General features: G+C 39.0%; 1 protein-coding gene across 1 annotated transcript; it reads right to left on the bottom strand.

The window, feature by feature from the left end:
* Positions 1–24908: 24908 nt before the first annotated feature.
* Positions 24909–37166, bottom strand: shox (shox homeobox). The gene is made up of 6 exons (XM_066686811.1): positions 36896–37166; positions 34124–34332; positions 30505–30562; positions 29820–29908; positions 27385–27597; positions 24909–27003 (listed from the first exon to the last, which is right to left on the bottom strand). Exons 1-6 carry the CDS (start codon positions 37164–37166, stop codon positions 26914–26916), a joined length of 930 nt encoding a protein of 309 aa, XP_066542908.1. The 3' UTR covers positions 24909–26913.
* Between the last annotated feature and the right edge of the window lie 25995 nt (positions 37167–63161).

The following is a 63161-nucleotide window of genomic DNA, read 5'->3' as shown; positions in this document are numbered from 1 at the left end:
CTGTGGGTGGGGAGGAGGGTACAGCTGATCATGGCTATTATCAGTTATATCACAGAGTGGATATCACACCTAAAGGGCAATTGAGAAGTGTTATTTGACAAGGTCATTACTAGCTTGTTAGTATTGGTAGATTACGTCAATGAGTGTATTTGATGACGTGACTAAAGCTAAAATGCTCTTTCTCTCTCTCTCTCTCTCTCTCTCTCTCTCTCTCTCTCTCTCTCTTTCTCTCTCTCTCTCTCTCTCTTTCTCAAAGATGTGTTATCCCTGGTTGTCTGAGTATATGATACCTAGGACATTTATGTGGAAATAACTAGAGTACTGGATTACTGGAAATTATGTGAGATAATAGGGTTGTATATTGGCTCTTACAAATGTGCTTTTTTTTAATCTGGTGATTGCAATATTTCTTTATTCATGGAATTGCTTTAATTCTACATCCAATGAATTTGAAATCTAGCATGTGTTTTATATACCTTCACTGTCAAAAAAAAAACCCATGTAACTCACAAATAGTAACTTCACAGAAGAATAAAAGATAAAACCTCCTCTACTTTCAATGGAAGTCAGTGTAAATAGATTTTATTATTTGAAGTTATTTTGGAGCATTTCTATTGGTCCGTTCATGATGATTTTTTTACACAATATGAAGGACATTTTTTATGTTCACATGATACAGTAAAATTTGCAATTCATGTTTTTCTTTGGATAGTGACAATATATAGAGAATATCTTACATTTTTTAACTGTATGTAAGGAGCATGGACTGTGTTATGCCCAATAATAGACCACTTTCCTGGATAAAGGAACATTTGACATTAATAAATATAACTGGACAGTCTAAGGGAGCTTCCATTTTACTGAGGCTTTATAGACTATGATTATTGAATATTTGAAAGATCATTGGTTGTGAGTGGCGGACGAAAAGAAGCCTTGCACTTATTACTGACGAAAGCTGGCTATCTTTATGAAGCCTATGTGATATCATACTTTATTCCCTTCACAATGGCTCTGTGTGAGTTACCATGGCTCTCCTTATGGCGTGTCACCTCAGGTTCACGTCTAACCCAATCAGGCCAATCACTGATGGCATCAGCACTTAAAGGCTGATAGAGGCCACTGGAATTCCATTTTCTCAAGCACTGCCAGTCGGCTATTATTATCAGTTTTCTTCCTCTTCTTTTTTTTTTTTTTTGTTGCTTTTCCCCCCCTTTCCTTCTCCACAGCCTCGACTTTCTACTTTGTGCTTTCCACTACAAAAGCTAATGTGCTGAAAGACTGGTCTTGTCTCGCCGCACTCATTGAAATCATGTGAATGCCATTTATGCTTAATACTCCTGTGCGCGTGAGAAAGCAAAGCGAGGCGGCAGCTCCTGAAGCGAGATGAGAAGACCTCAGGGGGATTCGCGTGTGCCGTCTGCCGAGAGCACTCAAACACTGACAGCCCGACCAAAATATTTCACATAATTTGATTAGGTTACAATGACAATCTTTATTTATAGTCCGCCTCAGATGCAGGGGGTGGAGGCTTTTGTAGTGACGGATTCAAATTAACTTCTGTTTGTCTTGCAGCTGCAATCCAAATAATAACAAGCACTGCTCACACAGCTAAAGGCTAATTACAGCGTACACTGTGTCCATCCATTAGAGTGCCCCAGAGGCTGAAGCAGTCATTTGCTTCATTAGGTTTTGGGATCACTTGTCCCGTTTGCTGGGAGGTTATACAGTTCTCAAAAAAAAAAGAGACAGGTGTATCATTGGGTATACTACATATTGTTACTATGAAAGTGGATTCAGTCAAGCTGCCTGTAGCTGCACAGTAAAAAATAGTATGTGTTCAAATGTTATGGTGCACTGTAGCCTGGAATTAGCTCTTTGGTAGGGCACTGAACCTGAGAGCACAGAGCACAGGTAGAAGCATTTTTTGTGCTGATATGTGTCTCAGTTTATCAAATTGTTGCTTCGCCACAAAGCCTTCACACAACAGTGCGTGTTGAACAGGGGGTTAATGAAAAAGTCCCACGCATTGATTTACCTGCTCCTCTGCGGGCGAACCCATCGAAACAAACAATTCATTTGTCTGCCACATGTTTCTCCAGCTAGACCCTCATGAAAGCGGCTCCGTAAATTTCAGAGTCTGTTTTCGGGGACCCCTGCCTCCCTCGCGTCATTTTTTTAATTGAAAGTCGATTTTTAAACTCCGCTATAAACATCATTGCGCTCAATCAGGGCTGGTATAGATCAAATAGCAGTGGGCTGCTACAGATGCCTTCAACCCTGACTTGTCTCCCTGCTTTCGTACTGTTTAACACCGTGGCACGCTTTTTTATTATTATTTTTTTTTTTTTAGTAGGAGATGGCTGTCACTGTATTTTGTCAGCAAAGCATAATATTTCTTCAGGAGTTCTAAACCTGGCACTCAGCAGGGAAGAAATGAAAATACTGCACCACATAAACTGCACGAGTCAGTTGTAAATCACCTAACACGGTGTAGTGGCACCAGGTAGAGAGGGAGCTGCATGCTGTCAAGTCCCCCTTGTGGAAAACAGATTGGACACCAGTCATCACGCTTTAATCAGCCTCCAAATAATAGACACCTCCCTGCTCCCTTCTAAGCACTGTGCCACCAGATGAGAAAAAAAAGAGAGAAAAACATGCCGAAAGTTACTTTGCTTTCAGACTTCTCCAAGTTATGCTATTTAAATTTTTTGCCTTTGTTTGTTTGTTGGAGTGTCAGGGGTTATTGCTTTGGTGGGAATCTAAAAGGGATCTTTGAAGCTTTAATATGATCCGTTCACACAGGCACTTCAAAGGTCGACTCTAGTTGCTGTGATAAGTTGCCGGTTTTTTTTTTTTTTTTTTTTTCTTGACACTCTGTGTGTCAAGCGATAATGTTATTGCTGGCGAGACGTTTTACAGCCTCCGATTAGTGTGGAGTTTTTTGGGCTTGCATTCTTTCCTCTTTTATTTTTTTCTTTTAATTAAGCAACGGGTAGATGTCTTACATTGCTGTGGCTGCTGGTTAAGTGTTAACATCATCCAGATGGAAATGGATGTGCGTTGTTTGAAGAGTGGACGTTTAAAAATGACTTCTCCAGGATTTCCTCAAGGATTGTGAACGATTTTGATCTGACCTAGGTTTCTGTTCTTTGAACGGTACATTTCAAATATGCAGACGGCAGAGGCCACAGAGGTAATGGGCAGGAGAGATCGGTTTTTAACAAAAAGAAAAAAAACCTGACCAAATGAGCATGTGCTTCGGCTCTGAGAATGAAGATCTGAGCTACTTGAGCTTTCTCAATGGCTTTCACCCGTAGAAATTTGCGTATGGGCTCCAAATCCAATAACTCTCCCCCTTCACGTTAGGGACCGTCTGTCTTAAGCAATCAAGCTTATGCAGTCAGCTCTGCTCCATCCTGTAGAAGCTGCGATCCCTGACACCGCTCAGTTCTTTTGGGGGGGACAGATGTTCTTACTGCACTGAAAAGGGAAAAAAATCAAGTTAAGACTTTCCACTACAAGATTTGCTCTGTTTTGCTGTACTTGATTAGTGTTAACTAAATAAGAGAGACATTACTGACAGCAAGCTACATGGGGCAGGGCTGCTCTTGAGACTGGGCCAGATGGCCTTGCTTGAGCTGCTGTAACGCAGTAAGGCTTGTTGAGCAGCTAGCGGTATTGATTTCATTCCTGCCCTTAGATGCTGCTACCATATCTACGTGTCGGCACTGATATGGGTAGCAAGAAATCCAATAGTGGGGCGTAAGATGGAAGCCGGTGCGTTGGTGGCTATTAAGGCTGTCAATCCCATCTGTCTCCTAAAGGAGCCTCCTCTGCTTTGAGAAGAATTCTGCTCAAGCAGAAACCGTATCTGGGAGAACCATTTTCGCCCCATCTACGAGGAACACCTCGCTCCATTATTGTCCTTAATTAGGGAGGCAATGATTTGGGCTCGACTTTCACTTTTACAATGAGAGCTGTAAATGAGGATGCCCTCAGGTGGATACCGATGCCAGGTGCACACAGAAGGGCAGGGCCCCCCTTCCTTTGTTATTCTGTCACCGAGGTGGTCATGGAGCATAATGAATAACATGTATCTTTATAAGAGCTCAGCACTGAGTTGACATTACACCAACCGTAATTACCTGGCAGTTATAACACAAGAGTTGTGGCACGAGGGCTCAGTGGACGTATCCATCAGATGACCACATGCTGTCATGGTAACAATAATATAAAAAAAAATGACAGAAAACAATCGGCATGAAACGCTAACACCTTGCTACTTCGCATGCTTTTTGGCGCATTTGTCTTGTGATACCTAATATCACAAGCAGTGTATCTTGTGTAGCGGGTTATTTGTGTATGTTTGATAAATGTTCCATCCATGACTGCCGCAGTCCCAGGGACAGCTCTCTTGCACTGATGTACTTATTAATAATAAATTGTCTGCACAGAATGTGAGAATTCTTCCTCCCTTTACAGTTATTGTGTAAACAAAAGACCGTTTGCCGTATCCATCTTAATAGAGGACATTTTATTCAATAAAGATAACTTGCTGGAGAAAAATGAGATCTCTTAACTCTCTCACCCTCTCTTGCCCTCACACTTTCCCCCTTCATCCTGTGACATTTCCCGCTTCTTGGTGAGTGCCCTTGGTGCTGTGTCACAGTGGAGCTCACCATATCACAGGGAAAAACACATGCTAATGAATGTTTCCTCACAGCACTTTGTTTCCTCCAATACAAAGACATACAGCCATGTCAAACGTGTAGTTCTGAGTCCACCAACAGCAGGAGCAGTCCAATTCAGCTAGAGAGGGGAAAAAAACAAGCCATACCAGTTATATCAGACCATAGATATAAGATGGAGCAATATGTCTCATAGACTTCACACTATCTGAAAAGCCTTAAAATAATGATGTCGTTTATTTTGTGTAATAATATTTTTATGCAATGATATTTTATGCAGATGCCACTGATTTACCTTTCCATATTTATTTATTCATTTGCTTTTTATCAAAATGCAGTCCGTCGTATGCTGGGTATAAATCTCCTTCACCTGGCATTTTGTAAAAATAAGTAGATTAAGTTTGCACGCTGTGGTCAGAGGAGAGCAGTAAATTACCCTGGTAACAAAGTTAACATTGACTCAGATACAAGTGCTTGTCCGCATGTAACAACGATAACCTTTTAGTAGATTTGGAAAACAAATTTGACACCCATTAAAATAACGAATGACTGAGTCCTTCCCCAAGGAAGTGAAAGAAGCTGTTTGGATGAGGTAGGGCCATTAATACCCCATGTTGCTCTTTTATGGCAACCCAGCAGGGCCCTGTAGTAGCACAGCCCATAACTAAAGTGACATAAATTACCCTAATGGATAAACAAATACAATGCTTTATGATTATTTACGGCCAGATATGAATAACACAGATTGCTTTTTATGGATCCTCATATTTGACAGGAATCTATGTTACAACAGCCTACCCTTCATTGTTGCTTCATAAACACTCAATAGAGCAAGAAGGGGAATTAAAACGAATGTAGTCACATCCTTATTTATGGCCTCCCTGGGTAAAAATGGGTTAAAAAGGTAATGAAATAATCTCAGTGTGGTTATTTATATTACACTGAATGTAATTTATGTAAAAAATATACTTTTCTAAGCAGTGGAACATTTGTATTTGTCCTTAAGGCATTGTAAGGCACTGTTGTTGAGTAAATAAAATTACAAAAATGAAAATACAAGATTTTGCCCAGACAGCACTGGTATAAGCAACCATACATTAGCAAAAATCATTGGCACTGTAATATTTTTTTAATCTTGTGCCGATTTTGATGAGCTATACTTTCAGAAACCCGAGTCTCCTGTCAGGATGTTGCCTCCAAACAAGGGCCCATGTCTTACGGACGAGCTGCAGATTTGAAGGTAAAATATTTTCACAAGTTGAAGTGCTAAAGCGACAAGTCTGTCAGGGAAAGTAGTTTGTCCTCTGCAGTTCAATGAAAATATTATGAGAGCTTGAAGAAGGAGACGAGAGGAGAGTGATGGACAGCTCTGACACTCAGGAGCACTTAGGCAATTATTAACAGTTTTTGCCAGTCACCACATCTGACGGAAAGCAAACAGAGTGCGTCTAATTTTACATTACACACCGGCGGGCATGGGTCACTTTTAAAGAACACAGGGAAACTCATTTCGGCATGCATTTGATGACAAATCTTTTAAATTGGCCCTGTAGCCAATGCCCCCCCCACACACACACACAAATACACACATATCTATATTTAAATGTATACACACACCCCACCTCCAGCTCGTCCCACTACATCGTGATAATACAGAAGCCTGGGAGAAAGGGAAAAAAATGCACAGATGTTGGAACTGCAGCTGTATATTGGGGCTTTGTAAGTTTGTGATCAGTGTGGTGAAATGGCATGCAGGTGTGCGGCTGAACCGTAGACGTTTCACACCCCAGATGGACACGGGTCTGTCAGCGGCGGTTCATTGGGAGCATGGGATGCCTTGGCCAAAGCAGGCAGGATGTGAAGAGGTCAGCCTCTGTAAAATCTTTTCCATGCTGTTCATGTCAACCAAAGGAGACCTCAGCTATGTTTTGATAACCGTCCAACAATTCTGCTGCAACCTTTGACAGCATGTTTCTTCCATTCAGACTGAAAGGTAATTGATGAAAATTGCACATCTCTTCATGGGCTTGCCATTTAGAATCAAATGCATAGACGCTGGTAGGATCTCCCCTTGCGTATGTTGGGTAATTGTTATCCAGATAGCCGACAGGGCCTCAACAAACGCTCCCGATATCCTCGTTCCTGTATAGGTTAATCTGAATTGAGTGTGGTTTTCAGAGAAAATCAAAACACCCTGATTTCCTGACAGGGCGGGTTTGGCTTGCCAGACTCCGCCAATTCCAATGCAGCTCATCTGCATTCTGATGAGTGTTACCAATAATTTGTTTCAGACAGAGTCCTCATAGATCTCTGCTGAGACATACTCTGATTTCTGAGGCAACCACACTCAAAAAAGTATCACAGAGGAAGTCCAAACACATATCTGTCAGGGATACTTTTGAAGCTATCCCCTGATGGGACATGCAGACCAAGCCTGATTTGCAGACCAACAATGATTGATAAACGCAGGTTTAATACGCTCTGAAGAGGTCTCAGGAGGCTTTTCAGCATTGTGGTTGTTGGTTTATTCTGATGTTTTTGAGGTTTTTTTATCCTTTACTGAAAAATGAATGGGTCTAATCGGTAGGGTAATTACAAGAAAAAGCGTCTTTATAATTAGAGACTAATGACAAGCTTTCTGCACGGTCTTGCCAAACAGCTGTTTGGGAAAGGTAAGACTCCAGCCCATTCACAGCACATGTTCCAACATATGGAAGTCATTTAGTCGCACTTAACTGTCTACAAACAATTAGAGCGAAATGTAAAGACGTCGTTATGTACTCCTTCTGAAACATATTTTCCCCTTCCTTCCTCGTATGCTGGCAGAACAATTATTAACAATCTTCATCTGCTCAGGTAGACTTCATGAATTTTACATTACCTCTTATCATTACCATAACTATACTATCAAATGTATTAGAAGCCTCCAATACTCTCTTCTTAGAGATCCGCTCTCTGATCTGTTGTCAAGGACCTGAGCTTTGTCTACAATTGAAAATTCAGCAGAATAATCCCCCCCCCCCCTCTTCTCCTTATTACTGTGAGCATGTCTGTGTATTTGTAAATGCATATGCGTGAGGGATAGTGAAGCAGGGTGGTGGTGGGGTGTGTGTGTGTGTGTGTGTCTGTGTGTCTCCTGCCTTTGCCTGTCTGTCTGCCTGTCTGTGAAAGCACGCTTCTTTCCTCCATTTGCATCTCTTGTATTGCTTTGCCTTTAGTTATCCACTTTGACTGATCCTTCACACATTCTCCCTACTCCAGACCATAACACTACACTATTGTTGACAAATGAATCTACCATATGGGATGTCCATATGATGTCAACAACAACAACAAAAAAATATATAAAATAGAGAAAGCAAAGCCTTTACATAAGGTAGAGGGGGGCTATGGCTCTAGGAGTTGGCTTGCTGGGTTTTATTCATTAGGCATGGGGGTTTGATGGACATCTCGGATGTGGCAGCATAATTAGCATTTTCCGCCACACTCTTCCCCTCACTCTGTTCTTTAGCACGCTGATGTCCTGTGATGCCCAGAAACAAGCATGAATTCTGTGTTATCATTTAGAAACCGGCAGCCAGCACTAACAGACTGTAATTATGTACTTCCAGGGACAAGATCAGTGTGAAGAACAAAGTGTGCTGGAAAACATTGGGAAGACTATTGGGTTGTTTTGTACAAAATATCCATCACACGCTCGGCATGCTTGGCGCTTTCTCCCCTCTCGCTCCTTTCTCTCTCTCTCTCTCTCTCTCTCTCTCTCTCTCTCTCTCTCTCTCTCTCTCCCTCGGTGTCTTGTTATTTTTACTCTCCTTCCAGGAAATTGATTTGCTTATTAATGGAGCAAGTAATGTTTGCTGATGCTTTGTCTAGGTGTTTACCAGGCTGCTGACTTGCAGAGTGTATGTAGTGTGCATGTTATTGCATTCAGTGGGGAAGAAAGGATTGACATTTTTATGCATTTATAAGCCTCGTGACAATTATCCTACAGACCCTGCCTTTTGTTCGTGCACCCAGCACTAGTGGATAGTATGGACGAGCATTTCTATGCTCATCTAACAGCATTAGAGCTATTGGCCTCCCACTGAACAGTTTGGTGGAATTCATTTAAAGCAGATTTGTACGACCTAGGCAGTGAGTGAACTCCCACGCGCAGCAGCTACTACCATTAGCCTCATTATCGCATTACACCTTGCATGCCAACCTGAAAGTATTCGTATCACCATGCTGCACTAATCTAAAGATAACACACACCATCTATCATTGTGGTTGTGTGTCCATGTGTTTGTGTTAACCTATCATGTTACAGTATCTTCAGGTTAGTCCTGTAGCTAATGGGAGATGGACATGGAGAGCTTTTTTTTTTTCTTTTCTTTTCTTTTTTCCTTTAAAATTAGAAGCCGTATGAAAGTGTTAAAAAAAAGGCATAGACAGATATTTCATGACTAGAGCTGTAGCTATGCCTTATCTAAAAATCTGGCCTTTCATTAATTATTTTAATCTATCTTCATGTATTTGCACTCCTGTATCAGTGGGAGGCTCTTCCATTATGCTTGAGGCTTGTTGGGGATGAATGATTGTACATTTAGATTGCCAGGCAGGACTTGAAAACTGTGCTAGAAGAGAGCCAGTCTGATTGCATTGCCTTGAGCAGCAGAATTTTGATTAGGCCAAGGCCTATTATACCATATGATCCTTATTATTTACCAATAAGTGACGGTTAAGATGAACTACAAGGTCTTTTATTAGAACTTATGTAAGTCATTTATGAAGAGAGGGACCGCAGTGGGTCTTGATCTTGAATGAATCTAATTCAGTAACTTGCATTCAGAGGTTCTAATCTAAAAGTGTGTCTCACAGGATGAATTAACACAACTGGATCAATATTATGGATTGGCACAGCTGCTTTTGTGTTGCGTTTTTGGAGCACATTTGCTGATGCGTAACATTGAATGGAGATCTGGCAACCAACCCACATGTGATTATGGTGTTGATTATGGCTGAATGATATTAAATAAACCTAAAATAAACTGGATCATCCCTACTCCTAGATCTCAAAATACAGTGCAGATTGCTCTGGCTTATCCCATTCCTGCGGAAACAGTGACTACTGAGAGACACTGTAATTGCAGGAGACTTGAAGTGCCTGCTGATTGCAGAGGAAATGGTATTATTCCCTAAGCCTAACTGGAATCAGCTCCTTGCATTTAAGGATCCACTCAAATACAGGCTGATATATGGAAGTTCCAAAGGTCAATTTGAATATAATTGCACAAATTGATTGACTCTCTTCCATGTCTGTGGTAAATGATATTGTTCATTAGCTCAGCGGAATGGAAGAAATACAGCTTCTGACTTCATTTAGGGGACACAAAATATCTTTGGTGTATAGAGGAGTTCAAAGGAGAGAATACATTTTCATAATCAATTAGATTTGGATTTTTTCCCCTCACTCTGAGCTGTAATCTGCCAAACAGCTGGCCTACTTTTTCATTACAACTTTGAAACAGAAGTTAGTGTTTCAATGCCATATGTTATCTCTGTCTCAGTGTCCATGATATATATATATATCTGTTGAAGATGTCATTGAATTTAGCTCATGAACCCATCTAACTGCAGATGTGTAGAATGTAAATTGTAGGATGTTAAATGCCCTCTCTCCCCTAAAACAAGTTCCATTATTTGGCCAAAAATCACCCGTTCTTGCCCTTCTCCTTGGCAAAGTTTTGTATTCCATTGTTAGTCTCTGACAGAGTTCGACTTTGTGGAAAGTCCTTAAGCAATGATATCTGAATCTCCTCCTGTGGAGTAGCTCACTTATTGATCGATAGCAATTAACAAGCTTTCTTTAAGGCAAGTGCTTCACCCCAGTAGGTGATGCTTCCTAATTAGGGTTTGAGTACAGCAACGTACTATGTTCTGTCTTCTCCCTTCTCTCTGTTCTCTGTGTGTTGAATCAATTAGTTACGCAAGTGTCACCCTGACTCTTCCAGCATTGGCACCAAGGCTTGCACAAAGCCCTCTTTTGGTATTGCGTCCATAACTTTAAATAAAATGCACTCTGGAAATATACACAAACAGCCAATAAGAGGCAATTATCAAAACCCTTTGCTGCAAAATGCACAGAAGGAGAGATAAAGAACCCTTGGGCTGTTTAACTTAAAAGCTAACGCTTCAAAAAGTACATAAAACAAATAATCTGACTAAAACCATAACCCTGAGAGACCTCACTTACTGCTTGATAATTGTCTGCTTTCATGACACCATCCATCCAGAAAATTACACTTCAGTTCTCAGGCCTGTTGGGCAATATCACAGAGGCTATCGCAAACAAGAGAGGCTTCACAAAGCTCGGCCTCCGCAGGGATCGCTAAAACCATGCGATTAGCTGGCCATAGGGATCTATCCCCACATAAACAATTTTCAAAAGAGACGTGCCTTGTAGCAAACAGCGCAGCACGGTAGCTGCTGTTTCTCTGGCTCCCTCATTTCTTAGTCCTCCACTCAGTTTTTTCTTTGAGGCAATTGCTGGTTTCAAACGGGATCCATAAAAGATGAAACAACCTTTGCACTGATCTCAGTTAGATCTAAAGAGACATACCTGAAGCCAGTGTTCTGTGTCTATGGTCTGAAATGCACTGTGATGTGTCTGCGCAATAGGCAGCGTGTTTCTCCCACGCATTTCTCCTACAGATAGAGGGAGGCTTTTTGACCTTCAACTTTGCCGCGGACTACAGCTCCACAATTAAACCTCAAAAAACGGAATAAGCAAGTTACAGTACAAGAAAGGGTTCGTGCAACAGGGATCAGAGCATTCAAACAGTGATGACAAATAGTGGGCTTATCTACAGCAGGAGACGCCTCGAGTCCGAACATCCCATCAACTTCTTTAGCAGTGGTCAACACAGTGATAGCTTTTGTGTTGACTTCAGAGCCCTGGATGTGCAGGTGTTCTTCAGAGCTTTATTGCTTTCCCTGAACACTTCTCTCTAAAGTAAAAACTGAGCCTTATCAATCCTGAAGACCTTACAAAACAGCCCTGTCAGTCATAACGGTGAATCCACCCAGTGTCTTGTGGAGCATTTACACTGCGTATCAGACCATGGCTTATATTCAAAAAGGCATTTTGCCATTAATTAGGTGTCTTGGATTGTATCTCTCTCTCCATGTACTGGTGCTTCTGCTGGTTATTGGAAGTCAAGTGGCGTTACTGTGTTCAATAACCTCTTTAGACATTTTGACATGGCTTCCCCAGTGGCCACGACATGATGCTTTAAATAATCCAGTTTCTTTGCAATGTGTGTAGACAAACTCAGTTGACAGTATTCCGTGTGTCTTGATGCAGAAGAGAAGAATCAGCATTTAGTGAGTAAAAGAGCATCTTTAACATTAAATATGATGTTGACCCTGTCTTTGTCAGTGCTGCCCCAGAGAGGCAGTGTGATTCTGCAATGAGTGATGTTCCATATTTATTGAGGATGTGGTCCCTAGCCCGATGATAAATGGCTTGATGCGATTGAAGGGTTTTAAAGAGGTTAGACATGCAAACAAAATTTGCTTCCAAAGAGGTTTATCAATGAGTCTTTGTATTAACACTGGATATGATGGCAAATGCTATTTCCAGTGATGACTACTCGACTTAACAAGCACAACTCAATTTCCCAGCAGACAATTCCCTGCCACTCGTTTTGAGTAATCTGGTCCGGGCTGCGCTATTCAAATTACAATTGAATTCATCTTTCACGGCTTCATCTAATATAGGCGTTTCTCTAGTCAAATCATCCCTCTTAATGGGTTCATCAATATAATATATCAAGCCCTCAGGGGACAGCGCGTAAAATAACCTAACAGGAGAGATCTGTTTTCATAAGCTTGTAGCAGATTATGTACCTATGACATTTATTAGCTTTACAAGGAGGCTGTAAAAGCCAGGGAGTCTGTTATCACACGCACTGAAACTCATTTTCTGTATCTGCACATAGCAGGCTTGAACAAACTGTGCTCAGAGCGAAAATTTATTATGCGTTGGGAAGGCTCGCCTCTTCATGTCGTCCCCATGGATCTAAAGACATCGATATTCTCCAACTCTTCCAACTCGCTCGCAACACAATAGACTTCATTGTCCAGACTTCAAAGGGCCTGCTATTGTTTTCTTTGATTACCAGTCACTATAAAACAAGTCCTTTATTTGATGTAATTGGAAGGTTGGGTTCTATCATGTATTATTAACAAGAAACCTATGTGGAAATGAATAAATCTGATGAAAAGTTTTGTTATGTGTTTATTGCTAGGCAAATTAATCAGGGACGTTCAAGCAGATGAGTGTTCAGACCATATATGATACTTCTGTGGAAGTCAAAATCTGACCAAATTGTTTAGAATAAAACTAGTCATAAATATCATAACAGCTGATTACTGAATGACAATCAGCCCAAACTATATTTCTCTTTTTTCCTTCTTTTTTTGCCGGTCCCATGTAGGCCTTGAGCTATTTACAGTTGCAAGGACTGCATCAGCTAAGTGAGCCGAGGCCATGCCAGCTGGAGATTTTTGCAGATATTGATTAATGGTCAGGAATTGTAAAACATTTGGGAAAAGGAGAAATGGGTTGTAATCAGACCAGGTAACATTCCCTCTGGCTATTTATAGACCCATGTGCCCTTAGCCTTCAGAAAGCTAGCTCTTCAGCCGCAGGAGTGTCTGCTTAAACTAAGGTCCATCAGGATGCAGCACAGCTCTGCTCCGATCACTCATTCCCTGGATGAAGGTAATCTCTTCACTTAGGTCTCAATGCAGGCACTGTTCCAAATGCGTAAACAGATGCCCTTAGCTATATTATCTCAATTTTCAGAATAATTTACAGCTGTGGAATTAGCTACATGATGTTTGAGTAGTCCACCCTGCTTATATCAGTAGCATCAACTGCGACTAAAATGAGCACTTGAAATATTGAAATAGGTCTGACACTTTCATCCGCCGTTTTCTGTTACCTATATGAGAGAAATCTCTTCCAACCAAAAGGACCAACTTAGCCAAATAAACCACCAGAGCACTTGATCTCATTAGAGGCCGTATGAGAGTAGTCCCTCAAATGAAATAATTTTTCTTCTAGGTGCCCCTAGCTAACAATGATTAATCGTGTGTGTGTTGGTTTGGTTTATTGCATTGTTCTCTTATGACCCTTATCAATAATGCAGTGGCGTTATTGGTCCATGTGTTTTTCTATAGAAAGTTAATTTTGACATAAATGATTATTAAAGATTTCACTTTTGCTTGGTTGGCTAAATCACATTTTCTATAATTCCATCTTGACCCCTGCATTATTTTCCAGCAGAGGTTAAGTACTCTGATAAGCTCCTGACCAGAAAGCTGTGCTGACTTCGGTACTGTTGAGTGTAGAGAATAAAATACTTTAGGCAGGCGAGGGTCACATGCTCCATGAGGCCAGTTCCTCAAGAGCTGCCTCTGAAGATTTTAGGAAAAATATATGTCACTGAGGTTGGGCAACATGATAGGTGCCCTTCTTTAATATGCTTGTATAAATATTGAAACAGAAAATATCATTTGTGACCCTTTCCTTGCCTTTATTACCGACTGACAATTTTTCTAAAAAATCTGTAGGGATTTTTTCAGAAGACATTGACGGTTCAGCCTTGGATTTTGCATTTTAGAAGTTTCTTAGATGATCTTCCTGGTCGTTCAGAGCTTATTTTAGTTTAATCTTCTCAATAGAAAACATGTCAGATTTTTTTTTGTCTCATTTTATGCCCACTGATATGACCCTTTTTTATGAAACTGGGCTGACTTTATTTTCTAATTATATAAATATCTACAGGAAAATGAGAAATCAATGAACCATTTTCTGGAAATTAAATAAAATGAAGGTTTGACTCTTGACTTTTTCACAGTACTCTATGATATTGAACTGTACTGAACGTTTAAGATTAGCTATTGGCAGGACAAGACTTTCAGCAGCAATCAAGCATACCCATATAAATGCTTCAAATACTGTTAAGGCTCTTTAAGTGATGATGCTGGATTTGGGACATGTTTGATCTTCCATCCATTACTTTTAAATTCATAACTTTGAGTGAAATCTGATTTAGCACAAACTTGCAAAACCAATTTCAGTCACCCAGCTTAACTCCATACCGTGTAGTAAGTTTCACATTTTATGCTAATCCAACCCTCTCTGAGTTCGGGTGGAGGTTCCCCTCAGGAAAAACTGAAATGTTTTCAGCTCCTTTTTGACCTCTTGCCCTAAGAAAGTAGGGTTTTAGACCAGAGCTGCCCAGACTTAACCTGATAGGTCTGTGGTAATCTCCATTAGAAATCCTTTGAGGGCTATAATTTTCATATATGCACATTCAACTTCATTTTGCACATCACATTTGGGCCTTTTCTTGCAGTAGCCAATGTTTTAACTTGTGAGATTATGTTTTTAAGATTAGTTTCCTACTATAATACTTGGATGTATAAAATACTCCGCTCTTTGTCATACATACAGGGGAAGGGAACAGGAAGTTGTTTGCATTTACATTGAAATGCATTTGACCCTTAGTCGGGAAATGGCAGATAATTATTTTTCCCTCAAGTGCGCCTTGTTTGTGGGAGCAAAGCGATTGCTTTAACATGGCTTCCAGCGTTACTGCTGCGTGTAAATTGCTGCGCTGGGCTGTTTGCTTTTTCATTAACATTCACCCTGTGTCTGATTGCCCTGTATATGTGTGGTTCCTTCTGCTGAAATCTAAGTCACCCTGCTGCGGAGCAGAGAGAAACGTATCCCTGCCCACCCCCCATGGTGGCCGTCTGTAGAGACTGGAGACTCTGGAAATCCTTCTGTGTTTGATGTGCGCATAGACATTTTGGAGTGTGGCAGTATTATGCTTTTACAGCACTGAGATTTGGGTTAAGTTCTAAAACTAAGTTGATGGTTAGTTGGATACACACTGGCCATTGGCTAAAAACATCTTAAGGGTATTACATTTATTTATAAAATGTTGCAGCATATAGATATTGCAATATGACATTTTAAAGACAGCAAACATTGAGGAATTTCAATGCCTATCAGATGTTGTTGCTGTTGGTTTTGCCATTCACATCCACTGACATCAGATGCAAATGTTCAAAATGCTGAAAGTTTACAATCCAGTCATCTGACGTTCCTTTACCATTTGCTCCACCTCTGGGTCAGATTTGTGTAATCTGCTCTGTTGGGCATGTTCAAGTTTTAATTAAAATTTACAGCTTTTCTCCCCTAACAGCACTGAGCTCACTGTTTCCAATTAATGCTGCAGTTTTTAAGCACTTCTTTAACAGGTCAGTACTTTCTGCCAAATCACATGTGCTATTGCATAATGGCCACTGGCTACTCAGATAGCAGACAGATTTGGGCCAAATCCTTCTCAGTTTTGGCACTTACGGCTCAGTTACGGCACTGGCAAGTGTTGCATGCCGGATAGTTGCCAAATGTCATGAGCCATGTTTAATTTGGTTTATGGCACGTGTTATGTGTGCTGGAAATATTTGGTCCATAACACACCTGATATCTGGCCCAAAAAAGTTTGAATCAATGAGACCAATCAGAGGGAAGTAAACACTGTGCTGTGTACATGACAACCACCACAACTGTATGACATTCAGCTACTCTACATACTGTGTTCAAGATTAAAGCCAGATTTTACTGGTTGTCTTGGTTATACTTAGGCCCCGTCCATGTGTCTGGACACTTCTAAAAACCAAGGTTTTTGTCTTTTGCTTTTGGCCTCCCGTCAACACAAAAACAACGTTTTAAGTCATTGAAAACTCAGAGGTGGAGATTTTTGAAAGGTCCATTGTCTGTGGTGTTGGGTTTACAGGCAAAATTAATTAATTTATTCATTGTCTGTAACTTCTTATCTAGTTCAGGGTTGCATGGGTCCGGAGCCTACCCAGAATCACTGGGCGCAAGGTAGGAACGCCATTTCTTCACAGAACGACACACACACTCACAAATTCACTCACACATATTGACACTTTTGAGTCGCCACTCCACCTACCAACGTGTGTTTTTAGACCGTGGAAGGAAACCGGAGCACCTGGAGGAAACCCATGTTTGTATGTCTGTATCTGGCTGAAATTCAAATTGCCACTCACTCCCTATATAGCGAATTATATAAGATATAAAACTGTATTGTATACAGATCGCACTAGATTTTAGAATTCCACATATGAATAAATATATTAATGTTGTATTAGGAATATATGTTGCAATATTAAGACCTAGATTGAGTAATTTAATGACTTGGAATAAGGTTTCTGTGTTTCTCTCATGCTTCGTGGTGTTTTGATGTCTCTATTTATCTATTTTTATAGAAAATTGAAAAAAAAAATTAATCACAGTCACATTATTAATCAGACATGTTGCCAAATAATTCAGCACTAGAAGTTACCATGCTATATGGTTTAGCACTATTAGAGTGTGTATAATCTGTTCCAAAATTTAGCATTAGTATTTTGGTGGGAGTTCTTGAGTTTGAAAGGAGAATTTCACTCAGATTGGGTTTGGTCAAATATTTAATTTTGATTAAAATAGGTAGAGAATATAGAGACAGAAAACTTCAGTTCCAAATACTGATGCACTTCACAATACATGTAAATTCTTAGGGGGCACATTTTAAAGACTTCAGTGGGACAAGGACACCGTTTCAGAATATACTGGAAATAATATGTTGGGCAAACCAGTCATGGTACAGTATTCAATCTCTTTCATCCAGAAATGAACAAAAATAAAACCCTAATCAGTCATTGCAATGCATACACATGCATCCTGCCTTGATGTTCCATACACTTCCTTTATTTTGCAGTCTATTAGGGGTGAACTAGGCCTTTGTTGAAAATGAAAAGCTTAATGAGCCTCTTTGGTAAGGTTTATTGATCAGGTTAATTACTGTGCATTGTTTTCCCTTTTTCGGCTAAATACTCTTTGAAGTTATGTGATTATACACTAGCTTTGAAGAGGAAGCACCTACAGTGTGTTCCATTTAGGGTAGCAATATTTGGCATAATGTGGCTCTCGACATAGGAAATTATTTCTATTCAGAACTCAAAGCTAAATTATTAATCACAAACCCCTCAAAGACTAGTTTAGATAAAGCACTTTGAAAGCACTTCATGAACATCCTTCTGGAGTTGTAGAAAATACTCCTACACCACTGTTATAGTAATGCCCATTGTTAATAAAACGTACCCAGATCAGCCTTGAGGAGTTAAACAAAATATGTAGGTTTCAAGGCTAATATTAGGCCTCATCTTATGTGTCGATTACTCCAGGCCTGCTACTGTCATTGATTGAATAGCACTGAATACATTTAGAATTCTTGGTAGTGTGTATGGCATTGGTACAGCATCTCAAACTCCAGAAAGTATCAATCAGATTGTGTCTGATTTAACTGCTTTGATTTCTTATATGGGGAATAAATGGAGATGTTGCTGAATCATGGTACAGTGTTAATTATAAGACGTTAAAATAAAGGCAATCAGGGATTTTCTTTTGAGGAATATTCCCCTGACTGAAGGAAAACTGCATGAAAACAGTTTCAGTAGCTGACTATAAAGAAAACAGTCACAGTTGACATTCAAAGCAGAAGTCTCATTCTTACTATTGGCAGCCAGTCAGATGGCTCAGAGATAACGGCATCTGTTGGGAAAAGGGGAGTCGATTAAGAACACCACTGAGAATTTGCTCAACATTTGACAAAGCAGAATGATGCAAATTTTACATATCATTTCAAAGTCTTCATGCATCGTACTAATATCAGTCAATTTCAGCACCACAAACCTGCATCAAGTCTAACCAATGCATCCTGACTTAAGCTTGTAGATTATCTTGGTCCTATTTTTATAACAGGCCTTATGAGCAAGATTAAAGAACACCCACAAAGAGACAGCGGTTTGTTTTAGCTAATTTTTCTGTCTAGAATCACATGATGTCAGATATAATACATCCACAAAGCACTTCACATGACTTTGATAGTCAAAGCATATATAACAACACTTCTTAAAGGAGTGTTCTTTTTTTTGTTTGTTTTAAAGACCTGTCCTTAATACAAAGAATCTGTTTTCTTTGTGATGGACTGTTAGTTTTAATATAGTTCTGCACTGCAGTTGACTCCAAATAATGTTTCAAGTACTGGTCAAAAACAAACTAAAAGCTGGCCTAAACAAACTCCAGGGGACTTCAAGGGGGAAAGACTTCCTTTTATGTGCAGGTCACTTCGATGGCAGCAGCATTGTTCTTTGCAGCTGAGGTTTTATGGCTGTGTTTCCACTGCAACTGAAGAGTTTTCTCAGAAATTAGTAGAGATTATTCACTCTGATGCAAAGTAGGGTTAAAGTCAGAGACTGCATTTTGTTCATTTGCAGTGAAAATGGCCAAGAAGTGCAATCTCTTCAGTTTTCTAGAGAAAAGTGTAAAAGGTTTTAATAAGAAGTTTCTACTAAGAAACTGAAATAGACAAAAATTATTATTAAATAATATTATAAATATAACCCCAATATAAACCAAATATATATAACCCTAATATAAACCCCGAAGTGTTGACTGAACAGCTGGCCACTCCAGACTCCAGATATCAGTTTAGCTGAATGTGTTTGGTATTTTACCGGGATGTTGGAAATAATTTATATATTTGTTTGTTAGACGTGCATGTAATTTCTGTTAAACATATTATTGTTGTTGTTGTTATTATTAAACTGAAAAATCTGTTTTGTACTAACTGGCCATTTTTATTGCAAGTGAAATATTCATAAAGGGTGGTCTCTATCTAGAAAAATATACTCTGTTTTTTATAGTGGTACCAAAACTATATAAGCTTTACCTTTTTATTATTATTAGTAGTAGTAGTAGTAGTATTTTATTTTTGTAATAAATATCACAGTGATTAAATATAAGAATTTTATCAATGGAAGTTTTTTTAATCTGATTAGTATTTGTTGTATTTGACAGAATCTACAAAACAGCATAGATCCGGAAAGAAAACTGATTTATAATGTAATTATGGGCATGTGTATTCTAGCTATAGACCTGAAACATTATATATATTATATGGTATGGGAAGTGGGACTGTATAGAATAGAATTTACTTAGTATACTAATGTCGTGTCTAGGCTTTCTTGATTCACTGATCAGAAGCTTTATGAATACCGACAGAAGACCTCTTGTCCAGAGCCATTTCAATTACACGTGCCCCTTCTGTATGTCCACAGAATCACCAGAAATTATTAACAGACTGTGAAAATCCACTGAGATCATGCATTAATTTCTACTACACTAATGTCAGATTCATTCTCACACTGCTCCAGTAACCGTATGTAGCTTTTGTCAGAAACATGGACTGGCAGCCAGCAGATTTAGGAGCCATTACTTAGGAAAATGTGTTCCAGGAAAATGCTTGAAATGTGGAAAGAGGACAGTTCCTACGTACAGATCTAAGATTCTTCGAGGAAGAAATCTTTTTTTACTGTTTTTTTTATTACTGAACTCATTATGAGAGTTTACAAAACTTCGATTTATGTTTAGCTTTGTTTCATATATTCAAACCAGATTAATGTATTTATACAAGAAATCTGTATATCTATGCTATAATCAAAACATCTTGGTTTTGGAAACATTAATGTAGACATATTCAGTATAATTGTAGAATGATTAAATCAAATAAACTTTCCAACCTAAATATATTTTAAAATTGTAAAGAATATGAAGAAAATATATACATTAAAAAGATTTTACATATTTTTTTTTTTTTTGTGCAGTCATTGTTTAGTTGTATCACTGTTAAAATGTACTCTGCCCTTTACCTGCTGCACTTTAGGTTTGCTATTGCCGTGAGATGAGATACCAACCTTTACACAGTAATTAAAATAATATAGGTGCTATGTAGACAATCATTTCCGTACTCAAAGTATATTCGAATGAAAGGCTGTTTCAATCGTAGAGAAATATGTGTCAGACATCTGTCCAAATTCAAAGATCACGTTCCTATGTTAATGTCGAATATACCTTGAAAGTAAAATAAAATCTGTTCAACTAAATATTATCCATGTTGTGTTTTATGCCACATTGGATTCTTTCACTCTCTTCTGTTGCTTACTTTGTATATTTGTTTAAGGATTTTTCTGCACAACTGCTGATTTGTTGTATATTTTAACTTGTCTACTCTTGTTAATTTGTATATTTGTTTACTATAATGTCCAATCACATTATGCAAAATGTTTCCACTGTCAGTACCCAAATCAAGCTAAAAATACTAACAACAAGTTTCATACATGTGAAGCTGAAAATACCCAAATATTGTTTTACTGAGGAAACACATGAAAGATGAATATTTTCAGCAATTAAAGTCATTATCTGACACATTAACAGATTCCTAGTCCTGAAATCGACACTTCCTCACTTGTCAATCCATCATCGGAGTACAAAGAATGTGGTCACGTGTGTTGTTACAGGTGCTCCAAACTCAATGAGAAATGATTACACAGCCAAAGACATATGCTCACAAAATGTGTTTTAATAAACAGAAATGAGAGACTGCGAGCAGAAGCACCATTGCATTATGTACCAAAACATATAGTCCGTTTAACTAGGCTAAAGTTGCTATGATATTTAATGTTAGAGGTTAGACCACTAGAACTTGCCAAGTGTTATTGATTGGGCCTGAAAGATGTAGTAATGGGAGAAGTGGAGATATTTCTGCATTTTCTTTTAAGTGGACTAAAGGAGATACACAAAAGAAAAGATAGGAGTGAATAGTAAGATTTTTTTTTAATCACCAAAATCAGACGTTATGTTCATTTGCTCATTTTACCTTCCATAACAACATGCCATGTTTCCCTTAAGGCTTTTTTATTTGGGATTGTGGTTTCCTTTTAAAACTTGGTATGGTACTAGTAGGAGAGTCCTGATATTGCATTAGTAGAAATTAAGTTTTGGGGGGGGGGGGGGGGGGGCGAGGGGGCGTTCCACTTTAAGCAGATGAAATAGGAACAGGTGAGTGTATCATGATTGTATAAATGATCATCTACTAAACGTTTGGACTTTGCAAGCAAGGAATGTCATGACTCCACATTGTTCTTAACATTCCTCAACACAGCCTCAAAAAAGCTACATCTTTCACCACCTACTCTATATAATGTGAAGACATTCAGGATATCAGGAAATGATTGTTCATGTAGGGCAAGGCCAGACACCTCTGTTGATTGTGTGTGACCTTCTATCCCTCAGATGGCACTGCATGAGAAACTGTCATGCTAATGTGACTAATATAGCCACATGAGCTCAAGACAAAACATTCGTCATTTAGCTGCCATTTTTAGAGTCCACCTCTAAAAATGCAGTTGATTTGTGGTCACAAGTCCACACTTCAACTTCTTTAGAGAGACAAATCCTGGTGTCAAGGCAACATTGCTTCCCACCAAATTCTATGCTTTTTTCAGCCAGATGATGCCAACCCTCGTTCGGCGTGTTCTACAAAAATATGTCTTCATAGAAACAGAGTGCATGTGCTTGAGTGCCTTCCTGCAGTATAGACCTTTCCCCTATCAAAAATGTCTGCATCATTAAGAATTTATCAGGCAACAAATAAATTGTTCATTAAACATATTTTCTTTGTATATTTATCAGTAAAATCACATTTCTGGAGAATTAACAAATCACAGATTCTTGCTTTTATTACATTTGACAAAATGGGGTTTGTAGGTAATCATTGTCTGATCATAAAGTTAGTTTATGTCAAAGCCATCTTTAGGGAAGATGGCTAATTAATAAACCTAATTAATTAATGAATATTTTCAGTGCTTGCCTGCAGCTGATCAGTAAAATGCCTCTCCTAAACAAAGATATAATATTCTAATTATTAACTTTTTTTCTGGGGGAGACCTAAGGAAATGTTTATTCTTTAGATTAGTTTGAAATTATCATCATCCTTGTTGTAGTTAAAATCTAAGTGTGTTATATCAATACCCTTATTTTAGTATAATTCTGATCTACATGTAGAATTTTCTTCCGTTGTCGATACAGTAAATTAACCAGCAATATTTTATACATTACAGGGAATCAGGTTTTGAAAAGAATTTTGAGTGAATCTGAAGAAATATATATGTATAAGTAATAATAGAATTGAATTTCAGTCAAATGGGACACAGCTACAGCTCAGTGCCAGTGTTCTTTACTAATGGAGCACCTGTAAACTGCTACATGAAACATATTGTAATGTATATTATGAGCTTTTGACAAAGTATGGAACAACACTAACAAGCTTTGAATGTCTTTGTTTGATCTAGAATGTTCATCCATGTGAAGTAATATACCTCTTAAACTGTGGCTAAATCTACTTCATCAAATTGTAAAAATGGCACTGCAGTATAGCAGGTGGTATTAAAACAGCTGCTAAATGTGCCTCATGATTGTTTTTTTTGTTTTTGTTTTTTTTTTTTTGTTTTTTTGAGAAATGCAGCTGGCATTTCACTGAAGAGAATAATATTCTTTTTTACCTTCTGCTATATGGATCCTGTTCTCCATTTTAAGCCCACTAACTCATTTCACTCATGGATGAACTTTGGGTAACATCCATAATACTTTTTAACTAGGCCTCAAAATACTCTCACCACAGCCTGGTGCATCAAAAAAAAAAAAAAAAAAAAAACGGGAAATGGCCCATTACCAGTTTAATTCAGAGGTACACATGATTGAATTACATCAAAGGACTCAGGAGCAATTCTGAGAGACCAGTTTATGACTGCATACTTTTAGCTATGCATAAACATGCAGTGTGGTTTACCTGTAACAGGTCTCAGCAGAATCAAGTTATATCATAGAACAGTGGTACTGAATGGGCCAAATATTGTTTCCACGGTCTGGTTAATTTGTGATCATTTAGTCAATAGAGGTAGAATAGAGGACAATGAATGTTAAATGTTGTTTTTATAGGGAGTACAAATACATGAAAGTGATTAAATTAAATATTTAATTGAAATGTTCTTTGTGTGCGCTTGTACATGCATTTGGGGCTTTTTAATAATTACAGAGGGATCTAGCTTGAGATTCTTTTGTAACTGTGTCTAGATGATGCAATGGTGAATATGCTAGAATCTTCCAAACTAACGTTTGCTTTAGATGCATTAATAGAATTCAGCATATTATGCTCAAACATTTGCTATTTCCAAATGTAATCTTAGCACAAACATTCAGCTTATGATTCGGATGATATAAATAATGTGGCCTGCAGTAAATAAAAACCTCCAGTGGGGTGGTGCGCTACTCTCTTCATTTGTGACCTGTGGCCGAGCCCGATCTCAATGTGACCGCGGCTGGTTGTACGCTGATTGATGGCTTCACTGTGCTGCTAATTATTAGAGCACATAAAAGAATGCTTGCTCCAGCAGGCCTCAGCTAGAGGTCAAAGCCTAAATGTGAGGCTATCTGCTTTGGCCTCTATCACTTCATCTTGATGTATGAGTGCAGGGGTACAAATTAAACGTGATCCAGCCTCTTAAAGGCTCCTTGCTCAACAGCACACCATTTGGACTCATTTCACCTTGTGATTAAGACAATAAGAACACTATGCAGCATGCTGTAATTACTCCGTGTACAAACATCTGGATTTGGCTTCCCAAAATGCAACTCACAATCACAGAAGGGCCTATTTGTTTAAAGTTATATACTGAGTTAGAGCAAGGACAGGTACAACTAGCACTCCATTTGCTCCTCACTAAATCCCCTTATGTTGCAGATAGCAGCTGTATTATCAGAACTGTTCAAAACAGATTTACAAATAACAAGAAATAGCAAAGCGGAGCACAATTAAAGGGGCGAACGCCAAATATGTCACAGACTAAAAAAAGCAAAGTATAATTAATAGAAATAATGCAAGAGTGATGTGGGGAAATGGTTTGCTTTCTTGTAAGAACTCTTTGCTGTGATTTGTTTCCAGATTGTCATAGTAATGGTGAAGGTTTCTTTACAGCAGTGCTATCATATCATTTTGAAATTAACATGTTAACAATGAGTCTGAACATATCCTCAAAATCACAACGTTTAAATAGGATCCAAAGCATAAGTGGCTGTTTCTGGAAGTGCAGACTTTTGAGTAACAGAGCAACTTTTAATCATAAAATTCAGCGGGCCATAGAACATTATAAACCCTATTACAAATATTTATAACTTTTATTGATAGTTTACTCGTACAAGATGTACATTCTTTTTTTTTGTGAAACAACAGAAAAAAAAATACAAACTCAATGGCGAATCATGTTTGGGCATGCTTGCATATGAAATGTCAATCAGAATGGGATACGACAAATTCTATGGAGCATTAAGAAAATTTCAACACAAAGTTTTATGTTTTTTTTTGTTTGTTTGTTTGTTTTGTTTTTTTGTTTTGTTTTTTTTTTTTGTTTTTTTTCCACCGTCCCTGAAATGTTTGTAAACTCGGACACGCTACATTTTTAATCAAACAAAAATGTTCTGCAGTCACACATTCACTTCAAACTGCTGCAAATGTTAGCATTTAAAAAGTATATAAAAATAAATGCAAAGCCATGTAAAAATGTACATTTGAAATCAGACCATTCAACATTTATAAACTTTCAGATAAAATAATAAATAAAAGCACCTATGACCTCAATTAAACAAACAGAAAACATTCCTAGAAACCCTAATGGTAGTGAACAACAACAAAAAATAACTCCCACAATGTATCATTTATTGTTAGAGGTAGACCTAACTAGGATCTACTAGTTCAAAGGCAATTAATATTGAAACTGACAGCAGTCTGTTACAAACAACAGGCTTGCAAACAACACTGTTCTTTCTCTTCTTATTTTAAAATGGGTTAAACTGTATTTAATTTCTCTTATTAATATCTAATAGTTACTATTTTTGTTCACGTGTGGGGGGGGATACAAAATAGCAAAATAGCATGTTCACATGTGTGCTTAAAACAACTAACACTTTAATACTGTAAATGATTCTGAAGCTTTAGACTCATTTGTGGTGCTAAGCACACAGTTCTGAAAGGGTATTCTTTGGTGGACAGTTTATTCGGGGGAAAAAAATTACATGATACCTGTCCCTAAAGCAACTGCTGTATATATTTGTACACAATTAATTAATTTGCTTTCTCTACCTCATTGTAACCTTGATGCCTCTTAAAATGTTCATTTACAAAACTGGGTTCGAGTACCATCACACTTGGGAAGTTATGGCACGAGAGTGCAAATGAGTTAGCAACTTTTTCATTTACACAGCCTAGAAAAAAAAATGTCTGAAAAAAAATAGGGACACATCAATATCAGTGCCAAAAAAAACTAAAAATCATTTTTGTTGATTAGCAAATATCTGCTATTTGTTTTTTTTTTTCTTTCATATTTACAGTATTGCACTTAACTGCACATAGTTGCATTTCAGTTAAACTGATGTTTCCGTAATACGTTAAAAATTGCAGTTACCCTTTTGAAAAAAATGTCATTTCAATGTATTTTGATGACAAGACTCTAATTAGTCAATATTTCACCCCCTTATATAGAAGTAGTATTTTCTTGCCATAAGGATTGTAAACACCTTGATACAAGACCTGAAGTGCAAAAGCTAGTTTCACTTCTATTTCCAGGACATGTCAAGAAAGAAAAGACAGAGCAAAGAAAAAAAACTAAAAAGCTAAGTCCTTCTGACTCGTGCCCAAAAGAAATATACAGCAACATAGCGCTTCCTCTGAAAAAAGCAAGAATGAGAGAAATTCTCTGAAAACTGATGATTGTACCCTTGGTATGAGTGCTGCTTCCCATCTGTGTCCATGGTGGGATGAAAAATCAAAAACTATATATTGACTCTAGGTGCGGATTATAGTGGGAGGTTGTCATGGCAGTGATCAACAGTCGGGTGAATGTCAGTTACAATGGAGGCCGGCCCCAGGAGAGCTATCCTTCGTTTGAACGCATGCACTCGGCAGCGGCACAGACAGACAAACACAGTGGTTGGAGGCGAATGTGGCTGTTGCTCGTTTCTCGGTGAGGTTGAGAATCCCAACTTTTGAGTGTTTGTTTGTAAAAAAAAACAACAAAAAAAACACTCTTAGAGCATTGTTCAACCTCTAGCTTTCCTTCCTCAGCCACTCTGCGTCTGCCTTTTGCTTTTGCTCTTTTTTGTTTTTGTTTTTTTTTCTAAGAGTCTCCACTGCTAACCGCTGGTTGTTCAGACAGACATCCAGACATTTTTGTACGGTCCTGGGGCTGTGATCTGTGCCTGGAAGGGGCTGAGCCAGTGGCCTCCAAGCAGTCCTGCCTGTTGGGCGAAAAGTAAAAGGTGATTTCATTGGTATTCAATTACCTTTTCTCTACAAGTGGTTTGTTTTGGCAGCTGGTTTTTTGTGACAATTTCTTTTTTTTTCACGGTCTCTTTATCCCACCCCCCACTCTCTCACACTCTCTCTCTCTCACACTCTCTCTCTCTCTCTCTCTCGCTCATTCTCTCACATTCTCTCTCTCTCAGTACATTCTCCTCTCTCTGTAGTTTGTATTTTGTTTTCGTTTTTTTTTTTTTAACTCTGAGTGCCGTGGCCTTTTTTTCCACAGGCGCAGTCTTGTGTGAGAAGCAATTATCAGTTCAGAGCTGTGGAGAAGCCCATGGGGGTCAGAGTCCCAGCGCCTCCGTGTGTTTTCTTGCCTTGAGTCGCAGGTCGGCGATGCTGGAGTTCTTGCTGTTGCTTTTGGCAGCTGCAGCCACTGCGGCCGCTGCTGAGGCTGAGTCGGCCAGTGAGGCGATGGGCAGTCCGAAGGGTGGAGGAGGGAACATCAGGTACGGAGCATGTGCCGCGAGGTGGGGGTGCAGGTGAGGGTGCGAGTGGGTCACTCCCTCTAGCTGGAGCTGGGCCTGCACCTGTGGGGTGAGGAGAAAACAAACACAGCGTTAGTGTTGGTGTGGAGGGCTAAACAATTCAGGCTAAATATGTAGTTGTGATTATTCCAAACAATATTGTAATTGTAATTTTAATGGTATTTTCTACAGATTGAGCTTCAGGGTTTTTTTATGTAAAAATTTAACTTGCAAATTGCAGTTTTGCTATGAAGCATGTAATTGTTCAACCCTGTTGGCAAGGGCATACATTTGGGTTAAAGGCTGGAGGGGGTTGAACAAGAACTTCGGTTGGGTAAAAGGGGCCTGCTGCCAGAGGAAATAAATAGCAATAACTATCCAACCACTTTTGGAAATGTAAAAATATATATAACATATTTCAATTACAAAAAAATTCTGAAATCATTTTAATGTTATTCAAACACAGTTAAGCCATGTCCTATTTCTTGCACTTGACCTTTTGTTTGCATTTTCCCACATAGGTGTGCAGTGACAGAATCCTTTCATCTTTCCCAACAGCTCACGAGTGCTCTCTGTGATCACTTAATGTTCTCTCAAGTGCGCCTCAGACCCTACTTTAGTGAAGGCTGTTACCCAGGATCCCTTGTAATCCTGTGACATTTCACACATGCACCAATTCCAAGAAGGCTAGAAGATAGGAGATCTCATATTTTTGAGAGCTGCGTATATCAGTATGCCGAAGTTAGCAGGGGTTGGAAGGTGCATGAACTAAGTGTGTCCCAACTCTGTTTACAAGCCTCTACACATCCTGAACTCTTACGCTCCTGTTTTTCCACCCTTCGATGTCACAGAAGTGTGCACTTCTGACTGGGTCTTAGGCCTAAAGGGCAAGATTTGGGACAGGGCCGTAGTGTGTGTGGCCGGCGGCCCAGCTCCGGATCCTGTTACGGACTTGGACACCGCACACTTCCCCCCTTCTCTCCGCACTTCTCCAAAGGCTTGCACTAACTGCATGTTTTCACTGAAAATAGTCCAGTGTCGGCTCACTCAGTGCATTCTTTTTCATCTGAGCTCATTTTTTCTGCTTTTTTTTTCTCACGGAACTGAATAATGCAGTGTGCTCAGACAACTTAATAGTCACAGAAATCCCATCAGTCGAAAGTCTCGGCACATTAGTCCAACCCACGTAGAAAACTTTCCATCCACACAGGCAAACCTGCAACATCTCGTAATCCTAATTATGTATTCAATTGCATAAATAAACAATTTGGCCTCCCCCAAAATATGCTCACATATACAGCCATAAATATTTATTCAGATGTATTCCTGAGCAAGTAGAGAAACGAGGTAGAAGCAGCCAGCGTGAAATATCCAGTTGCACATTCTCTGTAATTATTTTACTGAGATGAGGTGAAAATTATACACCCCCGACTTAATATAAAAAAGCCGCACTTTTTTTTTCTTCTTCTCGTGTATCTAAGTCTGTAGAAATATCCTCAAAAAAGTTTAGGGTTTTCTCTTTTCTCAGCCAACTAAAACACAACATGTGTCAAGCTGTAGGGAAAGTGGAAAATGCTTGCTCTTTTCAGTTTGTCATAGAAGTGGTGCCTGAATGTAACACTGGCGTCAAAGGCCAGCCTTTGAAAAGTGAAGCAGTCATATTTAAGTGGATTTTTGGAAAAATAAGCTCACGTTTGAGAAAGAAGTGCACTTCAGCACTGGCCCAGCACCCCAGTCTTCATAATAGAGCTCACACACTGACTGAGTGTGGATTAAGAGCTGCACTAAAGCGTCACAACCACAGTTAAACAAATAAAACCACATTGGACAGCCAGAGCTACAGGTGGCGCACATTGTGCTGGATAAGCGCAAATTAGCGCTAACACACAGCTCAATAATGCAGTGCACTTGCTCACAGCTTCATCAGTGTTCCTCGCACACACACACAAACCAGATCAAATGTCTCTCATGGTCTCTAATCTCTCCTCGCGTGGGGGTGGGGTGGAAAGTCACTCTCACTCTCTCTCTTTCACACACACACATTCGCACACGCCTCGACCTCCGGACAACGTGGCCTCCTTTACGCTAAAGGCCAAAGAGCGCTGCTCCTGCTCTAACCCCATATTTACACACCGCCATTAGAGCAATTGTTACCTTCAGTCAGCGCCTATAAATGTAACAGTGACTGCTGGATTCAGAGGTTACACTTCGTAGTAGGTTTTTAGAGACACTTATTATATAAGCAGCATTTCATGTCTTCGTTTTAAGCGCTTTTATTGTCCTACCTGTTGGAAGGGCATCCTCAGAGCGCCCATGTTCACGTACGGAGCGACTCTACAGGCGTCCAGATGACTGGCCGAGCCCAGGATCACTCCTACAATATACAATTAATTTACTCATAAGTTGAACTATTACAACACAGTAAAACACAACAGTGACGTGAGTCTCACTAGCAACGTGCAATAAACGCAGTTAACGAAGAGGGGCTGCGTAACAAATGTTAGCTTAACTGCAAAGTTATAATACAATATTTTGATGTTTTAGTAATATTATTTATATTATACAGCACTATACAGTACTATCCTCTGTTGTACATTCAATAATATATAATACTGCATACAATGAATGAACAACTTGCTGTCCTCCTTTGACAGAAATCGCTTTTTGACGCTGCGTTTAACTGCAAACCTTTTGCTTTGAATCCATTTGATTCAAGCGTGCCCATCAGTTCGACTCGAATAAAGTTAGGCAACACACGTCTTGCCCAAAGAAATCAAGTCAAATGAATGACAGTAATGGTGTTGATGTAATACATCTACATTTGGATAAAGCAAATTCAATAAAACATTGTTTTCCTCAACTGTCAAATAAACGTAATGTGAAGAAAAACTCCTGTCCAACCCAAGTCCACACAAAGACTCCGCGCTTCCGAACAGAACCAAATCCATTCTAAATTTCCAGGACGTTTACCTTTGTGCATCTGGTTCTCTTGTTTTCTGCATTTCGCTCTTCTGTTCTGAAACCAGACCTGAAACACAAACAAAAAAGCCAGCCCTCAGTCCACTTCCCCGGAAACTACAGCATGTTCAACACCAGAGTCTCCTTATTCAACCCAGCATTAGCATCTTGCTGTATTCTGAACACATGAAACATCGCAGCAATAATGCGCGGGAAGGGCAAATGCAGGGATACAACTGTGGGCGAGTAATAACACGTTTTTGTTCACGCACTCATATCTTTTACAGCTTTAAATTACAGCTCACAAAAATAATGCGTGAGCAGCTCGTTTCAAACGCATTCATTCTGTCTCGTTATCACGTTTCTTTTTCACAGACACATCGCAAAGTAAAGCGTCACGGTAATCGTCTGTAGAATGTAGACCCCTGGTCAGATAAAGGGTTTTATTGATTTTCTAATTGAAAATAATACGTTTTCAAAAGAAACATTAAATAATGTACTGTCTGTTTATGTGCTTTGTTTAACAAACTGCAAATAAATAAATAAATACCTGCTATAAAGTACAACGAAATAATAAAAAAACATTTGTACAAAAGCGAAATTTTATGTTATGTTTTTGCAATGTGTGGAACTCGGCAAATAAAAACTCACTTTCAAAAGTGCAGAAGGGTAAAAAAAGACGAAAAAAAAGCTAAGCTTGTTTTTATTATGAAAATAATTAAAACAGTAGTAAATTTATAACGTTAATTATGTCAGGTCTTTAGTAGTAATATATGAGTTAAAAACGTAGTAAAGCTTTGTTCAAACACAGTAATCACTGTGCGCGTGCGTGGGTGCGCGCCTATAGATGTGTGTGTATGTGTGTGAGAGAGAGAGAGAGAGAGAGTCTGACTGAGTGAGTGAAGGTACGATGTTGCTAATGAACAATGAACTCATTTCCGTCAGTGAGCTTCATTATCTTTCTGCTTTCTCCCTCTCTCTCTCTCTCTCTCTCTCTCTCTCTCTTTTTCCTGTGGCGTTGGTTGTGGTGGTGGTGTGTGTGTGTGTGTGTGTGTGGGGGGGGGGGGGCATTTCTCTGCTGTGGTCAGATGAAGCAAAGCAAAAGGCTCTGCTTAATAAACCTACTGGGAAATTAATAAAAGCTGCTATAAGTGTGTTTAGACACAGTGCCGCACCGCACCTGTGTGAGGCTCGTGAAGATTAACACACACAGGGAGGTGTCGGTTCTAGTTTACGGTCACTTTTTCAGCACTGAATCTAACACCCTCTTCAGCCATGTGTTCGACTCTCGAGCTTTTTATAAATGCTTAATACACCGCTACACAGGTTTATTATTATTATTATATAATAATACACTAATATTTATTAGTAGTATTAGTAGCAGTTGTGTTATTTGTATATTTCTAGTATTTTCGTGACTATTGCAATTATTCTTATTATTACTTGTAAGTAAAATGTATATATAATTCTGGTGTATTCGTAATACATTTATTATTATATTTGTATTATAATTAAACAACAATCTGATCATCAGAACAGTGAATTTAGTTTATAGTTTCACTTCTACTGCTACAATTTATTCTACTACTATTACTATTATCATAGTAATATTACTATATTATTTTTTTTAAATATATGCCACCACTAATATATTTCAGACGCATAAGACAAGCCAACGCGTTGTGTTACCATATCAAAATATTGCAACATGTGATATGTATTATTTACCATTACGTCATTATTAATTTTTTTTAACTATACTTGTTTATATTTTGACTGTTATGAGGCTGATGATTATCATTGCCAATAGTAAAGACAGGAGCAGGTGTGAAAATTCGTGTTGATTTTCTTGTTAAGCTTACAGAGGTGTAGAAAACACGTTCCTCGTTTTTTTTTCTTCGCTCCAACAAATAAATCAGTCATTTGTTCAGTTTTCTGGGATCGATTGTAATGATCCATCAGGAGTTTATGCTAAGCGAAGTGAGCTACACTGCTGTAGACAGTTATTTCTTCATTAAGCACCACTCAATGATGCATTTCACAAACGCCCTAATCTGATTTCCTTTTGATTTGTATTAGAGACAGTGAATAATGACATTTAATTTAGCGCTGCACCAGAAAGCCACAGATATTAGTCGTAATTGAATTACTGCCTTCTCTTCACCAAGGTCTCATAACTTTCAATTAGATTCGTGACAGCTGCTCGCTGTGGCCTTTCTCCACGAGGCTCCAGTAACAGGTTCATATCAGCCTCCTGTCTCACCATCTCAACACGTCGCCTATACATACACACACACACATCCACATCAACCCACCTCTGATCATCTGATCACAACTGGCCCTATATTACTCAACCTCTCTGTCGCTGCACAGTCTTTATAAAGAAAACATCAGAACCTGTACAGCGTGTGTTTATCAGTATCTCTTAATTATGGTTCGTCTCCTAAAGCTGGGTGTAATCCGTTTTTTCACGCCCATTTTTCACGTTTTTTCATGAGCTGTGTTCTTCACATTAGCACTCAGCATCATATGTGGACTCAATGCAGATTGATGCACCGTGTGTATTTGTTTTTAACTGTCTTGTCTCAGAAGCACCACATGGAGCCGGTGGTGAATATTCCACACACACAACGAAGGACAGAAGGAGAGAGAGGAACGACACTGTAACTAACCCCCCCACTCCCGGCCAATCCCCACACTCACTCCCCGCGAGGGGCTCAGTCCCTTCATTCATTTTAATGACGAGCTTCAGATCTCTGTTCTGCACATTAGCAAGGTTTCCTCTCAGTTTAACAACAGTCAAAACCACAGAAGTAGAACTTTCGTTTTAGCCGATGAAACCTTAGCATAGAAACAGTACCTTTGTGTCTCATTAAAACATGCGTTTGTAATTTTACACCACCTATTAAAACCAGTACAAAATGGCGGTCATGTATATTGTAATTTTCCTATGTTGAGTGTATATGTAATTATATATTAGATGGTGATAATATATATATATATATATATATATATATATATATATATATATATATATATATAATTATAATAATAATATATTCAATATATATAATTAAAAATACAATAACAATAAGTTTGTGATTATATCTATTTTGGGAATCGAACCTATATCCTTAGACTAGTTAACACTGAAATATATGAACTAATAGTAAACTTAAGTTCGTTTATCAACGCCAATATACAACATTGTTCAATACTGAAGACAGTTAGGCCTCAACATTTTAACATGGACAACAGCAAATATATCGAGTTAGAAGGTTCTAGTTTATGCTTCACGTTTTTGTTATTATTAATAACGATCTATATTTATCCACATTTAACAAATATATATATATATATATATATATATATATATATATATATATATATATATATATATATATATATATATATATATATATATATATAATGGGGTGGGGTGGAGGGTGGAGGGTGGGGGTATTTTGTGAGGGAAGCAGGTTCTGAGAGTAACGGCTTTATCCACGTGCCGTTAGTGTTCTTGTGAGTGAAAAGAAAACAAATTTTCCCGCGTTCAGCAACATGTTTACCTGTGTGTATCCAGTGATAACGCGCTATAGATTTAGAGCACATGAAGGACAGTGTAACTGACCTGTACCCTGGCCTCGGAGAGTCCGAGTCTCTGACTCAGCTCTTCTCTCATGAACGCGTCCGGGTAGTGCGTCTCGTCGAAGAGGCGCTCGAGCTCGTTGAGCTGCTCCAGAGTAAAGTTAGTCCTGCTCCGCCTCTGCTTCAGCTTCCCCTGAGCATCCTCATCCTCAGACTTCACATCCTCCTTCTTGTCCTTACACTCATAGATCCCTACAGCGCACACAGAAATGAAACCCCCACTTTAACACGTCTTACACTGGAGATGTACTCGTGAAGCATAAAACATGGGCATAATAAATGTATTCTAGCAGCTTCAGTAAGATACAACAACACGCGTGTTTGTTAAATATCAGCAACTTTCATTTGAAATCCATTTTATTAATAAATGCCAAAACAATCAAATAATAAATGGTAATAGCCTTGTGTTTCGTGAATACAATGAATTAAAATATTTTGATATTTAACACTAAAGCACCATCCTCCTCAGTTCATCAAAACTACATAGCTACAGAAATATACACAAAGGCATCAGACGCAAACAAAAACCATGGTTATTAATATCCACTAAAACAGGCCATGCTAATTAAGTATGAACCATAAAGTTGCTGGGTTTAATTTTGGGTGTAATTTTTCAAACAGAACAGAACAACTTAGAAATTCGTGGAAAGAAAATGTCAAGTGAACAGCGCTTTTCATATGAAATCTTGAATCAACAATATGATTAATTTACTCAGTTTTGAGGAATCTTTACGTGTGGATGCTGGGGTTAATAAAATATTTAATAAGTCTACGGAAGATATTATATTTCTGTGTAAAGTAATGAACCAGTGTTTATGAAATACCATCTGCACAAACCGAGCTTTATTACATCTTATAGAACAAAAGTGTTTATCTTATGTTTATATGTGCCCTTTGCTGTAATAATAAACATATCAATAGTAATCTTCATAATTATATTATTATAATACAATGATTTAATGCAAACCCTGGGAAATGACATATTTATTATTTTTTGCATTATTATAACAATTACCTGTACACTACTGAAATTATAATTTCTAATTACTAAAACTACTGTTGATTGCAGTAAAAAAAAGAAGCATATAAACATTTAATAAATAATTTTTTTAAAGGTGCCTTACATTTATATATGAAAGTATTATATAATTAATAAAGATTAAGTAATTACATATTTACTACTATATTATTACTACTCTTTAAGTGTCATACAAACTCAAACAAAAACAAGGATTTTGGTATTCCAAAAGATTGCGCTAAATATTTTCACAAGGTTACATTTATCTCAACGCGTTTTATTTTGCGGAAACAAAAACAAAAAATTACATGTCTTCATTGCGAAACTGGGAGCTCCTGCACAGTCTCTCTCTCTCTCTCTCTCTCTCTCTCTATATATATATATATATATATATATATATATATATATATATATATATATATATATATATATATATATATATAGTAATAAACCGAACACACGAATAAAACTTTATGTTAAAGTGTGTCGGTGTCAGTGAGCGTACCAAAGGCCTGCTTTATTAAACACTGTCTACAGCACCCTTCTCAAGCATACGGGAGCTTCATAAGGCCATAGTTTTGCAGCTTATATTTACTCCGTTTACCCGTTAAATGAGTTCGTTTTATTTATTGTATCAAGATGTCGAATAAATAAATATCACGACACAACAACAGTATGAAGATATAGAGGAATGGACTTTTTAACATTAATAATACAACATCACTATAAATATATCAGGAAAACCACTCTTATTAATCTGTTATTTCGAGAAATCAACATATCTGTCAATAATATTCCATTCGAGATTTCAGTTAAATAAATAGCCTACAATTAATTCCATATCCAGATAAAACTGAATAAAAAAACGAGATGCCACACCACAAACTCATACAATATGAAAACACATTTAAGCAGTGATTTATAGCAAAGTGGACTGTTGTGACGTGAACGACACAGCATATACAAATATAGAGGTTGTACTTTATTTTGACATTCCTTTGTAAATCCTCTGTAAATACCCTGTGTTTTGAATTAAATACAGATTAAAATTAAGACAATATCGAAAACAAATTAATCTCAATTACTTATTAAACGCAGATGAACTTCAAGTTGAGTGTGAAAGGTTCTATAAAACCTAACTCTAGCTTGAATCCCACCACGGGCTCCATTTTACCACCAAACCTACACCTCTTACTCTAATGACGTATATACACATATAATGACGGACTAAGCGTGTTTATAATGTCTGTAGCCTGTCTGTTTACAGTTGTAAAAATACGCAAATGTCCGGTTTGTCTAACTGCAGTGTTCTTGTTCTGTAAGACATACGATACGCCATTTGTTAACTCTGAGATTTATTAATCCGTTCTACGCAAAAAGCGGATAACTTAAGAACAAATGTACGTAAATGACGATTTATTAAAAAGTCCACTATAGTTTGTAAGCAGCGTCTTCCCCGAATCCTGTTGGTTTTCGCGCCGTTTGAAGTTGACAACAGCAGTCGGTTTTTCCTCTCTGGGATTTACAGCGGCTGAAAGTCCATTTCGCATTTTTACGCACAATTCACAGCGCGGTCTTACGCACACATTGAAACAGTCTTCTCGCAGAACTTTATGCGCGTGTTCTGGGGGGTTCTTTAGCTTTCTCCGTATTGTGCGTCTTTTTTGTTTGCGTGTATGTGTGTCTCGCGTTCGGCCCAGCTCGGAGCACGTGCCTCGAAGGCTCAGAGTCACTCACCGTCCGCCGCCCTGGACGCGCTGAACTCCTTCAGTTTGTCCTTCTCGAGCTCGACGTGCTCTTTGAAGAGGTGCGTAGGGCAGTGGTGCGCGGGCTCGCTCAGCTCCTGTAGCTCGCTCTCGGCGCCGCTCAACTCTCGGGCGCGCGCCAAGCCGCTTTCCAGCACCTCGCGGTACGTGATGCTCTCCTTGCTGCTCTCCTTTGCCTTCTGCTCGAAGGACTTGGACACGAACGCCGTCAGCTCCTCCATGGCCGGAGAGTGGCTGCTCATCCGCAGATTCCACCTTAAAAGCGGCCCTGTGGGGTGGGGTTTGGTTTAGGGGTGTGTGTGTGTGCGCGTGTGTATGTGTGTGAGTGAGTGAGTGTGTGTGTATATATGTGTGTGTGTGTGTATGAATGTGTGTGAATGTGAGAGTGTAGGAGCTTTAGCTCACACACTCCAGCTCTTCTGCCTGTGTTTTTGCACATGTGAGTATTTATAGAGGGCGGCACAGCCCCTCATAGTCCCCCCCCCCAGTATACCCCCCCCCACACACACACACCCAACACACACACACACACAGGGTCCTGGGCAATTACATGCGCCTCAGCGTTCAACTTTCAGCAGCTTCTGCTCACATCAGTGCACGAGCTCACATCATCATCAACACACACACACACACAGCTAGAGATGGTACAGGCAAATTTCATTACCGCAATTAACAAGAATTTGCTCTTCTTCACCTCCTGCTAAACTGGCTATGTTAACAGAAGTTTTACAGTACAGTGTGTGTGGCCAGATTTTTATTTAATTGCAGAAGTAGAATATGAAAAGCGTTAATATTTGGAAAAGTATGTATTTCATTATATTATATTATATTATATTAAATTATATTATTAATCTATCTGAAACACTGGGGAAAATGATGAAGTCCAAACATTTCTACATTTTTTTATCTTAAAAATCGATATAAATCGATTTGTAAACCGTATTGTTTTGAAAATATTTTTTTTATTATTGTTATTATTGCTTATGTTACAACTGTTGATATAACAACAACAGCAATACATAATAATAATATAGGTCTAATACACGATTGTATGTGGCTCAATGCACTTTAAATTGCGCTTTAAATAAATAAATAAATAAATAATCACCCGGATTTGCATCTGACGGTTAGTTGATTTTTTTAAAACCCTAGAAGTTACCGTTTTTTTTTTCTTTTTTCTTTTCTTTTCTTTTCTTTTCTTTTCTTTTTCTTTCTTTCTTACTTTCTTTCTTTCTTTTCTTCATTTCTTTACTTATTTACATATTTATACGTTTTACATTTTTTTAAATTTGCGTTTTTATTTGATGTTATCTACTTTTCTTCAGTGTGTGAAATGATTTGGTTGATGTATGTGTCGTTTTCGTACAGGTTTGGCCTGAATATTTCCTCGGTATCAGGCTGCTGTTGGGGAAGCGCGTTGCTCTCAAATTAATGCCGCTGTGCTTTCATTTGTCTGTGATGAGTTCCTCCCCTTAGATTTTTCGCACTCCGTTAACAGCGCACACTGATAATAGCCGCCACTGGATAATAATATTAAGAGTCTGTAATGGAGCTACTTTATTGCGTCAAATCGTTCAGTGAATCCTGGGGTTCAGTTCGGACCCGGGTTTAATCCCCGTTCACTGCGCTGTGACTGGAGCTCAGTGTTTCTCCGCGGTGTCTGATCTGAGCTCAGAGTCTGATCTGATCTGATCTGAGCGGAGTCTGTGCTTTAATGAAGGGGCTGGATAAAGGAGAGAGTCGCGCGCGTGTGTTTGGGGAAATCTCGCGCTGACGCGCTTCTGTTGATGATGGCACTTTATTTAAGGCGCGCGCACACATTTAAATATTCACTGCGTCCTGAGACTCAGCTTCATTCAGCTTTGCTCTCTCACTGAAAACACACTCGGAGCAGAGAGTGTGAGATCAGCACACCACCGAGTGTACGCTAACAGATTCATCCTGCCCCACAGAAACACATCTGCACCAGCCTGGGCCATTCTACTGTTAATAATACAACAATCTGAGGGATTATGTTCCTACAGTACCGTTCACACACAATGCAGTTTAATGCATAAATACAGGTAATATGTTTATATATAAACTCTTAATTTTGCCTCTCTCTCTCTCTCTCTCTCTCTCTCTTTCTCTCTCTGGTTAAATTAAAAGTAGATCTATATCACTGTTTTTATTAAGTTGGGCTGCTGTTTGTATTCCTCCGCGACATTAAATAGTCCACACTGTTATATTAATGTTAATAATAAAGACAGAGCGGGTCGGCTTTTGTTTCTGTTCAGGTTTGTTGTAGCTTTACTCTGTGGAAGAGGGTGAAGTGAGGGAAGATCTCATCGTGGCCTACTGCACTTAAACACTTAAAACATACAGAGCATACAACATTTATAAAATATGCAACATGTAGCTTAAAACCCCCCTCATCTCTGACTAACGCACGCGCCCTGTCTCCTAAATCTGCTGCTGCTGTCAGCTCTCCCTGTATGACCTCTCTCTCTCTCTCTCTCTCTCTCTCTCTCTCCCTCTCTCTCTCTCTCTCTCTCTCTCTCTCTTTCTTACACATACACGCATTTTCTCTCTGTCACACACGCATTCTTTCTCTCTTTCTGTCACACACGCTCTCTCTCTCTCTCTCTCTCTCTCTCTCTCTCTCTCTCTCTCTCTCTCTCTCTCTCTCTCGTGTTGGTAGTTTAATGCCGATGATGACGCTGGGAGTGGAGGAGTGGAAGTGACCGGACTGAGGGCGGACAGTCTGATGGATTGCAGTCCATATTTGGAGCTAAAATAAATAAATAATCGTCCAGCAACATGTCGATAGTAATTTGGAATGTGAAGCGCGGCTGATGTGAGCATGAAAATGAAAGCCGAGTCGTTTTTTATTCTATTACACTGTGTTTCGTGCGACGCGGAGGAGATCATGCAACTTTAGGGTGTGTGTCGCTAATGTCACACCAGCGCTCGGTCCGGTCCTGGCGGAATGGGGCTTTTCGATGTCTCTAAAGACATTTAAATGCTCCCCTATGAGCAGAATGTTCGTAATTGTATGAGGAGTAGTGCTTTTCTGAGTATTTTTACTAATTTTGTTTATGCTTTTCTATGTGTTTTCTTAAACATCTAATCATTTGAGGGAAAGATACTTTTCACTCAGTTCCTTTCGGTTCAACTCTTCATTCGTTGTTTTCTGTTATTGGTTTGCGTTGTTGAAAATTTATGATTTTATTTCACACCTGAAAAAGCTCTAAAAGAGAAGAAAAACTGTATCCCAGAATTCAGACAACGACAGGAACTCGCAATTCTCTATTCAAAATGCCTGAATAAAATGGCATTTAAGGTCTTATTGCGGATTTTTGCGTCCTGTTTCATAATATCGGCTTATGAACATAAATAAATAAACAAATAAATAAAGTCACAGACTTCTGTGGTACAAAACGTTTCCCTTACTAAACATATTCTGTTATGTGATCTATGAGTTATGTTTGTTTGTTTATTTATTCATTCATTTAAACTCTACCTCAAACACGTATAAGACACAAAAAAAGCAGTTTAAAAATGTTGGCTACCGACACCTAGCACCAAACCCTATCAACTGAAGAGCTTCTAGGGGCTAACGTTTCTTTTTCCCGAGACTGTGTGTATGCGAGGCATTACTGCGTATTTTAGTCTTTTTTTAGTGTAATTCTAAAATATTAAAATCACAATAAGTGTCAGCCGTGACCCTATAGATACCGTAGTTTTAGCTCCACCCACAGCTACAAACTAATTCACTGACTCCACCTCTTATTTACACACCATCAGAGGCACACTCATCTACTTCACTCTAGATACTGTAGCTCCACCCATAACCTACTGATTCACGGACTTCAACTCCTATATATACGCTATTAGAAAAGAATTGTTCACTTTTTTTGGCCACTAACTTATAGCTTACACTTTCTTTTGGTGAAATTCCGCATGGCGTGTGTTAATGTGGCAGGATTTAAAATAATGTGGTTTTATTTATTTATTTATTTATTTATTTACCAATAATATTAATAATAATAATAATAATAATAATAATAATAAATTATTATTATTATTATTTAATTCCATTTTATGTTTGTAGAGACTGCTGGTAAATCTGAGTTTGCTTTTTGCTGAAACTTTTCGTAAGAATATAACAATGGACATACGCTTCAATTATTTACCACCGAAGACCACAACGGACTTTATGTAATGAAAATTGTGTAACTGTAACAACGTACAGTTGTTTACTGTAAAAAATTAATAGTTGAAATTACAGATAACTCAGAGTTATTTTGGTTGCATTTTGGAAGCTATTGTTCATTCTCTTTCCAAATGATAATGCTATTTAAATTAAAAAAAAGCATTTTAATGAACGCTTTACAACCTTTTTCTATAGAGAAGCATTATTAATTGTTCTTCAGAGTGTTCATGGTTGTAGATAGACCCACCACGTTACTAAAGAAAAAGACTCTTGAATAACTTTTTGTAAGTTTCTCCAGGGTCACTGGAGAATAAGGAACAACCTTAGCCTAGTGTGTTTCCTGCAGGATCTGCCAGATCCAGAGATCTATACATACATTAGATATGATCATATAGTTGTTATTCATATGTTATTCATCTGTTATTAATGTGAACTGCTGTAATGGTGCTGTAGTCTGCTGCTTCTTTTCTTGAAGCTCTGCTCTCCCTTTAGAGACAACATTAAATTCCAACTGCTCTGAATTATTCCTGAAATTTCTCTTCATCTGTTGGCATTCCTCTTGTGCAAAATATAAAGACAATTATGTCCAATCCACTGATGTTATGGTGAAATTCTTGTGCATTAGATTAGGTTTTGGTATGTTATGGGCAGTCAAGTTGCTTATATTTAAGTTTGAAGCTGTTCTGGAGGAGATTCGGTCATGGGTTCAGCTCGGAGCACAGTAAACTCAGCTGTATCTCAGTGTCTGCAGAAAGGATGGAAAGGACACATTGGCAATAGGCCATTTAATCTTTCAGCTGGCGATCTGTCCCTGCTTTAGGCTGTGGAGCAGTGCACTGTGACTTTAAGCAGTGCTCTCTCTCGCTGAGGATAGTGGGGAAGGAGAGAGTCAAGTCTTCTTTCCTGCAGGGACTCAGGCTAACCCTGACAAATGCCAAAACACTGTTTGAACTTGCTCACTCATTCAGATTAATCCCTTATGTGCACGAGATGAATGCTTATAAATTCATTTTTGAAATGGTGGCTATTTGGCGTGTTGTTTTCAAAGACGTTTTTGTCCACACTGATTAGCCCAGGATTTAAAGTGCTGTTTAAGAGCAGGGGCCTCCCAGAAGGCCTGACTTTCTTTTTTTTTTAAGATGTTATGCATGGACACACACACACACACAAGATAATGATCAACAGCTAAGACTACTGCAGGCTCCCACTGAAAAAATCGTTTATGTTTTCTTAGAATCACTTTGGGAATTGTTGTCTGTTATCCACCTTTAAACCAAAATAAATAAATAAAACAAACAAACAAATAAAGAACATCATATAAAATCGACAAGCTGTGAAAAGGTCAGAGACCAACCCTAATTTTTTTTTTACATAGTTTACATATTTATTGCATCCACTTGTTTCAGGACCTGCTTTCTGTTAGTTAAAAATATATAATATATTTTCCACCTCTCCTTCCACCTCGTCTTACAGCCTGGTTGCCTTTTCTGCTTCTTAGGATCCAATCCACTGCTCTGAGAACACCAGCTTGTTTTGTTTGATTTGCAAATTTACATCCTTTTGTCTATTTCCTTTTCAGTAATGGGTTCTTGGCAGCTACCCATTCTTTCAGACCAATAGCATTAGACAAATAACCTGAAAGGTAATCTCGCCAAGATTAAAGCATGGTAGTTTGGAGCCAGAGCTCTCATTGTGAATAACTTCAGTGGAAATTAAATAAACGAATAGTGTCTGCACAGTTCCCGGTCTACTTTTTAGCAGACGTCACTGTAATATTATCTATCTATCTATCTATCTATCTATCTATCTATCTATCTATCTATCTATCTATCTATCTCAAAATAATCTTGATCTGCTAATTATCACATGCTTTTCAGAAATAGCAGAATAAGAATATATATATATATATATATATATATATATATATATATATATATATAGAGAGAGAGAGAGAGAGAGAGAGAGAGAGTAAGAAGAGAAAAAGCAGGAGACCCATGGAGGATGTGTTTGTTTAAAGTGTTTTCTTTCCTCTACTTCTTTCAGCCCACGGGGTAAAGGCTCCTGACTCAGAAGAGGCATGAAATTGACTTTATTCCCTGAAATGTTGAGGCGATTTGCTGGGAAAACACAGTAATCCATTGACTATTCCTCTTGCATTTACCTATGTTTCTGCCCTACGCTAAACCATTCTCTCCAGTGGTGAGTGGAACTCATTCATTCATTCATTCATTCATTCATTCATTTATGACTGACAGCCGTGGGACATACTGATTGATTTCTCATGCACCTGTAAAACCACTTCAGCATTTCTTACATTTTCTTTTTTCAAATAATTCTAAGAATATTACTCTATAGGAATAAATAGTTTGTAAATCACAGTATGACAAACACACAAGACATTCATTCATGGAATAAGTATTAATAGAAGTGAGTGTCAAAGGCTTCATTTACCAGGAAGCAGCAACCAGTTAAACTCACACTTCCACTCATAAGGTGAAATATCACTGGCTTTTATTCTTTCACACATTTTCAGTAAGTGCTTTCAGTTTCAGAAATGATTCAAAGTAAACATTTCTCCTCTCAATCTGTACACTGTAATATCACTGAGTAACGCTCACTTTTCTTTAAAACAATGCATCACTTTGCTTTTCAAAATAACGTATATATTCCACCCCAGTTCAGCACAGAATAACATTCAAATCCATTCAAATATGATTATAGTTTATTGATTATTAATGATGTGGAGAAAGAACTTTACTGAAGTAATTAGTCAATAAAATCATAGTTTTCATTCTCAGTGCATGAAAGATTAACACTTTGTGTATTCCTTCTTCTAAAAGGTCATTTTTAGAAGAAGGAAAAACCCCTTTGTTAATAGTCAACGTTAGATTATTTTCTTTCTGTGACTAAGTCTTTCTTTCCGTTTCTTTTGGATTTTTCATCATGAAACTTTCACACGGCATGAACAAATGGCAGCTGTCGTCTGGATGTGGAAAAACAGGATTTTGTGCCCATAGTTAAGACACGCTTGCCTGAAAAACACGCACTTAATATGAATTAATATCAATGAGAGGCTGTCAAAAAGAATATGGAAATTTGATTTTAGGGTGGGATTCCCCTTTGTCTCTTTCACAGGCTCGTCACATTGCAGCTGTATGATATTTGTGCACAGTGTGCAGGAGAATCTACAGCAGAGATTCAGATGTGATAAAGTACGACTCGTGTAGCAGCAACAATGTTTTATCTGTCACAGGTCAAAGGGCCGTGTAGTGTGCTAGATGAGACGTGACAGGGGAGTTTCAGTAAGAGGATCTTTCCTGATGATATCAGAGTTAATAGCCCCATGCCCCGGGGGAAATAAGAAAGCTCAGCACAATAAAGTCCAATCAATACCATAAGTACAAATTTATAAAAGATGCACAACACAGTGTTTTTGCCCACCGTTCGCAGATAAGGTTCACACTTATTACTCACCCTGTGTGTGTGTGTGTGTGCGTGTGTGTGTGTAAATGCTGTTGCCGACTGAGGCCTGTGAGGGACCACTGGAGGTAGAGCATCTTTTATAGCACTGAATCATGGTGTCAGTTAATGAATCAATCTTAAACTGCGTTCCTGATGTGGGAATTGAGGTTAACCTGTTTCTGCCACTGTAAATGATACAGGGTCCTGAAGGGAAATTTATATTCAGAATTTACTCCTCCTTAGTGCTTAATAGAATTTGTTGGGGAATTTCTTGATTTTTTTCTAGGCTCTGGTTCAGGAAAAACAAAGTAAACAAAGCATGTAAACTTTAATAATAACTCTTATATCTATTTATATTCATTTTAAATGCAGTATTCAAGCAGATTTTGAAGGGTCTTTGTGGTTCTGGCCCTAATAAACCCTGCCCTGTATCAGATAGGGGGTAACCATAGGGTTATCATTTTGACTAATTCTGCTTTGCCTGTCAGGATTGGTCCAATGTTCATCAATCAGTGTGACACACAAATATAATTTGTACATATACATTATGACATTGAAGATTAGAAAATATTCTTTCATAATGATCATACCACAGTTTTTGGAAGGCATTATATCACATGCATAAGCATTTATTAGCAAATTTATGAGGCAATACTTGCAGAAGAGCGGTATATATGTATACATGTACAAGGAATACAATTAAATGGCATTGTATAAAACTGGTATAAAGGCCCTTAAACTATAGCGACATACACTTGTTCTTTTAAACAGGAAAAAGCTGTTCATAAATACTTGTTGCTTTCCAATGAAAACCATGTATGTCCATTTTTGTGTATTTTTAGTTTACTACATCATTTGAACACAGCAGCTCTCCTTCGCATTGTGTGAAAATTTCATGATGAATGGACCAATAGATATGTTCCATGAGTACATGGAATTTTTTTTACATTGACCTCCATTGAAGGAAGGATAAGAAGGTTTCTAAGCTCTAGGTTTCATTTGGACAGTGATGGTATATGTCATACAGTGCTTACACCTGTGTTATCGTGGCCTATGTGGGTAGCCTTCAAATACCATATTACTGCTTAATCTGTCCTCAGGCTTTCATGAAAAGGCCCGGTTATTGCATGTTTACAGAAGGTGCAGAATCAATAAACACTTGTAATGGTTACATCGTGTGGTGAAGCCTTTAGATACAACCCACTGGCTTTAGCATACATTGATTTGGTCTAGGGGGATACGTTTTGTGGTTGCTAAGAAAGCCAGAGAGTTTTGGTTTACTGTAAGAGAGCGGTTAAGTGTATGCTGTCCATGCCATTATTAAAAGGCTAAGGCCTCCTTTTGTCACTTGACGCCAGAGCTTCCATTTGATATGAAGTCAGACAAGCTTTTATGGACCTGCCCTACACTTGCTCAATCATTCAATTAAGTGATTTTTTTTTTAATGTTGTATTTCTGTTTTGTTGTTGCCTGGTGCTTCGATAGACATGTGTGGCACGTCCATTTGTTTGGGGTTGGGTGATTTATGCAGTCATCTTAAGAAGCAGAAGTCACCGATCGGCAGCCTCATTAAGATTAATTAGTGCAGGGATGCCGAGTGGCAGGCCTGATTAAGAGCCACTGGAGATGGCTAACACTGCTGAGGTGAGGGCGAGTGGATTCTCTCTCTCTCTCTCTCTCTCTCTCTCTCTCTCTCTCTCTCTCTCTCTCTCTCTCTCTCTCTCTTTCTCTCTCTCTCTTTCACTCCTAGGCCTGAGGGTTTGAATGGTAGGAGGGAAGGCTGGGTGGGGGGACTGAGGGGGACCACCATCTGTAGACGAGTCTCAGAGTGGAGTCACCAGTCGCCCCCATCTGTCACGCTGTGTTCCCCTGTCCCCCTGGGCTTAGACCATTCAGCTTTGGCTACAACCAGCACTGGACACGGGTTAGAGTCAGCACGACTCACGCACACTGACCCCACAGCCAGGGGGCTATAGATCACGACAAGTTGCCATGTTATAGATACGACAGCCATGAACGGAACACTTCTATGCATTCATTTGGAGCTAACTAGATGACGGTGGGCAGATAATTTTTTTTAATGAATACATTGTGAATGCCATATACCCTATGATGATACCCTATGAATGTAATATTTGCTCATATTTTACCAGAAGGTCAGGAAAAAGACTGTAACACTTCACAAAGGGGACTATATTTTTGTATTTGACCAAATTTACCGTGTCATTTTAGGTAGGTCAGCATTGACATATAGCTTGATTTAAACCATTAAAGCAACAATAGGCAGTAATTTTACCTTAAATTAATAGCTTCAAAATTATTGAGATGCTCCACTGACCTTAAATAAGGAGAATAGAGACTTTGTCATAGCGCCTTCTGACTCAGCACGGCAGAAACTGCATTATGTAACTTTTGGATGAGGGTAGGAAACCTTCACCTTCTCTCCACCCCCCCACAAACGCAACCTTTCTTGATTTCAGGACAGTGAGAAAAATTATTAAACTTCTGAAGCTGTAGAGGAAGCCCAAGAGCAAAAATACCAAACATTTAACCTAATGTAACTTTAATCTTCATTTTTCTTTTCATTGTTTTATTTAGTACTAGCTGGCCATTTACAGCAGTGAAATCATTATAAATGGACATATAGAAAGGATCCAAAAACACTTGGAATATAGTGGTGTTTTAAACTGAACATCAAGAATGTTTTGTAGGCACTATTTTGGAGATGGATATTTACATTGTAGCAAACACAGTAGATGTTAAGTAGATTTTTAAAACTGTGCTTTTCTTTTGACAGTGATGCTACTTTTTCCCCACAAAATTTGGAAAACAGTTATGTGTGTGTGTGTGTGTATATGTGTGTGTGTGTGTGTTTTTCTCTAAATGTGTGTGATTGTGCGTGCGCACGTTGATGTAACACTAGCACCAGTCAGGAAGCAGCCTGAGGCACTGTCTGTTGGTGAGTCTTCAGGCTTTGAAAAGCCAAACGGCCAGCTCTCATCTCCCGCACGTCTCCTTTAGTACCAGACACCGCCGCGTCCGGACCTGCGCTCGGACACAATCCACCAGGGGCCCACAGCAAGGGGATGACCACACAATCTCGTTAGGTGATAAAAGACACTGTGTACTGCCTTCCAATCCCACCACCTGTCATTGCACATGCTTCTGTGGAGCTGAAACTCAGTGCATTATGAGTGTCACAGCACACAGGGATTCATTTAGGACAGAATATGACCATAGCTCTCAGATATAGAGCCAGCAAAGATGAAATGGCTTATTATATGGTCATATATTAGACTCTCAGACCGACTGCTTTGACTCAGACTGAACTCTTTTTGGTCAACTTTACCCATTTTCTGTCATGTATTTTGATCATATTCCGGAAGCACTATAATCAGTGATTTCTGTACCTTGAGTTCAGTAAAAATAAGATGGTTTAGTGTTAGAGGACTGAATATTAAGCTCATTTTCCTGATGTATTTCAGTCAGATATGAAGAGAGATAGCAAGCAAGATAAAAAAAAAGATATCTCGACTATAAACAATTGATTCTATCTCAGTTTCTTTGACATACTTGAGGTGAGCGCGATGTTGAAAGAGATCCAGAGGTGCTGTCAAATGAAATATAAAACATAACAAATCTGCCACAGAGCACCTGAGCAATAGAGCGCTCATTACAGGGTGGCCCTAATCTCTCCACCAGCGCACGCAATATCTTTCACAAGGCCTGCATGCATAATCACTAAATATTGGCCGTATTAGCAACTGCACACCAATGCGTGGCAAAAAAAAAATGCCCCCACAATATCAGAGGGAGGAAAAGAAAAGGGGGAAAAACATGATGTAAAGCAAATGGCCTAAAGCCTTGGAGCCATGCTCCATTCAAAAGTTGTTTTCCTGAAAATTAGGCAATTGACTAATGGTGTAAATGCCGTTAATTAGCTGCGCAGAAGCCCAAACAGGCTTTTTTTGCCTGTAACTAATAAGAAATCAATTAGCTAATGAATTGGTCATTAAGTGAAAAGCTAATCTTAGTCTGGGTATTTTTTAATGATTTTGCCTATGATCCCGTCTAATTGCCGTTGTCATACAGAGCTCTCAGCTTTCAGCATGGCTAATGAAGCTTCATTAGATCATAACTGGCACTCTTGGAAGATTTAGAGGCAAACCTGCTTCCCAATTATTTTTAATTGCCAGACATTTGCACAAACAAGTGCTGCACCTTGCAGAACAGGAGAGGAGATCTGGCATCGCCGGTGTCTCCTTCATTACTTCATTTGAAGCGATTAGAGCTGTGCGCAGGGTCGCTGTTGTGCTGCTGTTTTTTCCCCCTAATCTAAAGAGCCTCATCATTTCAAACCTGTGGGTTATTGTGCTCTCCATCACTTTGATTTGTGCCCAGCAAGAAAGCTTGTTTCTCCCTGCTCTGTGGCAGGCTCAGACACACACACATACATCAGAACACACACACACACACATATATATATGTACTGCCTGCATGTGCTACCTCTACATGTGTCATCTGGAAATAGCAGAAGACTGGGTGCCTCCCAGCTATGAATAATTAAGAAAAGACAAAACCATGTTGTTTTTTTTATTCTTACCTTATTAATTCTGCCCAGCAAACTCAAGTTTCCACTTTTCAGGGCCACCAGCTAATAAGGTAGAAAAGTGCCTCTTCTCATGTGACACATGTTTTCAATTTGACCCAGTCAAGTCTGTGAATCGTGCCTCGGTTTGGACATAAAACACTTTTAGAAGAAAAACGAAAGCAGGAGGTATAAATGCAGAAAGTATATACATCCTGTGTGTGATGATTTAACGGCTTATTTCACATTACCTTTTTAGAAACACCTGCATTTTTCATTGTCTTACACACAGCTGAAGTACATTTCTTAAATGTATGTCATAATTTTATATCGTAAAGTCATCAATGGCTGATTTTCTGCAGTTTTTATGTGGCTTGGATTCTTGATTCTTTCCATACGATCGTCCTTCTAAAAAACGAGGTGTTGAGTGCAAGCTATTTCGAGCTGCGGACCAAACAACGTATTTATTGTTCTGTTGGAGGAGGACTTCACTACCCAGCACTCTCTACACACTTCTGTGTATTCTACATTAACAAATTTTCTTAAGTAAGCAGTCTGGCTAATATGCGTCCGTTTGCCTTGCCAAAATACCATGCCTTTGAGACACTTATTACTGGAAAATAAGAGCAAGTTTGTGTTTGTGCTCTGGAGACATACAGAGACAGAGAGAGAGAGAGAGAGGGAGGGAGGGCTGGTGTGATTGCACTGTGTGGCTTGGTTTTGATTGGGCTTGAATGGAACACCAGATGTCTATCAATATTTAGTAGTAAACATCACAAACATGCATCACAATGTGGCAGCTGAGTGTGTGGTGTGGTAAAGTGTGGATAAAAATCTGGCAACACTTCACTAATGCAGTGTGTTGTGTTGCAATGGCAGTTTCTGCTTATGGATTAAAAAAAACAAGACAGATACACTCTGAATGTTCACACTGTGAACTCCACCATTTATCAAACACTCATGAATCCTCTCCTTCAAGTGCCTGATGGATGTATAAAGCACTATTCATTGAACTAAAGCATGACCACAAATTGGCCTATATAGAAAACTGACCATTTCCTCAATGAGTATGAAATAAAATAGATCATACGCTGAAGTTTAGCTTAAAGTTGTAGTCTTGTGGTCTGGTAAAGTGTCAATAAAATGGCAAAAGGTGACAGAAGGATTTTTTACACAATGTCACGGAATAAGCATCCATTACTTTCCTAAAGAAACTTTCTGTGGATCATCTTCTTAGAGAACAATTTTAGTAAGTAAGGTGTTGTATGGGAATAATTATTTTATCCTCCTAACGCCTTTGAGGTCATTTTGACCCCCATATAAAGTTTAATGTCTGTAAATAAATGGTTGTCACCTTAGCTTCAATTTTAATATTCCTATTTTAATGAGAAAACAGTCTAAACATAAAATTAACATGATGAAATGTTTTCGATGTCCTGTACACACACCAGTACACATCGGTGTTCTTTGTGGTCAGTTTGACCCCAGGCTCTTTTAGATATACTATAAATATGACGAATTCTACACAACATTTTGTTTGTTTTGGACAATAATCAAGAAAACATTCCTGTGCTTTGGAGACTGGAGTCTGTTTTATTTAAAGCAATCACCCAAGAAATAATGTATGAACCTGTGGTAAGAATTGTCATTTTAATTTTTATTAGACATTTAAACTTACCCCAGGGAAAGAAAAATGTGAACATAGTTACTATGGATTTCAGTGTAAAGTTTCTTGGAATGACCTTGAAACTGGTTTAAAATTATAGCATCCCTTTTTCTAATATGAGATTTTCAGGGAACCACGTGTGCCTAAAAACCCACTCTAAGAGTTGCTTTAATCTTAATATATGCTGTAATTTGAGTGTATACTGCAGTCTCTGTAGTCATGGTGTATACCGTAGTCTTTAGTTTGCTTATGTATGCTTTGTTACGTATGTTACGTATGCTTTGTTACGTATGCTTTAGTTTCTGTGCATGCTGTAGTCTTAGTACTGTCTTTGCATATGCCATAGTCTCAGCATATGCTGTAATCTTGGTGCATTTTGTAGTGTGTGTTTATGCTATAGTCACTGTATGGAGTGTATGACGGAAATAGCTCCTTAAACTCTTATCACTCTTATATATTGGGGCACTATATAGTCCATAAGTGAATTTGGATATTTCCATTGTCCATTGCTTAATAACACACAAATGCACAATGTGTTTTAGCCCACATTCGGCTCATGTAGTGAGCTACAGTGTTTACTATGAATTACAAGTATGTGCCCTCAAAATCACCCTCAAATTCAAATTTGTAATCCGGACAGGGAAAAATATCTGACATACCCAATAGTGCCATTTCGGTCACAGTCTCAGTGTACGCAGTAGTTTTGATGCCTGCTATTATTTGATTTTCTGTTGCAATTTCTTTGTATGCTGTATCCTCCATGTATTCTGAATTCTCAACTCATAGTGTGGTCTTGCTGTACGCTGCAGTCTCTGTGTGACGTGTCACTTGGAACCGCTCTCCTGCATCACCTGGAAGCTCTGACTGCAGCAGATGAGCCGTCCAAATTGGCCAGCGCAAACAAATGTTGAAGGAAAGGTCGCAAATTAAAAGTCTGTTTCATATTGCATTTTGCTGGACTTCAAACTCGATAAACTAGATAAAATCAAATTAGGGCATGCATAATTTAACTTTATGATGCAGGGGTGAGCATATGCTCATTCATCCAATTGAATCATTTGAAATGTACACAGTAGGATTTTGGAGCTGCCAAGGGCTGAGCTCTCTCTCTCTCTCTCTCTCTCTCTCTCTCTCTCTCTCTCTCTCTCTCTCTCTCTCTCTCTCTTTCTCTCTCTCTGTCTGTGTATGTGTGTCTCCATCTAACTGTTCATCAATATTGTGTGATCTTATTCCTACAAATTCTAAAACTGCTTCCATGCATTTCTTATGATCATATGGTTATAAGATGTTTACTATGGTGTGGTTATTACACCCTTTACACAATCCACTTGAGTCATTTTGGAGAGTGTTCATTGTTTGGTCTGTGCTTTTTTTTAAACACTGCAGCTTGTCCAGGCATTGTGTCCACTGTGTTGTTTTTTCTGAGGTACAGGAGGCCCTCTGGCCCAACACTGCACCACAGTCTATAGGGCTAGTGCTTAGCGTCTGGACATCTGGACACAGTGAGAGAGACACACACACACACACACACACACACACAAGCAGCAGGAACACTTAGCCAGGGAGAGGCCAGTTCTCGCTCACAAGTATTATGTAAATTGAATTTGTTAATTCAGTGCCCCTGTCTCAGGAAAATCTGCCACCAACACCTGCCACCGTTTCAAGCGCAAGGACGCAGATTCGCACTGACATGGCCTTCATTAAATAAACAAACCAGGTTCCCCATAACAGCATTTGGTGGAAGGCACCATCAATTCTTATACATTTAGATCACAGCGATTGGCAATGACACTGAGGAGCTCTAGCTGCCTGTCTCCAGACACACGGGGTGAAGGCAGGCTGTGCACGGGTGTACGTGCACGACTGTGTACGTGAGCACATCAGCTTGTGTGTGTGTGTTTGTTTTTGTACGTTTTGAAGACCAAATATTATGACTCTGTAGGAACACTATGCTCAAATTCTTGAGCGTGTTTTATTGGTCAAGAAATGTTTTGTGTCCAAAGTTGATTTTTATTGTCTGTATATTTCCACTGGAGCTACAAGCTATTATCATAAAAGTCAACATACATTTTTCTGGCATCTGATCTGTAATAACTGGTCCAAAAACAATGTGCGTTTACCAAATGAAGTATCGGTTACTATGCTTACATATTTACTTTCTGATTATGTTAAATTTAGGGTACAGTTTAGTCGCTTAGTAGGGTTAAGCTTAATTAGTGTTACATAAGTAGTTATTATTGCGGTCTGAACATCATGATGTTATGAAAAAGTAAAGAAGAAAATACCAAAAAATAGAGAAATAAAATGTTATAAATAAAATCTTTTTGTAAAAGATGTTTTATAAAAACAAGCATGTGTGTATGTTTTTTTCCTCTCTCTCTCTCTCTCTCTCTCTCTCTCTCTCTCTCTCTCTCTCTCTCTCTCTCTGCCTTGTTCAAAGCTCTAATACTAGTCTTTGACTGATGTATTTTTCAGCCGCAGTTCCACAATCAAAGGAACTCTTGTGGCCTTCTGATGCGTCATCTAAATTTCATAAGGACTCTGACGCCCGAGAAGCCCCTCCATGCCACGGCACGGCTGGCAAAATCCTAATGTCTATTTTCCTCCCGCTCTGACACTCGCTCTTTGTGGCTGTCTATCTTCTTTCTCGTCCGTTTACGTCCTGTCCACAGGATCAAGGCAGTTGACACAAGAGGGCAGCCCATGGAGTCAGGACAGGCTGGAGCATAGCACTGCACTGAGGCCCACAGGTGCACTCTCACACCTCTCAAACCTCTCAGCATAACCCACCCAGACTCAGAACGGATTCTGAACATTCAACCACATCAAAATAGCTATGAAGTGCATCAGCTGATTTAGAAGAAAAGGCTGGAGGGTTCACACTGTTGTGAAAGGGGGTCTTTACACCTCCAGCACTGGCTGTCCCATCTCACTCCCTCTGAGCTTTGCCTTATGCTTTATTTATTGGCACTGGCTGTGACTCTTAACTGAGCGTCTCTGGAGCTGGAGACTGCCAAAGCCTGGCCGTGATGTTTTTACCAAGAGGAGAAAGTGCAGACCTTTAATAACGCACTGGAACATTAGCACGCTGTTAACAAGCACTAATGACAAGCTTCAGTCTCCAATGAGCCAGCGTGAACAAGTCTAAGAAACATGTGGCCAGTCTGATCTGGCCACACACACACACACACACACACACACACACACACACATAACATAACATACACATTTTCATTCAAGTACGTATTATACTAAGCATGTACACTATTTTATATGTTATATATGCTATGCTTAAAATTCTATGGTTTTTAATTGATTAAATTCTTAATTTATAGCTAAAACACTGGACATGAAACTTCTGTATTGTTTAACCTCATGGAAGAATAATGAAAACAAACATGCGTTTTACAGAAAATTCCCCCCAAAAAGATGATGATCACCTTTATTAACCCTCTTGGGGAAATTGATTATCTGCATTTAACCCATTAATGGTAGTAAACACACAAACACACATTAGTGAGCAATTCTTCATACACACTAGGGGCAGTGGGCTGCCAAACACCTCAGGGCCCAGGGAGCAGTTTGGGGGTTAGGTGCCTTGCTCAAGGGCACTTCAGCCCTGGATGCCAGAAGCCTCATTAACTATGTGAATGTCTGTGTTTTAAGATTTACTGTCTCCACACTTTGCACACCCCGTCTCCACAGTATAACTTGCAGGGATATTAGTCTTAGGAGTTTGTTGAACTCTATGATTCCCACATCCCAAACACATAAAGTTGTAGGCTCTGGCTTCATAACCTGCAGGAATATTGGAAATGGGGGAGTGAAGGAATAGCATGGTCAGTAATTCTTAGCAAGTCCAAGTCAAGTTTCAAGTCTCTTAAGGTTGAAAAGACTGAATGCCATCTGGTCTGACCCTTAACATTGTATTGCTGTTTCTTATGAATTTAAACCATGTGCTGTACTGTCATTATTAGCACACACTACAGTATCAAAACTGGTGGAAATGAAAAGAAAGTGGCAGTTGCCTCGTGTGCCTTGTGCTCTGGCTCCAAGTTTGACTCGCGGAAATGTCTAATGATCAAGAAGAGTCTTTGCATGTGAACACTCACGCTGGGAATTAGCACTTGGCTGGACAACTATGGGCTACGCCACTGCAGGTAAAAATTAATTTGTTGTTAAACGGGTTGTTTATTTTTAATAAACACCAGATAAGAATTAAAACATAGTACAACAGTAAGCTGTGCTTTGTTGCAGACAACATAGTAAAAATAAACAGCGGTCGACTAAATTAACCAGATAATTACAAATAAATATGCAGCCTAGGTGTAGGCCGTTTAATATTATAAATAAAAATCCACCAAAATGTAACCAATAATTATTAATAATAACGTATATTGTGTAAACAATTTAATAACAAAAGGCTCAGCTCCGTGGTGAACTTGCCGATTCCGTGGTCAGTGCTGATATCTGTAGATATTTCTCTCTGTAATATAAAAGCTTTAAGTTGGACTGCCCTGTTTTAGTAGTCTACCACGTTGCATGTTTGTTACAAGTTTCATTTACTTTATATATTCTAAATTCATATTTCACATTTCTGACAGACACTGTACATTAGATTTGTCATTTCATCAGGGAAAAAAAAGCAAGAGCACACATCACAATTCTCTGAGTTATCCTAGAGCTCCAGTTTTGACAACGAGCAAAGTGAGAGAACATAAATATTAATTTTGACTCAATTAAAAATGTAAATAAAACATCTGATATAGAATAAATTGTTTTTTTATAAAATTGGAACACATTTTGTATATGTTTCTTATAAACTGGTTAATGGCACATGCTCTGATTTTATACCTTAACATGCCTTACTAATGACACATCTCAGATCTTCACACAGTATGTCACTCCCTGCAATATTTCTCATACCTTTCTGCTTCAGAGCAAACAAGGAGCTTTAGCCCAAACAGTGCAGGACTTTATGATGAGCATCTGACTTCAGCTTGACTGGATGGACTGCTGTTAACCTAAATGCTGCTGACATCTGCGGTCTGTAATCACAGTTTAGTAGAATTCATTACCCAGACTAGAAGTGCCAACCCTCACAATTAAAATGGAAGCATATCTCACGATTAATTCATTAAGCAAGCAATTAACAAATCCAATTCTTGCTTTTGTGGATGGCATTTGCCCTTAACAGATCGCAAGGAGCTGAGTTTGTGTTTATTGTACTGTGTTCAATGTGCATCATGAAGCGACTCAAGTCTCAATAATTCAGGCTTGCTGGTGGCGCTAGAGTAATGGAAGAGTAAGGCATCAGCAGAAGGCCAAGCCAATCACATGGCTCATAAACATAAGGCACCTCATAAACATCAGACATAAACATAATGAAAGAGCTGCATGGAGGGAAAGCGCTATGCCAATTGCCTCAAGATTCTCAACCGCATTCTGACAGGATGAGGAGCTTTCTCGTAAAACCCAATTCAAATCCCAAGCATTTGTGCCCTGCACCTTGTTTTGATCCTTGTTTGTTTATGCCTGCTTGCGCAGGGCTTGGCGATTATGCCTCATTTGACTGGTGTTTGCTACATTTGTCTGGGATAAATGTGCAGTCATGTCAAAACATTTGACAGCTTGAACAACATTCATTGCAATTAAAGGTCAAATGACATGCAATCTAAACAAGGTGGACCTTCCACTGCTGCCGCGGTTCTGAATAGGAGCGAATTGCTGCAGCACAACTGGGTGCATCAGCATTTGGCCATTTCCATAAATGCTCGCGGCTGTCTCGCTATTACTATTTTTAAATGCACTTGGGCTAAATGCCCTGTCACATCATTTGCGTTTTCGCCAAATGCGGCTGCCTTTTCCTAAAGGCCATATTCTAAAACAAATGCCCATTATCATGAAGTCTGCCTCAATGAGTGAAACTTTGAGTCCTCGGTTGAGATCATTGACAGCTTGATGTGGTGAAGGTCAATTGAAATAACAGGTTTGTGCTTTATTATGAATGTAGCGCTTGTGTTTCACTTTGCAAGCAGGAGCTGGGAACATTGTGTCTGAGGGAAGGCAGGTAGCCGCCATCCACACACGCTAATGAGAAGGTTATGCTAAGCCACACACAGCCCAAACCTGTGATTAAGATTAATCTTTCCTGAATATTTTTAACCAGTCATGCAGCACATATGGTTCTTGGAAAGGTTAGGCTGAGTGGAAGGAGTATGCATAGCTTTAGTGCAAAGTGCTTATGCAAATATTACGCCAAGGCTTGATACGATAGGCTGCTTGGTATGTTATTTACATGCACGGAAGGGATGACTAAATTAAGGACCTGTTCAAACGAAAGGTAAAGGTATGTTAGGATGTTTACAAGGCTCACGGAGTTGGATTTAAGTTAATTCCTCAACTTGCTAACTGCTAGCTGTTAAAGTAAAGTTGAAGGACAACAGGAAACATTCCCTACTTCTCCAAACTGCAGTAGGCACCTTCTGGCCGCTTGTCACATGGTCTAGTTAGAGGGATTTTTCTAAAATTCCTCCTCCTCTAAATATGTATTTCCCACCTTTCCTGCAGTCAGGTCCTGTGCTATTCTTTGCAGTGGAAACTAAAAGTCTGGCGTTAAATCTGTTGCCCATTAGACCCCCTTACGTCTAGCTGCCTCCATACGAATCAGCCATCATGATGAACCACCCCCACTGTATACACACACACACGCATACACACACACACACACACACACATGCACACAGTCAGCAGCTGTCTCCTCCCACCCCCACCACAAACACATAAACACACCGTTAAATATTCTGTACTGTAATCTGACGTGTCACTCAGCCTCTACCTTTACAAAGGTTACATGCATTAACGTCAGTCAGGGGGAGTCCCAGAAGCAGGCCTCCCCATAGCCACCCCGCTTTTAAAGTTGCAGCCGCAGCCGCACGTCACAGCCAGTATGAAGATACAAACAAGATGGCAAAGCGCATCAATCCGCCACTGCCTCCCGCCACTTTGATCTAATTCCACTCTTTGCTTTCTGATGCATGGAGCTGTCAGATTAAGGGCTGTTCAGGAGCCTGCCGTGGCTGTTGAGCCTGACAGCCCGTGTGATGGATTACAGACAAAACAAAAGGGTTATCACCTTCACCACCAACATTTCTATCCTTTCAGAGAGCTCAGGGGGGAGAACCGCCTTGCACGCCCAGCTGACGGCAAGAGAGAAGCTCTTCCCTCCCTTCCTGCAGGTCTTTGGGAATGACCCATGGAGATATGGTCCCACCTGAGGTGGCTGCCTTCCTCTGCTTCCCTCCACATCTGCAGTTTCCCAGGAAGCACCTGGTTCATAGCTCACAGGTGTGCCTTCATGCTGTTCTTTCAGTAATGTGATGAGGAAGAAGTGATGGCCGTCAACTGGATGTTGCTAAATAATCATACTGCTTTGCTCTGTTTGCGAGGGGGACTGGAAGTTTCTGAAGGTGATTAGAATTAGTTATGATGAAAATATTGAAGAGGAAGTGGAGAAATTCACCTACCAACGTGTGTTTTTGGATCGTGGGAGGAAACCAGAGCACCCGGAGGAAACCAGAGCACCCGGAGGAAACCCACGCAGACACAGGGAGAACACACCACACTCCTCACAGACAGTCACCCGGAGGAAACCCACACAGACACAGGGTGAACACACCACACTCCTCACAGACAGTCACCCGGAGGAAACCCACGCAGACACAGAGAGAACACACCACACTCCTCACAGACAGTCACCCGGAGGAAACCCACGCAGACACTGAGAGAACACACCACACTCCTCACAGACAGTCACCCGGAGGAAACCCACGTAGACACAGAGAGAACACCCCACACTCCTCACAGACAGTCACCCGGAGCCGGACTCGAACCCACAACCTCCAGGGTTCCTGGAGCTGTGTGACTGCAACACTACCTGCTGCGCCACTATGCTGCCCTCAATTGTTCAATGGTTACAAAAAATCAAACGTGCATATGATGGAACGTATGACTGCTCAATTACAACTAAAATGATCTGCCTGTACAAGAAGATGGTCATCAGTTATTAGTTTTTTTGTTTTTTTTTTATAAAGTAAGCAGAGGTAGAGAGGGGTAACACCATATCCATGTATGATGTTATTCTACGTATAAATATAGGTTTCAAGTGAAGCCCAAGTTTAAGATGAATCTGTTATGTAAGGTTAATTGCATGTTAATGTGTGTTAATGGCAATAAAGTATTAAAATGAAAAAAATTTGTTATAATGGAGGACATAATAGTGCAGTGGTTCCCAAAGTGGGGGGTGCAGCAAAGGAAATTAATGAGGCATGTTTGAGCATTTTGTGTTGGACTGGGGGGCTCAAAAATATTTTTATTTACAAAAGCAGAAAACACCATTACCTTCAGTGTTGCAGACTGCCGTTTGATTCCGCACCTGGTTGGACACGGGCCCACACATGGACTCTTTAAGAGAACAACTTATGAAATCTTCGGTGTTTAAATGTGGCCATATTTGGCACACAACAACATTTACCATAAACAAAACTTAGAAAACTTAAACTTAAGCTTGTGGTAACTAATGGAATATTTTTCCCTGAGGAAGAAGTAATGTTTATGTTTACTGTATGTAATGAGTTCAGTGTAATGTAATGTCAGTGTACATTCAACACACATCTACATGCCTAAATGAACGTTTTATGAGGAGTGTGGTGGGGTATGTTTTGATAATAATAGGCATTTTGTCTTTTGGTTTTGGATTGATTTACAAACTTCATAATATTATTCTCCGCCTATTAAATCCACATTCTCGCTCACATTTACTCAAAACATTTTCATGTTAGTTCTCACAGGCTTGGGAAGATGTCCTATACTGTTCTAGTACTTAGCCAAAACTTCTAATACCATATACAAATACAGAGTTCTTTTTGCAATTCCATAGAATAAAAAAAATAGTTGTTAATGATTTTTTACAAGTTTTAAGAATTTATTTACAAGTTTAAAGAGTCTGCAGATAATATAAAGTTCTAGGAAGAACCCTACAATTAGTACAGAAACTTTCTACAAATTTACTCACATCTGTGAAACTATTAAAAGTCATTGCAGATTGTCTGCTAGGATGCAAACATATAACTAACCAGTAAATATATTCCATCTGTCCGTTCATTTATTCAATAAGGCCAAAATAATATTCTTCTGAATATATAAATATAAGCCTCCCCCTGCAAAATAGCACTTTCTCCACTCTCTATATCCACTGTCTATGTAAATAGTTAATCCAATCACATTATGCATTCAGTATCTTTATAAAAAAAAAAACCTTCAAAACAAGCAAAAAAATCTAATAACACTGTAGTGAAATAAAACATTCAAATATACAGAATTTTTCCATAAAGGGTATAAAAATCTAAATGAAATATTGTGAGTTGAGCGATTTACACTTGTATCTGTTAATTGTAAAGTAGTCTGACATATCTCTCCTGTACAAGATCACGTACTAGATCAGTTTGACTCCCAAACCTTTGGCCTTCAGTAATCTGTACACTGATAACACTCCAGCTATTGGGATGATGCCAGAATCCTCCTGTGACTTTTGGAGGCCTACTCTGAGTTGTTGAATGCTCATGAGCAGTGGTAGCATCTTCAAATCAGGTTAAAAATAATTCGCAATTTTATGGTCTGCCTCACCTGACAAATTATGAAAGCATTCGTTAGTCTGTGGAAGCAGTGTTCTTTTTTTGTCCTCCTCCAGGTGAGACATCTGTTCTTCGAATCAAGATTTGAGGAGGAATGAGCAAGGAGGAATTGTTATTCCATATTGTTCAGCGCGCTGACAGAGAGTGTGCCGAGTTTTAAAATACCTGCATTGAATTCAAATGACAGAGGGAGATAATGAGAGCGTTTGATGTGACACACTCGCCGAAGAGATTTAACAAAGGCAGTCGACTGCACTAAGCAACCACGTTACAGGTCAGTTTACGACACACTCTCACCCACATACACACACACAGCTGATAGAGCCTTCAGTCAAAGCTGTTCACGGTTTTCCACCAGGCTTAATATTCTTAAAGTGGAGTGATAGTTGTGCATCTAAAACCCCTGTCTACTGGGTGAAAATGTGCTTGATTACATTGCTTTTGCTTTGTGGTTTCTTTAATAATACCATTAGAGAGCTACTTGTTAATGTGGAGCAAGATGTGTGAACCTTCTGACAATGATTTCTACCACTGTGTGTGTGTGTGTGTGTGTGTGTGAGAGAGAGAGAGAGAGAGAGAGAGAGAGAGAGGGAGTGAGAGTGAATATGTATCTACATTACAGACCATAGGCTGTATCTGGAAACAGCACTAATAAGCAACCCCCACAGGTAAAAGCAGGCCTGTAGAACTGAGTGACAGATGTGAACTAACATTGGGCTATGCTTATTCTAACTGATAGAGAGATCACAGCCAAACATGCCAGGCATTGTCATTGCACATAACGACACACAGAAGACACATTACATACTACTTATAGTGCAGTCTTGTTTATGTCTCCTATACACACATACAAATCAGCATGGAGGCGGATAGTAGGGATGGAAATCTGTTCTATTTATGCATGACCTGAGGTTTAAACCCCAGCATAGCAGCATGATCACATTTAAAAATAAAAGCGCCAAAAGATCCTCAGAGCCAGGCCATAGGAGAATCACTCTGTGGTCCCTAAAGAAAGTTTCAGCATATGCATCTTTCAAGGTCCAGTTTTGTAAATGAAAAATCAGTGTAAAGGACCTTTTGGAAAGTTTAAAAAACCATTACATAATTTAGTTTTGCAGTGATCACGTCAAGTGCGCATGGTATGAAATATTACAAACCTTTGTTTGATACTAAATCTTTGTTTTATATAAAGTATATAATCCATTAATGTATACAATATAGATATGTATGTATTAGAACCTTCTGATCAAGCCTGATCAGCCCAGATCTGAGAAACGTCTGCTCATGGTTTTAATATTCAAAAATGCATGTGCTAGAAGTTCCTTAGTCTCCCCACCCCCTGCTACATCACTGATACAGAACACATAAAGTGGGCTCTACATATGAAGCTAGTGTATTAAACTATTTCCTCTGAAACTGGCCAGGTCAGAAACAACTAATGAATGAAGAATGGGTCTTTAGCTAGCGCTGTTCATTTCACCTGGTTGTTAGATTTCATTGGTGTTTCGTTTTCACTTGGTTGTTTACCAATGATTGGCAGCTGACCAGGGCAGCATTTTGCCAGGGGCGGCACAGGGCACCCACACACACATACATTTGCACGTCATGTCAGTGATATCCTCATGTCACAGTGTGGGCCAATTAACTTTGCTGGACTGGGCACACTGATAGTTTCTTAGCGAATTTGTACACGCTCCGAAAAAAAGGTACGGTAGCGGTATGTTAACAGTGTAAATGCATCTTTAAAGGTACAGTACTGATTTTAAAGTCCAGTTGTGGTCCCTAAATGTACAGACTTATAGTCTCTTCTCCAGAAGGGGAAGTGAATATTTGCAAGTGTAAAATAAATGTTCTGGAGATTACATGTGGTGTATCAATACTCAAAGTCTACATTTAATATTATAGATATATAATTATACAAAATATATCACATATATCACAAAATCACATTTCAACTAACCTTCCCACCACCACATCTATTATAAAAAGAAAATGCTCAGATATTTCTGAGGTCTGAACAAATGCCAAGTTTCACTTGGAACTGATTTCCAGTTCACTGATTTGAAAGTCTATTGAGCACATTCATTATAAGAAGTTGAGTATCATCATCGTATATTAAGGATTTTATAAATTACATTTTGTTGAAGAACATAATTTACAAGTGTTTCTCCATGTCTTAGTTCCACAGAAGTAGACAGACAACCCAGTTGAGTTCTTTACACATTAAGAGATCAGGGCTTGGAAATCTGGCTATGTTGTATTTCATAATCATCACTATGCCAGAGAACAAACCCCGCCCCCACCCCCCCTACCTCCCCACTCCTTCTCAGGACGGTACTCAGTGCTCAGTGAAGCCTCTGTGATCTCCCCCTCCTCTTTCCCCTGTCGGCTTGCTGTAGGCTCGGCTGATTAGTGCTGACGGGCCCTGGCATCTCTCCTGGGAACCAGACCAGGTCTCATGACTGGCTTTAGATAGAATGATCTAATGGGGTCACACTTTAAGTCAAGAGTCTATTAATAAGAATCAATAAATACGCCATAAGAGATGCAGAAGATGACAGCAGACACTGAAGCATTGTAACCAAGGTGGATGGGCTCCGAGCTTCATGGGGCCCAGAGAAGGTAAAACCACCC

The sequence above is a fragment of the Hoplias malabaricus genome, chromosome 12 (assembly GCF_029633855.1).
Source record: "Hoplias malabaricus isolate fHopMal1 chromosome 12, fHopMal1.hap1, whole genome shotgun sequence".
NCBI lineage: Eukaryota > Metazoa > Chordata > Actinopteri > Characiformes > Erythrinidae > Hoplias > Hoplias malabaricus.
The sequence above is the reverse complement of the archived record's forward strand: the minus strand, read 5'-3'. Positions and strand labels throughout refer to the sequence as shown.

Bases quoted from the DNA above. Each gene is read 5' to 3' on its own strand.
- shox (XM_066686811.1), bottom strand. From the start codon at position 37,166: ATGAGCAGCCACTCTCCGGCCATGGAGGAGCTGACGGCGTTCGTGTCC. The intron at 30,563-34,123 runs GTCAGTTACACT...TTTGTGTTTCAG, and splicing joins TCTCCGAGGCCAGGGTACAG to GTCTGGTTTCAGAACAGAAG. The intron at 27,004-27,384 runs GCAAGAAAACAC...TTCGCCCAACAG, and splicing joins TCGCCGACCTGCGACTCAAG to GCAGGACTGCTTGGAGGCCA.